The sequence below is a fragment of the Etheostoma cragini genome, chromosome 18 (genome assembly GCF_013103735.1).
Source record: "Etheostoma cragini isolate CJK2018 chromosome 18, CSU_Ecrag_1.0, whole genome shotgun sequence".
Classification (NCBI taxonomy): domain Eukaryota; kingdom Metazoa; phylum Chordata; class Actinopteri; order Perciformes; family Percidae; genus Etheostoma; species Etheostoma cragini.
The window spans coordinates 19,080,653-19,148,698 of NC_048424.1; the positions used below are offsets into that span (position 1 = coordinate 19,080,653).

At 39.8% G+C, this 68,046-nt stretch overlaps 4 protein-coding genes across 6 annotated transcripts in view; 3 read left to right on the forward strand and 1 right to left on the reverse strand.

Annotated features, from left to right (window-relative positions):
• The window catches only part of LOC117961686 (protein FAM177A1-like), a 5,123-nt gene extending 1,767 nt beyond the window's left edge, over window positions 1-3,356 (forward strand). Inside the window, 2 exon segments of the mRNA XM_034900540.1 lie at window positions 2,251-2,348; window positions 2,853-3,356. Of these exon segments, the coding sequence (XP_034756431.1) occupies window positions 2,251-2,348; window positions 2,853-3,065 (311 nt within the window). The 3' untranslated portion in view covers window positions 3,066-3,356.
• Window positions 3,357-24,759: 21,403 nt separating this feature from the next.
• Window positions 24,760-29,812, forward strand: LOC117961720 (proteasome subunit alpha type-6). Its single transcript, XM_034900593.1, has 7 exons — window positions 24,760-24,986; window positions 25,848-25,942; window positions 26,682-26,763; window positions 27,303-27,458; window positions 28,208-28,386; window positions 28,569-28,663; window positions 29,608-29,812. The coding sequence occupies exons 1-7, from the start codon at window positions 24,911-24,913 to the stop codon at window positions 29,663-29,665; spliced, it is 741 nt and encodes a 246-aa protein (XP_034756484.1). The 5' UTR covers window positions 24,760-24,910; the 3' UTR covers window positions 29,666-29,812.
• A 1,773-nt stretch (window positions 29,813-31,585) lies between these two features.
• On the reverse strand, window positions 31,586-34,092 carry LOC117961674 (NF-kappa-B inhibitor alpha-like). Its single transcript, XM_034900516.1, has 6 exons — window positions 33,713-34,092; window positions 33,043-33,148; window positions 32,719-32,926; window positions 32,520-32,608; window positions 32,144-32,404; window positions 31,586-32,027 (listed from the first exon to the last, which is right to left on the reverse strand). The coding sequence occupies exons 1-6, from the start codon at window positions 34,075-34,077 to the stop codon at window positions 31,998-32,000; spliced, it is 1,059 nt and encodes a 352-aa protein (XP_034756407.1). The 5' UTR covers window positions 34,078-34,092; the 3' UTR covers window positions 31,586-31,997.
• Window positions 34,093-48,874: 14,782 nt separating this feature from the next.
• On the forward strand, window positions 48,875-55,750 carry LOC117961654 (breast cancer metastasis-suppressor 1-like protein-A). 3 transcript variants are annotated; one of them, XM_034900469.1, is made up of 10 exons: window positions 48,875-49,151; window positions 49,376-49,466; window positions 50,311-50,438; window positions 51,912-51,991; window positions 52,664-52,760; window positions 53,102-53,191; window positions 53,331-53,395; window positions 53,480-53,519; window positions 53,755-53,884; window positions 55,001-55,750. In XM_034900469.1, the coding sequence occupies exons 1-10, from the start codon at window positions 49,016-49,018 to the stop codon at window positions 55,116-55,118; spliced, it is 975 nt and encodes a 324-aa protein (XP_034756360.1). In that variant the 5' UTR covers window positions 48,875-49,015; the 3' UTR covers window positions 55,119-55,750. The 3 variants fall into 3 exon arrangements, with proteins under 3 accessions (XP_034756360.1, XP_034756361.1, XP_034756363.1); XM_034900470.1 differs by having other exon boundaries at window positions 53,486-53,519; XM_034900472.1 differs by lacking the exon at window positions 53,480-53,519.
• Window positions 55,751-68,046: the final 12,296 nt, after the last annotated feature.

Genomic DNA, 68,046 nt, shown 5'->3' on the forward strand with positions numbered 1-68,046 from the left:
AGCTTCACATCCTTGCATTCCCAATACATATGCATGTATGAGCTTATAAGTCCATCTGAGCAGAGGGTACAGATTGAATATGTTAAACGTTTCATGAGAAAGTTTCTCCTAGAAGTGAGTTAGGCGTAGGTTGCTCTAATTCTTGTAAAAAGGTGTCACATTTAGTTTTAGCCAATAATACTTCAGATTTGTATTGGTCTGCGTACAGTTTTTTGGAAAGCAGTATTGATTTCTTTGGGGGTCGTCTGCAATTTTTGGTCTGAGCTGAGCGCTGTAATTTTAGAATATTTTTGCAGAGTAAGAGAGCCGGTTACTTGACCTCGAGCCATTAAAATAAAATATTTCCTTCTAGCCCTAAGAATTTGAAATTCAGCTCGTAATCTCAAAATGTTCATTGTGACTGCGTTGATTTTCTTTGTACTGCCCTTTGATGCGCCTTCCCCCTGCTGAGCCTGTTCTAGTCTTTCTAATTCATTTTCAAGTGAATTAATTTTGCTCAGCCTTGTTTGATTAAGGTAAGAAACGAAGGAAATAGTTCTCACAATCCCTTAATTGTGCCCCACAAGACTCGAGGATCCTCTACTGAGTCAGCATTCTCTAAGACAAACGGTTTAAAGGGATTTCCTAAATGGTCACAATAACTGTTGTTTTTATGTAATGTTGTGTTAAAGCGCCATCTTGTGGCCTTAGTTGGAGACTTGGCAAGTGTGAGCTGTGATGTGATAACGCAATGGTCAGATAGAGAGTTAGGAGAAATCACAGCTGAATGAAGTTCAGAACATAACACTGCAGATCCCAGTAAATGATCTATCCTTGAATAGGTTTTTGTGTCTGTACTAGATTGTCCTGAAATGTTTACAGCTTTAAATAGATCTGTGAGACTGAACTCGTCTGTGTAACGTAGCATCTTGCAGATCAGGGTGCGGGATCTAGTGTTGCGCTCTGGACCTATACGATGAGCCCGCATCACTTCCATCTTCCCATCGTTGAGAGCAGGGAACCATTTAGTGAGCAAAGATTTTTTTTTTTAAAAGGCCGCCGCGTCACCTTTTTAAACTTTTCTGTTAAGTTGATAATGCAAACATCGTCCAAAGGGCCCCTGTCCTCCAGCTCCGCCATGTTTGCTTTGAGTTTGCAGCATGTTGTTTGGAAAGACTGCTCAGATTTAGCCAGCTGAGTGGAGAGCTCTTTGGGATCCATTTTCATCTTCTTAATGTCCTTTGTGCTCGTTGTTACCTCTGTTTTTACGTTGTTTGGACGTGCTTCAAACTTTGCAAACTGTTTCTTAGTAAAGGTGCATTTGCTATTTAAACGAGGTGGGTGCTGGACGGGAAATTGACAACTGCGTCGGTCTTAAACTAGCAAAGAGACTTGTGTTGGGCCGAGAGTGTGATTTCTTTTTTCTTTTTTTTCTTTTTTTTTAACATTTTCATCAACAATGTTCAAAATGATGACAATCATGTTTTTTAGACTGTACGCTACTGATGTGATAGAGGAAAAAAACTACATGTCGGGTTCTCACTCTTATTGTATACAGAAGCATAGGCCAGCGTAGATTTACAAGCGGCACAGTCAATGCCCAAGCCATGACAAAACAGGGAAATATTGCCACTTACTTTATAAAACCAACCAGCGGCCGGTTTAAGATGAATAAAGCCAAAAAATTGCCAGCAAGGACAAGTTGGCACCAGCTATAGACCCTCTTATTAATGGAATTGACAAAGTTTGATCCAGATGCCATATATGATGACAGTTCTCCACGGTTACGGAGGTTTGACTTTCCTTCTGTGGGGCTTATTGGGATTTTACGGTGAAACCTAGCCGTAGTGGTTGAAACTGGCCAAAGCAGTCTGCGTGTTTCCCATTTCCAGTGTTCCAGCAGAGAGAGGCTTCTCCCTGCAGATCTGCATCAAAACGGCACAGCGAAGTTGCCTCGGGGAAGGCAGAGGCGTATGCGCATCGCAAGTTGCAAAAAAACACTTTTGCATGTATAATTATTTTGATTCAAGTTGCCACTTTATAATTTTATGACTGGGACGTTTCCCCTTGGCCGGTAAAATGAAACCTTAACAGATCCCATGACAGGCCCCATTTTTTTCTACTAACGTGTGTATGTCTATCAGAATAGAAAGAATTGTAGTAATAAGTTCCAGCAGGCTGGTGCATTTTTATTTACTCTATTATTAGGAGATACTTTGTAGAGTTGTATTTTATCTTCTTCTGATGACATTTCTCTTTATTACTTTCCAGCGTGCGACTACCTGGGGGAGAGGATGGCCTCCCTGTTTGGGATAACGTCAGCCAAATATCAGTATGCCATTGATGAATACTACAGGATGAAGAAAGAGGTATGCTGCACTGAGCTTCTGTACTTATGAATCCATTTAGGCTTTACTTTTCTTTTTTTTCTTCTGTTTTTTGGGGGGAACGCCAAATCTTTGACAGTGGCGGGAGGAACCAACATTGTCTGACTGCACCTGAAGGCAGCTTTATTTTATGAGCCAGTGCCTCACTGTATTGGCATTATGCAGGGCTGTGCTATCTTAACTTTTATCAAATCGCCCGAAAACAACAGCAGGTTGCTTCAGTATAACCATACAGACCTCTACGTGTGTCAGACTGCTTGCTTGTAACTCAACATTTCTCGTTCTCGGCTGAGATGGACGACCTAGCGCTGCATAAATTAGCCAGTGGCTTGCGGCTTAATCCCGACAATACACCACAGTGAATTTCAGCCTGCATGCACGTTTAAAAAAACGAATATTTGAATATTCAGAGCCAGCCCAAGAATCCATGTTCATGTGATTTTTAATTGCCAGCTGATGTAATTCCTTCTGGTGTCTCCGTGTCAGAGGGAGGAAGAGAACGAGGAAAACCGGCTGTCAGAAGAAGCAGAGCAATCCTTTGACCAGCTGCAGTCTCCGGAAGATGAAGACCAACCAATCGTCATGCCGGAGCAGCGGGACGTGGCCGCTGCGCTGCCCGATGTGACCTATCAGATCGAGAATGAAAATCGGGCACCTTTGAGCACCATGACAGTCCCTGCTATCGTCACGGCAACCTAACTAACCCCGGAAATGGACGTTTGCGCTTTTAATGTGCGTCTGTTTGTTAAAGAAGGAACATCGTGTTGTTTCACCAAGCACCGTTTGGTTTGTGTGGTCCACGGCTTCAGGTGGGCAGTGCTGCTGTGTTGTGGTTGTCTGGCGAGGACAGTAGTGGTGGAGGTACTCCACTAAAAAGTCCCTTTGCAACAGTGTAACAATTGATAAAAGTAATACTGGACAATAGGGATGTAAGGATGCATCGTTTATCAGTTAAAAATCTATATAAATGTGTAAAGATTACTTCCAGTTGAGATGAAAAATAAATCGCGATGCAATTTTCAAAAACGGCCTTTGACGTCAGACGTCACTTTGTCTTAGTTTATTTATTTGAAGAGACTTATTTATTTATTGAGGTATTTTGATGTGGGATTTGTTTTAAAAATCCATTTTTTTTAATTTTTATTTAATCTTGCGTATTTAAGATAAAATACAATTTTATTTTAACTTTTGATAACAGACACTTGTTGTTTTGCACAGTTCATATAAAGTAAAATGTTTTATCATCATTAAGTCATTTATCTGCAGCTCATTTTGTTAAAAAATCGTAAACAAATGGTATCGTGAACATAAAATTGTGAATCGCATCGAATCGTGAGTTGAGTGTATTGTTACATCCCTACTGGATAATGGCGCAACAGTGTGTGTGTGTGTGTGTGTGTGTGTGTGTGTGTGTGCTTTCGCTTTCAAGTGTTAGTTTTTCTAATTATTTGATGCGTGTACAACAGCTGTTTTTGTCCAGATCTGGTCAAACTGGTGCAATCTCGATACACCTGGCTGCATCAAAGAGCTGGCCACTTGCACACTCCCTCCCATGTTAATTTGCTCTGTTTTGTATCAATGCTCATTAAGCTTGTATTGCACTCGATATCTGTGTGGAAGCACTGAGCACATTTAGCCTTGGTTATTGAATCATCCGTGGACCACAAGATTTTCTGGCATTTTTAGAAAAACAATGAAAACGGGTTCGATGTTGCTCTTATTTTTTACCTTATCTGATAAGTGGTATGTCAGCCTTTGACAATAACGGGGAGCATTGTTACACTAAGCACCGTGTTCTCATGACAGGTTCATATGATATTGCACGAAAACCTATGCACACCAATTCCTATGATATCCTACAAAATTAGGGAAACGCTGGCCGGTCATGTGACGACAGATCACCTGACCGTTAAGTTCAGTGGTCTTTACGGTTAACTTTAGCCTAGGAAATGCTCATGTGAGCCACATACCAAAAGCAACAACGGTTAAGTTTAGGCACCAAAATGATTAGCTAAGATTAAGTTCTTTAACTTAACTCTTAACTTCTTCTGGGACACAAACTCTGCTTTACCACTTAAAAAGCTCTGTGTTTTATGACCCCACCCATCTTCCTGACCCCCTCCCTACACGGCTCTAAGTTCTTATACAGCAGAAGTAAATGTATTGCATAAAAATACGTTGAATACATATGAATTACAGTGCATTCCTTTTCATAGCTATATGTACTAATGGAGAAGAGCCTGCTCTAAGTATGTAAAAAGACATTCAAACTTACACTATTAGTAAATATTTTGATATTTATCTACTTCTTTTACCGAACCGACTAAGCATATTTTCCATTAATTTAATAACACTGTAATAAACTGTTAATAAATCATAGTTATTGTCTCCATCCTGACTCTTGGTCGAACATTTTATTTTAAAAGGCTCATATATTGATTTTTGGCTTTCCTTTCCTTTATTGTGTTATGTATCTTTTTTGTTCACGTTATAGGTTTACAATGTGAAAAAGCCCAAAGTCCAAAGGATCTGCAGCAATGTGCAGTACAACAAAAATATGGTGTTTTGGAAAATTCAAGAGTAACGCTATTCTGATATAACCTCTAAATACAATTATGAACCTAAATATTTGCGTAATATGAACACTTTAAGTCAATGTTAGTAGTTCTGCCCTCCTGTCTGCACGTTGAAAGACTCTTTGTGGAGCTACAGTGTGACTGAGGGTTGGTCTTTGTCTCGGCCAACAAAGAGCCTGTGTTGCTCTGTACGAAGACGGCTCTGAGGTCAGGGACCCTGTCCACTCGCTACACAATGTGTCCATTTTCAGGTTATAGTGGGTTTCTGTGGACCAGAACCACCTCCACAGCAGTCACACCCGTCACCGCTACTGACATGCCCGGCAGTCAAACAAAGCCGTGCTCACAATCTGGACAACATACATAGGCATGGGCCGGTATGAGAAAATATCACGGCTCCAAGGTATTGCTGTATTGCAATTACAGCTTTAAAAGTTATTATTTTAAGGGTCTGGGTAAAAAAAACAAGTTTTTTTTCCACCATTGAACACAATGTACTTTTTGTCCTTGACGACTCATAAAAAACAGGAGGGCTTGTATCATGTGGATGCGCTGACAGTGTTGTCATTACTTAGAATTCCTCATGAGGGTAACAGAAACTACGCACTATAGATTTAAATAAATATATTAGGTTATTACATTATAGGTTCATATTTAAGTTGTTTCAAAGTAATAGTTTGTTTAAAGTAGATGCGCTTATTCACTTCTTAACAGTTAGGTGGAGATGATTGAAACCACTCTTATGTCTGTACACTGGAAATGAAGCTACATCCAGAAGTTGATTAGCTTAGCACAAAAACAGCTAGCCTTGCTCTGTTGGGCCACAAAATCCACCTACCAGCACCTCTTACTAATTAACATGTTATACCTTGTTTGTTTAAAAAAATGCATAAAAGATCCAACTTCTCATGTAACTCTCGCTAAGAAAGCATACAAGCACATTCCCCAAAATGTTGAATTATACCTTTAAAGAAATAAGACAAAATGATCTTAATTTAAAATACACTTACTAGCATTTTCTGGAGTTTTTCAACCTCGTCTCAGAACAGCAGGTTGAAAGCTCTGGAATAAGTTCCGCGGGTTTGATTTAGAATCAGTTAGTCAGACTGTTACCAAGGTAAAATATGAACATTCATGCTCAGTTCAAAGACTTGATAATGTGGAAATTTTGGCATTGTATTACCTATTTATTGTGTATTTTGTCGTGTTGTGTTGGTTACCGATTACTGTACCAAATAATTTGTGTGATATACTGTATCTATATACAGTATATACAATATACTGTATATGAACACTAACTATAGTATATATACTGTCCTAAAAGGGAGTTTTTCCTAGCCACTGTTGCTTGCTCTGGAGGGAACTACTAGAACTGTTGGGTCCTTGTAAATTACAGATTGTGTTCTAGACCTACTCTATCTGTAAAGTGTCTTAAGAGAACTCTTCTTATGAATCGATTCAATAAATAAAATTGAAATTGAAATGATCAAGGCCATACCGAGAGCACACTTTCAGCTGATGCTGTGGGCCAGGTCGTCTCGAAACATAAGACGATTAACAATGGTGTTGCTCATAAGACTTTTTCGGTTTAACTGATTTGATAAGTCATCCATGTAAACAATACATAAAATAGGAAACAAAATACCTCCTTGCCGCACTCCATTACTAACAGAATATGGAGCAGATACAACATTGTCCCATTTAACCTTAAACCATTGATGGGCACACCAAAACACTAACATTCTCATTAACAATTTAAGGGCATCTCTATCTAGTGTTACTACTGTTGTTTCTTTGTTTTGTTGTGTGTGCATGTGTCCTGTGTTTTATTCTCTGCCAGAGGCAAGATGGCGGCTGTCAGGGGACAGCAGGCATTCCTCATCCTCCTCCCCTCCCAAGGCGACACTTTGTCTTTGTTCAGCTGTTGTGTCAGGTGTGTTAATTTAGTTTTCTAAATTTTTGCAAACAATTGTTCATGATTAATTCTGTCAAATGCCTTTTGCTGCACCAATAAAACATAGGAATACAAATGAATTCGGCCTTGTGTCTCTGAACACAATCTCTTTAAGAGCATAGATTAGGTCAGTTTCTTGCTTTCTTTTGAACCCAAACTGATTGTCAGTAATAGGGACATTAACAGTATTCGTTACAGTACTTTAGACAAGATGCATTCCTTGTATTTCTATAATGCATTCCTATACTCATTATGTATTCCTTATCCCGACATATTGCTAAAGCAATAGGTTTAATAATTGTCAATAAGCACAGGCACTAGCATTACAATGCTCCAAAGAAAAATGTCTCGTATGTGTCCTCATACCTGGCAAATAAAGCTGATTCTGATTCTGATTACAGACATAATGGCATTTGGCAGGACATCATGAACCAGACAACCATTAAAGCACATGGAAAGTAGAGGGCACAGCTTTTAGCTGGCGTATTTTAGATATTCTGCAGTAATGCAGTCCATACTGCAGGCTTTGTTGTTGTCCAACATATTAATGGCATCATAAATATCTGCTGCCCTAACTATCATTTCTGCTGAGACATCAATATGTTCATAATTGATTCTATCTGGGTTACTTTTAACACAATTTAAAAGGTTTTGGTAGTGAGAGTTATGCAGATCTATCATGTAGTCTGGATAGCTTTAATTGGACATTTTCAAAGCCCGAGAGGTTTTTTTTTTTTTTTTTTTTTTAATCAGCCCAAAAAGGAGTTAAAATATATCTTAAATTGGACATTTTTAAAACCTGTAAATTTAAAATCATACATATAACCCGAGTGACAGTCTGTGGGTGGTGTACTATCACCCTGAGGTGAAATGAGTCTGTCTTAACAAAAGGCTTCCTTTTTTTCCAATCAGCCCAAAAAAATAGTTGAAATATAGCTTTAAATGGAGATTTTTAAAGCCTTTAATTTTGAAATCCTACATCAGAATGGGGTCATAGACAAAGAGTCTGTCTAAACGGGAAATTTGGTTTTTATAGCAGCCTGAAAAAGCCTTAAAATATAGCTTTAATTAGCAGCTTGAAAAGCCTTTAATTTGAAAATCCTGAAAATTGGAATTGTTTCAGCTTTAATGTGCACCACTACTGGTTTGGTCGAGAAAAAATCTTAGAACAGGCAATAATCTGCTGTCCCTAGTTAGTGCACTAGAGGGTAGTACTGGATTTAACAAGAAAGTCGAACTGGAGTTACTACGGGCCAAGAAGTTCAATGTATGCAAATCAAGTTTGTTGAATGATTTTAGGACAAAATAGAATTGGCAGGTTGAAACTAAAGACATAAAAAACATCATGTCAAAATAAAATCTTCATAAAATAGTAAAACAATGATAGATGAAAATGTTTTAGATTGAAATGAAGTGGAACGGATTTTTTTGTGGAATTGAAATATTTTCATGACTAAGAATTTGCATTCATTTTTTCAAGTGGTATACAAAATACACAATTTACAACATGAACACATCACATCCATTCTAGACAAAAATCAAGTAAAGATGACATATTGATAACATTCAAGAACATACAACAAAATGACAATAAAATGGAGCGTTAACCCAAAAAACTAATATATTTAAGACAACAATAAATACATAGAATAAGCTTCAGCCCAGCTCAAAGCTTCTTAGGAGTCCTCCAGAAAACTTAAGTACTTTCCCAATGTTCTGGCGTAAATATTGGGATATTATGGGAAATATGGGATTTTTTTCAAATGCAGCCACTCTAGGTCAGCTCACTAAGCCCAACCCTGGATTGACATTCCTCCATCCTCATAACAGAATCTGTCTGGCTATTATTAACCCTCGTGTTGTCTCCCCATCAAAATTGAAAACACTTTTTATTGATGTTTTTAACGTTTCTCACGTTTTTGTCCTTTAATCAACACTTTTGACGCATTTTTTCCCAATGTTTGTCACTTTTTTTTAACTTATAAACTTTAGTTTTACAGTTCTTTTTGGATTTTATGGTCAATAAACCTAATTTTTAAGAAATTATACCTAACATTTGAGTTAGAAAAGAAGAAGTTAGGAATTATTTAGAGTAATATTACAGGAATAGATATTGATGGATAATCACAGACTGGAATATGTCAACTTTTACTCTATTTCAAAACCACTTGGATTTTTTTTTCTTCAAATGCTATAAAATTGAATAAGACACCCCCAAATTAATGAAAGTAGAGATTTGTACTTGCCAAAAAGTGTTATGTGGAATCAACCATGGTATTTTGGGTAGTTAAAAAGAACATTGATATAGGAAAATGGGTTAATTTGACCTGAGGACAACATGAGGGTTAAACCAGTTTGGACCCAAAGGAATCTGATTATTAAAGACTGAGTGTCAGTCATTGGTCTGTATAAGCAGAGACGAAACTGACTTTATGCATCCGAGCTGCTTCATTTTGGGAGCATGAGACACACAGTAGTCATCAAGCAATCAGCGAGAGGGAAAACCCAGAACTGGGAACTCACAATGCCATTCCTTGTGACTTAGTGTTTACTGGTGCAGCCGAGGATATGCACGTGTGCACCAATGGTGGAAGAAGTACTCAGATCCTCTCCTAAAGTAAAAGCAGTGATCCCATACTGCACACTGTGAATTAACCAAGATTAGTTAAAGTCAGAAGTTAAAGTCCTGCATTGAAAACGTTACTCAAGGAATCCGGAAAATGTTCTTAAAGTATTTAAAGTAAAAGTACTCAAGGCAGAACAGTTTTGTGTTTTATGTGCAAAAATCTTTATTTGTAAAGTAACTAAAGCTGTCAGATTAATGTATCGGAGGAAAAAGTACACAATTTCTCTCGGAAATGTAGTGGAGTAAAAGTAGAAAATGGCAGAAAAAGAAAAGAAGTACCTCACATTTGTACTTAAGTACAGTACTTGAGTAAATGTACAGTACATTTCACCACCTGTGTGCACAAACGGTCTTTTCACGCGCCGGCCTCGAGCTGTCGGCTGCTTTCGAGCATACCTGAGATTTTTGTGGGCTTTGAATGGTGGGGTGGGGACACACCGCATTATATCACTGTTCTGGGGAGACCAGTTTAGCAAGCATTTTCAATTCTGATTTACTCAAAGGTGGTAGGTCTAACCACATGTCTCAAAAATACATATCACACAGCACCTGACTGCCATGTGTGCTGATACATCTCTGTTATTAATCATAGCACACATGCAAGTCACTGATGCAAATCCTTTACATGAGTGTGTGCTGTGAATGCAAGCTTCTGCCCTGCAGAACTGAATCGCTACATTATTATTATCATTATTTTGTATAGATCCGGTGTCAATTTTGGGAATTTGGTTGTGTCTTTATTTTATCTGTTGATGTATTTGTCTGTGTATATTGCCATATGCATGAAACAGACTCAAACCAATTATGAAAACAATACATTTCTGTCTTATTTTAATAATCGATTAATCATTTTGAGTCATTTCCCATAAAAAAAAAAGAGTCAAAATCCTCTGATTCCAGTTTCTTAAATGTGAACAGGAGGAGTGAAACACTCCTCTGTGACAGTAAACTTTGGACAGAACAAGACACTTGAGGACGCCATCTCTGGCTTTTGGAAACACTGATCTGCATTTTTCCCCGTTTTCGGACTTTTCATCGACCAAACAACTAATCGATTAATCGAGAAAACAACACAAAAATAGGATAGGCCACCCATACAGTCTCTTTTCCTCGAGACACTTTTTAAAAACCCTGGTGATAAAAGACATGCATATGAATGGAAACAGAGACAGGGGTGAGGGGCTAAAGACACAGAAGGACAGTGAGACATATAGAAAGACAGAAGAAGGGAGGGTGATGAGAATAGCAGCAGCCCCTTTGATGTGGGCCTCGGCGGGGCCCTGTGTGTCTCAGACGAGGCCGGCCTGCTGAGGGAAGGGGATTTCCAGCGCTGCTTGGTCTCCTGTCTCGCCCGCTGAGCCTTTGCTTCCTCCGTGGGCTACAGCTTCAAAACACCATCAGTTTTTCACCGAGACTAAAAAACTCTAGCGCCCAACTGTCACTCTGCAGTGACAGGCACAGTGATAGGACACTGTTGTATTGCCACATTTTTTTCGGGGAGGGGTAAAGTGGAGTAGAAATCCCACATCAAAATATCTGAATAAATAGAACACATTCTCTTCAGATAAACGGACTAAGAAGGTTTAGTGACGTCAAACAAGTGAAATCAAAAGTAGATTACGTCCTAGGCTGTTTCAAAACTGCATCAGGCTTCATTTTTTTTATCCTTTTTAATCTTTACACATTTATATCAATTTTCAACCAATTCACAATGCATGGTTACACGAAGTCCGTGGGATATTTTCTGAGTTTTTAATACAGGCTCACACATCTCCTTGTTGTGATATGTGCATCTTAGCACACACTTTATCCCCTGTCTTTTACATTTAGTGTTTATTTCCTTTCAATATGTTTTATTTTATCTAATGAATAAATTCCTTGTAAGTGTTGCTTGGCAATTAATCCTTTTCTGATTCTGTTTTTTTGTTGCATTCAAATCATATTGCAGCTACAGTTTGCAAGCCAGACAATAATAACACGAACGAATAAGAATACTCACTATCCTTTGCTTTTACTTTCCCTCAAACTCACACACAGACACATTTTCAATTTTTTTTTTAACATGCATAAAAAAACTATGCATGATAACGATCTTTTCATGTCTTTTTACACTTGTCGCAGTTCACTCACTGTGCCCTTTTTACCAAAATGCAGAAACATGCACTTTACACACACACATAAACACACACACACACACACACGCATTGTGGAAAGTCCCTGGCACCAGCTTCCTTCTATCTCAGCTGCAAGTTTGCTAGCACAGGTGGCTAAAACAATGCTAAGGCCACCTATTGAACCAGTTCTAAAGGTATTGATTGAAAATGAAAAGCTGAATGAAATGCAGATGAAAAGGAGGGCTTTCGGGGCTTGAAATTACAGCAGCACCAGCCATCAGCTCGGTTGCACTCATAGTCAGACTCTGTTTTTTTTCTGTTTGCCTTGGATTCATTTTTTGATAGGTATATATTTTTACGTGTGTTTGCATGTTTGTTGTATTGCTTGTTTTTATTTCTATAAGGGGAGGACTCTGAATAAATCTATCGTATGTACTAGATCTATATCAAGGTTTCCCAGTGTGCATTCAACCATTCCCCTCTGATAATGTAAAGCAAAAGAAAAAATAGAAGGACTCTCAATGGTGGATGCACATTGTATAAGGACTTTGCATATGAGTTTTATTGAATTTAATGAATGGTATTTTTATATAGAAGTGCATCTCTCTGCAGGAAATGTGCAGAAAAACATGCAGAGTAAATGGAATGTATAAGTTAGTTCAGTTTTTTTATCAATAGACGGGCCTTTTAGTATCTCCTTATCAGTGTTTTCTCTGTGATCGAAACACACATTATGACTCAAGCACCCGTCAACCATGAACCAACGGATAAAGAATGTCCTTGATCTCTGATTTCATCATTTGGACACGAGTCACCGTAGATGGACGTTAGCAGACACAAAAGTCCCAGTGCGGAATTGACCTAATTTGTCTTGATATAATGAGATATCTCAGTAACTGACTGATGCTTTTTACTATCAAAATAAAATGCATTTAAATCAGGGGTGGGGTCAGAGCGATGGCCAGTGGAAATGGATTGATGAGACAAAAAAGGACTAAAGTGAAAAAAAATTACAAACTGACCTGAAAGACGATTTGACATATCTGTGACCAGAGGCCAGTTGTCTCATAATCTAAAAACCAGCAGGGTTTAAATTAGAGTCTTAAATCATTCTCAATCAATCAGTCTTTTTAATGGGTGGGTATCGCAGAGGATTACCCAAATTGATTCAATTCCTATTCATAAGGTCCCAATTCGATTACATTTACGATTCAATATCAGCTACTTTAGGGAAATTTCCCTTACAAAACCTGTTTTTTTGGATATAAAAGAGATTCTCAGAGAATTTATGTTGTAAATTGTACAAGTTAATGGGCAACCCATAAACGTTTTTTTTTATTTATTTTTTTTACAATGCTCCAGGTTAATGTTAACTTTAAGAATCAACCCCCAAAAAGTTAGTTTAGAGTACTTATTACTTAACAGGACTAACATATTAACAGATTTAACTTAAAAAAGAGTGATTTAGAGATTTTGATAATCAATATCAGATCACTCAACCAAAGATCCAATTTAATTGGAGAATCGATTATTTGAACCCAGCCCTACTCATTTCACGACCCGCACACAGTACGCCTTATATGTCATTTCCACTTGGAAACAAGAATCGGTGAGTGTGATTGTGTTGGCCTGCTTACTTTGTTTGAGAAACCTTGACTGGTCACTGGGTGTTTGGTTTTGCAGGGTGGAGGCCTGCTCCCTTTTTTCAGAATGGCTTATGTGAGTGTTGGTCAGAGCGAAACGGTAGTGAAACATCCTCTGCAGAATAATGCGCCTGATTGGGTGGAGCGCGGTGCTGCTGCAAAGGACACTGAGGTCCAGATGTGTACTTTAGGTACTTTCCTCTGTAAGGCGCAACACCCCACGATCCACTCCCTCCCTCGCCCCAGTGTCTGTCACTTATATTCTCACATCTGATGTACAGCGAGTGCTGTAAAGGCGTTTGAAACAAGGAAGCAGTAAATATGTCGGCACCCTTTAGGATCACTGACACATTAGCTCAGCTTATGCTTATCTGTTGTTGGTGACAAAATAATAACATAGAGTTCTGTGGAAAATGATTTATTTTAATCAGTCACAAAAAAAGAACAAACAGAAAGGTAGTGTTGATAATAGACAATATTACAGGCAGGACAAACCAGTGTTATCCTCTGCTTTACATTAGTCCTCATTTGATAGAGGGCCTGGTTTAATTGTTGCATCCCTCTAAGGAAAATATGTGTTTGAAAATCCTTGAATGCTGCCATTTCTTACACTGCATTGTAACTTTTTTTGTTTTTATATACCTGTCTTATTCTATTTGAGCTGTATTTAGATTCTTTTTATTGACTTGTTTTTGTCACTGCTCTTTAATGCTTTATGTAAAGCATTTTGAATGGCCTTGTTGCTGAATTTCTTTAACATGTTGTGCTTAAACCAGAAAGCAAGCTAGTCTAAATGGTAAGGTTAAAACATCCAAAGAACAACTTAAATGCTACAGTTTTCATTAGTTAATTATTTAACCAATTGTCTTTTAGCGACAATGAAATTACCAAATTATGCTGCAGACATAACAAAAAAGTTGAGCATTTTGAATTTTTTGTTGAAACAAGCCAAAAATACAATGATCACCTTAGAAAATGGATATGGCTGAAATGTTAGCTAACTAATTGCTTGTTACACATGCAGCAGACATGGAGCAACATTTGCTTTTGTGTTTCGTGTTTCGGGCCACCTGACAAATAGAAGTCCAATATTCACTTTACTTTTAGCTCAGGTTTTGGTCTCTACCAACTCCTGAGCAAAATATCTGGCTGTTTAGTGGTTTAAATGCTTCGCTACTTTCACTAGTTCTTTAACTTTGTCAGTCTGCTGTTGGGCGCTGGGAAGGTAGTGCGCTGTGGACTTTTGTAGAGTGTAAATATTAAAAATGGCTGCCTGATGTGTCTGGGAATTATGCTGATGAAAGCAGTAGATAGATAAGTTGCAGGCCAAAAAAACAAAACAATCACTCACTCCATGGAGATGGGGGAACTGCAAAGTTGGGTCATATGTTTCTCTGGTAGATTAAGTCACTATAGTCATCCCCTTTCACATTATAATCAAATCGTCTGACCCATTTTTTAATAGAAAATATGGATTTTTCTTTACACACAATGCAGACGTAATGCTTACACCGGAGCAAAAATGGGACAATAAGCCAGACAGATCCTATATAATACATCCCTATACTGTATACTGTAATGCAAGGCACTGAAAAAAACTCGAGGACTATTCATATCTAAAGTTAGACAGACTAATCTTGAAAGCAGAACATGAACCCTGGTATTTATAGTGCCGCTTTCTGTCTTTTTGTACATGCCAAGAAAGCAGTTGTCTCGGTTGTCCTAGTAAAAATATATGTAACAAATAGCATGTATTATCATACATGACCTTTCTTGACTTCATCCTATGTCTTGCAAAAAAGGAGTATCAGAGTCAAGGGCCAAGTAAATAGGAAGTGTGTGAGTCTTCATGGAGTGGCAATGTCGTATCACAACCCATGTTGTCGGAAAGAAAATCAGACATCGCCTGCATAAACACACACGCACATAACAGAACAGGATTTCACACAAAGAATAATGTGGGTTAAGCCAGTATAATCACGCTTTTCATGCATCACATCCCAAACTTGCTTCCGTCCCTGGAGGAAAGAGAGAATGTTAAGAATGCTGTGTCCCGGAGGAGGTCACCAGTGTCAGCATCAGTGTCATTTAGAACATCTTGTCCCTGGATCTTGAAACGCTAATACAAGGAAATCTCCCCACTTCCTGGAGGAGAGGAAACTCCCTGCTTTTGTTGTGCTCTGGCAAACCCACGCAGCAGCAAAAACAATAGATATTTTTATCCCTTTTGTTAAATTTAACCCACTTGCCAGCACTGTTAAAATGAAATTGCTATTTACATTTTTAGAGGCTTTTTTAGGCAAGCAGGAGCCTGTCTGGGATTAAGCACTTGTGGCTGAAATCTGTCTTTTTCTCTGTCACAGCGAGGACATGTGTGGTGAGGTGCCCTCAAAGCCCATGATACCAAATACAGCTTCATAGTTAAAGTGCTTGTTACGTCTGTAACTCATACACGCAGTACTGTATATTTACAGTAAGACTTGGCTCTTTTATCTTCCCTTTAAACTTCCTCAACACAAAAGATCCCACGGCTTCTGGACGTGCTACCAGACCTGTTTGTCTGTCTGTGGGGAAAACAGTTCATGACACACAGAGGGGAAATATGAGAGGAAGAACCGAGGGAGGCAGTCAAGCAGCTCATTGTCCTGAGTCGAGGATTCAGCTGGACAAAATATATGGAGAAGCGCGGCAGTGAGAGAGGAATTCCCCCAGTAAGTTCAAACGATTGCAGATGTGCGTCTGGCCGACTGCTACTGCATGAACACATCTGGGCCAGGTTCCCCGCACCACACACCTCCTCTTCCATCCTCTGAGCCCTCCGTGTCTCGTCTTTATAACACTGCCCTCTGCTCTACCCTGGAAAAGTAATTAGGTAGAACACATGGCCGGTGTTAACTACCACTCACCAGGCTGCCGGTTCACCAGCTGCAGCGAGAGTGTGTATCATGGGAGGCCTGAAAAGGACATTATCTTGGCGGTTGGGAGGTAAGATTTGGCGGAGGGAAAGTTTGGGGGATTTCAGAAGGGAGAGATTCAGCCTCTATGTAACAGTGCTACTGGAGGTCAGCAGTATGCCGCCACCACTGCAAAACTTCACTTTCAACGTACAGTACTGCAGGCTTTGCACGTTTTTAACGCTTCATTTTCATTTCTTGAAACTACTTCTCCAATTAAAAGCAACTTTCTAACATATACGTGCAGTTTTATTTTGAAATGCACCAGGCCGTTACGGGAAACTAACTCCACATTAGGTTAAAAGAAGTTTCAAAAAAAGAGGTGTGAATGAGTTGGCATGTAACTGAGCGGTTTGTTGTTACATTTTAAGTACACCAAGTAGTTTTGGCACTTCTCACTTGGCACACAATTTTAATTTACCTCTTCAAAAGAAGACGCGCACCTGAGTTGGTCAGACTTGTTTATACTCACTCAGAGACAGCAGGCACTCCACCTAGGTCGCATGCGTACAACGCTGCACGCATGTGCAAACACACATAGTGGGAAATTCCCAGCAAAAATTCCACTCTAGCAGTCCTCTGTGAGTACATTCCTGTGTTTTTCATAACATCTTGCTGCTGAAATGAAAGTCAAATTTCAGTTGTGGGACAGTTTTGAAGATCCAGCATATCCTCGAGCTAGCAATTAATCTTCCTAGACTACGGATATTGCATGTAAGCTTATATTCCTGCAAGATTTCCTGGATGCAGTTTACTTTGGGAATGTGGGGAAGCATGAAAGAACAGGCAGAGTAGACCGGAGGAGAAGGAAGACACCAAAGGATTTAAGAAAAAAGGCATTAAGGTGCTAAAAATGTTAAATGCAGTAAGATATTGCATTACATTAAGATATATGAATTGGATTCCATCACTAAACAGGGTCTTTGTTTTGCCAGAACACAAAATAGCATCATGACTAACCAGTGAAAATAATAATACGTCATATTAGTTGTTAGACTTTTTTCTGAAATGTTGGGTCAATCCAAATTCCCCTAGCATTCCCAAAAGTGACTTCACCGCTCAATGTTGAAATAAATATCTATTTCTAATCCTGTTTGACTATCTAACATAACCAAATAAGCTCCATAAAAGCATGTTTTCCATATGCGGACAATGTGGACACTCAATTAATGAATGTATAAGTGTGTGAAAAGGGGGATTTTTTTTATAGGCGTACAGTAGTGTGCAGAAAATGAGTCATGCTTTTTGAGGACTTAAACAGTCTCACTCCTAGCGTGCCACAACCGTGACTATTAAGCCGTAGTCTTGGCCAATATTTAGAGATACAACAGTAGTATTGTTCTTGTTGGTCTTTCACATTATGGTTTGATGTATTTCCTTCATCCTCATGTATGTAATGGTCCAAAGCACAGTTGGTTTGGTCACTGCTGTGAGCTACAGTTGGCATTGCTGCAAGGCAGCAGGGTGTTTCCTCTCTTCTTAAGCCATCAGAAGATTACTGACTTCACTCTGTTATTACTGAGGCCGCCAGGAACTACTGGCCTCAAAATTACTCTGTAAATGGGTTTTCCAGGTTTTGGCTCCACACATCCCCCTGTACCTGGAAAATGTCATTATTGTTTAGTTGTAGGATACTTTAATTTGGCTAGGAAAAAGTGCCACATTGATGTAAAGTAACATACTTAGCATACTAATGCTGTTGATATGAGAGGACTGGAATCAAGACAGCTATATGGCTTTTTTCACATGTAACAAAATCTGTAACATTTGCTAACCATAGCTCTCTCCCGACAATAAACCACAGACGTTTGCAATAATATTTCATTTATAAGCTCAGAGTTTACTTGTAGTTGTTAAAAGAAGAAACACTGGGCTGCTGGGGCAATGCTGCTTCTCTGCTAGCTAACGTTAGCTTGTATTAGCGATTTTTTTTATTTCAATTTTCAATTCAATTTTATTTATAGTATCGATTCATAACAAGAGTTATCTCAAGATACTATACAGATAGAACACACTCCAGAATTTACAAGGACCCAACAGTTCTAGTAGTCTTCTCCAGAGCAAGCAACAGTGCGACATTTAGCTAGCTACAAACATTGCAGTTCTTCACATTGTTAGCAATGCTACCAAGCTGGCAGTCCCTCGTCAGGTGGACAGCCGTGAAAACTTAGGTAAGCATTTTTTGTTAGAGAACTTAACATAGTAACATTTGGGGCTCCATTGTAAGTTCTCTTTAACACATCCATGATTGCGTGTTAGCGACTAGCTGGTGAGCACAGTGGAGCATTTAACTGCATAAAGAGTTAACAGTTAACTATTTGCTAAAACGTTTTTTGTTGTTGCTGAAATGTAAGCATTATGAACTCAATGTCACTTTAGTTATGTCAGTGTTCAGTTAATCAGTTAACACTGCTGTAATTGCTAAACTTTTGTCATGCCTGGAGCATTACTGCAAAATGTATTTTTTTACTAAAAGCCAATTTTCTTTATTTGTTTCTGATTGAAACTGTTGCAAACACATTTTTTGTGTTTTTAGCCTTACCAATTGGAGTAGTTTTTTTTTGTCCTGGTTTGACAACAAAGCAAATGATATAGCTTCAAAACCTAAGGGCAAGGAGTAAAGTTGCACTTTGCTGTCAACACGTGAGCAAAACCCATGTGTGGTTTACACACCCCGCTATCAAATGATGGACATTAAAGGTACACAGAATGAGATCGCTCGGCATGACGCATAATTGACTGTGCAGGATGATACAGTGAGCAGGTTATGAGGCATGGCTGACAAAGCTTACCAGTAGAACCTGATAGTTAAGGCCTGTCTGAATATGCCTGCTGGTGAGTACCAACAAAACAGTCCAAAAAACACACACAAAAACAAGACTTAGAAAAAGAAGAAGAGGTTTTGGGTTTCCTGCTGCCCTGTGGCACGGCGGAGTGAGACATGTTTACTTCCTCAAGCTGCTGACCTACCCTAGAACATGTGAAGTCAAAGTTGTTTTGGTTGTCTAAAGCCCCCATTTGGATTTTTCTTGAGGTCAAGTTGGATCCATGCCCGTTTAACATGCTCTACATTTTATTATGCACTCACACCTTTTTAATGTGCTTAAAACAGGCCTTTTATAGCTGTCGAATCTAATCTCCATCCTTCAGGACAGCTTTGTGGTTATATTTAAGATATATTTAGAAGAGAAAGTATTGCAGAGTAGGCTGGCTGTCTAAAATAGCTTTTGATCTCATCTACTACTCTGAAATCGAGCCATTTGAGTTTCTTTGCACAATTATATTTTTATATGACAAAACAGGTTGTGTGCAGAGATCTAATTTGAATTCAAACTGCTCAGCATCGGTGAATATCATTTGTGTTGTGTCTATATATTGGGGATTGACTTTTTTCATGAGACATTTATAGTAGGATATGTGGGTTAGAACCACGGATATCCCCCCCTTCCATCATGCTGGCTCTATTGTTACCACTGACACCTGTTCTTGTATGGTTCACGCTGAAAGAGCAGCCTATGATGTCCAAGTCAGCTATTACTCACTGTTCATACGCTCAATACATAGACTCAGTCTTTACTGGAAACAAGAGAGACAATGACAAAAGAGCGTCATATACCGTTTTAACCATCATGATCCCCACATCGGGGGCTTTGCTGTGTGAATACAACGCTTCGCAACAGAAATCTTTGGTTTTATACAAATGCTACATCTCTGGATAACTTCAGACCAGAACAAGCGTGCATTTGATAAAGTATACAACTCTCCGTACTCTGTCTCTGCAGCAAAAAAGCACATGTCAAAGCATATGGTGTAATTGCACAATCATCATGACTTCTGCTAACGACAGCTCGCTTGCATGCAGCCTTTGCATTCTGGCTTTGGTTAAAGTAAAGTGCAAAGTCAATACACCACATGACTATCAAAGTTAAAATGCTCAATTTTCCAGCTGAAACTCATCTAAATCGAACTATGCGGTATGTGTATTTCAGTCAACTGTATGAGCATTGTAATGCATCTACCACCTTACATAAATAGTTCTAAAGATACATTATGATGTTGAAAAAATCACAAGCTTGGTTGAGTCATGTGACCCACAACACCAATGCTTCTGTTGGCTCCAGTATTCATCAGGGTTATCTCAACTTGCACTTGAGACTCAAGTTCTTTGGAGGTGTGTGGTTTGATATCTAGGAGGCAGAGGGGGTCTTGTGAAATATGCTGTAGTATTTAGTTGCATTATGGGTAATGTTTCAGTGTTTATGGAGCTTTATCCATACTGAGGACCAAAGATCAGAATCACAAGTTTCCAATGTCAAGGTAGTGCAATACTAAATTGCTTTAAAATAGTGCATCTGCATTTTCTACAATCAGTTATTCTGATTCAACACTCAAAACATGTACACCTTGGTAACATGTGATAAGTGTCTACATTATCTGGTTAATTACATCTGATCCACAGGCCTCCACAGTGTTCTCACTAACTTGATTCTTCCTGAATTGTAATCTCAATATGCAAATTGATAGGCAGGTGCTGGCATGTTCCAGGTAAAGGAAAGCAATGCCAATTATTTTTAAACCACTTTTTGTGCGGTAAGACTTGTCAGTACGTGAAGTTATGTGACCTTTCAACTTGCCGGGCAAATGTGTTTGGTAAGAATGTGATCACTCTGTGACACCTCGGTGACATATATAATCATAATGTGAGCCAGACCACCTCCAGATGTGGTCTAGCTGTGTGGTTCAGGTCACACTGCGTTTTGCATGCATTTACACCTCGCATTACCTTGTGATTTTCTTTATTCGTATCAAACACAGATTGCATTTTAATGTTAGGTACTGTGAGTAAATGAGGTCATAATACCCACTGCAGATTGAAATGAGGTATGGAGAAGAAATCCGACAAATTTATTTGATTTGATTTAATGTATATCATCAATTCCAATGTGATTTATTAAAGGAACGCCCTGCCGTTGCATTCTTTATCTCCTGTGAGTGATTGAAATTGCAGCAGTTATGCAAGAGCTGAGTGGTGTTTTGCTTTCTATTAGTAGTAAACCTATTTTCCAGTCTCAGTAGCTATTAAGGCATCCAATATTTAGCTGGAAGATAATTGCAGCAGATCTGAAGGGAATTTGCTCATGAAACCAAATATATATTACATTAATAGCGCACAAGTGTAAAGATATAGGCCCAAAACAAAATTGCCTGGCAAGTAGTTCAGTAAATAGAATGTGTATTAAAGTAGGCCTGCATAGCTGGCGTCTCACCAACACCAACAACAACACTGCCTTGTTTTCCAGGTTGTGTGTCCATATTCTTTTCCAAGAAAATGAAGCGAAAAGAGTCAAACACCAGTATTTTAGGACATTTGATCAGGGCTTGAATTATCTATAATATAAACCAGTTACGATTTTATTTTAAAAGCCTGTACTCTGCTCTGTGCTGCCGAGTTAAGCTCATCTACCCTCTCCTTAAAACCACACTCATGGCATACCACCATGTTAATCTCTGTAAAGTACCCATGGTACCAAGGGTTCACGATTAAACCCTTATCACACAAAACCACCCTAAAGTTGTAGAATGACTCATTGTCACGCAGCCAATCCTGAATGACAAGATCCTATTTTTATTTTTATCTCATTAGAGGATTTCTATTTAAGTTATAATACCTTCAGCATTAAGTTTAACACCACTTATTGCAACACGACTTGAGGCTACTGTGCAACCACTGGAATGTTTGCAACATGGCAAACCACTAGACAATTTACAAGGAACAACATGTAACGTCTAAAGACTTTAGTAGGAAAAGAGAACACAGCAGTGTTATCACACACACGCCAAGCAGACGTATATCACTTTTGCATCATGCTGCATTTTACTCGACTTTAGATAAGCTGTTCCCAGAAGCTGCTTACTGCATTCAGGTTCTTAGAATCTGTGTGCTTCATGCACGCCGTAAAATATGATGAATTGTTTGTGTTTGGGAGATAAATTAGATTGGCTGATTATTATTTTCCTGCTCTTTTTAAGAGTAGAACAAATGTCTGTAGTGGTTCTGGGTACAGGGTTTGGACAGAAAACCACATACAGAAGATGGTTTTAGAGAAATGGATTTTGGAAATTTCAAACACTCATGTAAAATATCCAGGGTTATGGAAAGACAAGCTGTATATATAACAGTATATACAAAAATGAGTCAAAACTACGAATGGTTTATTTTAGTTTGAAGGGTTTTCAGAAGGTCTCATAATAATGTTTCCCTCATTGCCTAACATCTAAACTTCTGTGCTTGGAAAACATTAGCCAGACTGCGGCTTTGCAATGTGAAAAAGTATTTTCATACAATTTTGGAGATCCCCCCCCCACACACACAACCCAGATTTTCAGTCCCACGCCTCTTTTGTTAGATATGTGGGTGGGGGTCTTTCTGGTTTCAAATGTTAATACATTGTGCAAAAGCTGCGCTGATCTGGTATGAACGAGCCACGCTTAGTGAAGTAAGAACAGAGGTGCGGAAGAGGACAGGAAAGGGGGAGAAAATGATGGTGTCAGGACTGATGAGCATCTACATATCTGTGGGGGGTGGCTGTCTAGGTTGTGAAATTGCAAAGGCGGCGCAGATGCTCTCGCAACATAATCTGGAAGCATTTCATGTTTTGCCTTTTAGCCATTTATTTACTGAGAAATCATAATAAGAAAATGTTTGATAGATCAATGGTTTATAATGTAAATAATCTGAACTCCTCAAGCCATGCAATGCATAGTTTAGAGTTGCAAAATCCATTTACAAAATGTTTGTCTTTATCCTTCTGCAGCACTGTTTATTAAGAGTGAATACTTGTGGTTGTGCATGAGTGGTCAAATCTTTTGCAATACTGGATTTTGCATTCATTTCGAGATGTTGTCAAAATACATAATTACATACATGGTGCATGATTGTGTCATATTTTAAACATGTGGTTCAGTGGTTAAATGCAAATACTTACATGCATGTTGTCTAGTAATATGTCACACAACCTATAGTTTTTAAACAGGATCATGACATTGCGAACAAAGACAAGTTTTATAAAATAACTCCTGTTGGCATCGTGCACCTAAGATTCAACTTCATATTTAAATAGCGATCATTATACCACACGGAGTGGCCTTATGAGTCATTACCTAAATGTGTCGGTAACTTTTAAAGAGGAAGCGAACATCCTTTATTCATCAGCAACAGCTACACCTGGGGACAGAGGGAAAAGCCCAGATGACACATGCACATTTGTACGATTATTTTTTTCAGGAACAAGGAAATGGGAATTGAAGGTTTATCAAGTGATCCGTCTGTGATTTTGTTCCACGAATTAAAAAAAGACAAATCTTGCTCATGTTCCTTTTGAAGATGGCATTATTTTCACTTGTCATGTGATATGTAAAAGGAAACGTGTGGTATCATAAGATAGTCTGTTTTCATTTTGTCTCAGTAACATAGTACAACTTTAGCTTCTCTTTGGAAGTTATACCGAAATTATGTTTGGCGTCTGTTGCAGGCAAAAGAAAGCTGCATAGTACACACAAGTTTAGTAACATAATAGCTATTGTATCACTAATGTTAAAGGTCCCACATTGTAAAAAGTGAGATTGCCATGTATTTTTCAGTATAAAGGTCGGGGTGCTATATAAATACTGTGGTAGTATCAAAACACTCAATCCACAGATACATTCACACATTGACAATAGTCAACTATTATAAGATGTACACAGGTAGAATAGGCCTTAAGCACAGGTGTGACGGATGACATTAAAGAGGGCAATTTTCCCCTGTAAGTGTTTCAGAACACTATGTCAATGGACCAGCATGTACACACAGGGCCTTTTTCATCTTAGACATTTTAACATGTCACAGTAGGGAAAGCACAGGCTTGACTAATAAAATGAATGATTGGCCAGGTGGTGTGCATGCTGGCTCACTGTCACACTGTCACTGCTTACTGGGTGACTTTAGTATGTATAACAGTATGAAAAGTCCCAATTTCTGCCTATATCTTATGCTATAGCCCTATTCCATACTATATATTGATGCTTATGTTAGTTCTATGCAGTATCATTTATACTTTGCTGTTTGTATAGACTAAAAGATATCGATTTAACTGTTTAATGCGCAAACAGGAAATTATAAAATACTTTGGTTCAAACATAATATCATTGTTACTAATGCATTCCAGTGTGTATAGCATGTTTATGTTGAAGCTGGTCGAGGTATAGCTAATTTTAACTGTTTAATGTACTGGGGAGTAGTTACACTTTTGGTATGATGATCAATTATTTTGAGTGGAAAGTGTTAATCTGCAAAGTAGCTAATGATGATAGCTTTCAAATAAAATGAGTGGAGTAAAAAGCAACCTTGCTGTATATCTCCTTCTCAAATGTAGTGGATGTATAAAGCAGCATGAAATGGAAATACTCGTCCTCATCAAGCAAGTTCAAGTACCTCAACATTGTCCTTGAGTACAAAACATTAGTTTGTTTTCTGAAGATACAGCATGTGAGTTTATTACCATGGAAACAAAGCAGGCCTCTGACACCGGATGAAGTTCGGATCCCATCAGTTCAACTTCCGGGTGAAAATATTGTGCATGAAGTAAAATCTGCTTGCAAATTCATTTGGACGTCTTGGCCAACTTAAACCTGTGAAATGTCCCGAGGCTCAAGTGCAGGGTTCGATCGACACATCACCATCTTCTCTCCCGAAGGAAGACTCTATCAAGTCGGTCAGTATGCGGATCTATTTGGACAAAAGCCGGCTTGCTTGTTTGCTAGCTAGCTAAATGCTCTGTCATGGTTCGTTTAGCTTGGCTTCTAGCTGATAAATTACACCCCGCTAAGCGAAAGAAGTATCATATAAAGGCATACTTGTGGTGTGTCCGTTGTTATTTTACGTCTAATTTGCTCATGCTTCAATTATAACAAAGTGCGACTCATAATAGCTAGCTGGCTAGTAGGCTAGTTAGCATGTTTAGCATTGCTGTTGACGTTAGTCGAGCTGATTCATTGTGTCAACTTTCCATTGACTCAAATGTTAGACTTAAGTTTAATTTAGTTGTTTTTTTCTTTTCCCTAATGCTTCTCAATTATAGTAGCAAGCATTGATTAGACTTGAAGTTGAAATCCACTCTAGAAATTAAGCACGTATACGTTGTTTTTGCAGTTTAGGTTTAGCTAGGTAATGAAATTGGTCGTATCTTTTCATAAAATGGACTCGACTTGTGTTGATGTCATCTTATCAACAACGTTTAGGACACAATTCCTGAAGCTGCTCCACAGTATATCCCAAAACAAATCTTATAGGGGAGATCCCCTGATTTGCTGCCATAAATCCTACAAGTGCCACTAATTTGGATGCATTGGATGCAACATCTAAACCAAAACTTGGCTAATCGGATGACACCCCACTTGGCTTAAGTTTTCAGTGCTGAGGGAAACAGTTGTCTGTGTTTGTACATGTTGACTCGACCGTTCAAATATCATAAAAGAAGGTGCTTCTTGGTTTTGTTTCTATTCCCTCACACGTATTTCAGTTTTCAGATTAACATCTAACCTTAAAGACACCCTCCTGTTTTGCTTATTTTCAGAATATGCTTTCAAGGCCATTAACCAAGGTGGACTCACGTCAGTAGCAGTCAGGGGCAAGGACTGTGCAATTGTTGTAACACAGAAAAAAGTACCGGTGAGTTGAAATCAGGTCTTTGTTTTCACACTACTGTGACAGTGGAAGCACTATGACCATTGTGAACTCATGTATGTGGTGAATACAAGATGCATGGTAACTGATAACACACTCCCTTTCCGCCCATCCCTCCCCCCATAACATCCATACTGACCACATGTGGAATTATTGTATTCTCATGGAACCTTGTAATGATTCACTTAATTGTTAGTGAGTCAATGTAGATCATTGTGTCCATTACAATGCACTACAGTTTCTCTCTACTGCGACATCTTAACTTACTGGTAAAATACCTTACATTTTTGTATGTATTATCAGGTTTTAAAGGGGCTGTACTTGTAATACTAAAAAAAACAACAGTCAGAGATTGCCTCCAAATGGCTCTCACAGACAACACAGTTGTTCTTTCACTACATGCGCGCATGGAATAGAGATGCTTGGATTACAACACACACACACACACACACACACACACACACACAAAAAGGGAGGGTGACTTCATTCCTTGGTAAGGACATCATTACTCCACTATATCTTTACATAGAAAATAATCTCTTGCTGTTTTGTCGAGCACAGCCATTTTTAAAGGGAAAAATTTGTAAGTTAGTATGAAAAATGTTGAAATATTGACAGATGTAAATCACGCTTTTAGAAAAGCTCAGAAAGTGCATTTGATAATTTTATTAAAATGCTTCTAAGCTACTTATAACTATTATATTTATTTTCTTTCTTCAAACAGGACAAGCTTCTGGATTCCGCCACAGTGACCCACCTTTTCAGAATAACAGATAATATTGGATGTGTGATGTCTGGCATGACTGGTAAGAAAATGACTTCTCACTTGGCAGGACACCTGTTTTTGAAGTTGACAAACTAAGTAAATAATTCCACTGGCGCGTACTTTTAGTTGTCTATTATTAAATATTAGGGTTTATTGTCAAGGAATTTATCATTGTAAAATTGGATTTAAAAAATACAATATGCAAAAACCTGGGTACATATTCGGTTTACTATCTTTACTAACTATTTTCTTTGAGTGCTGCACGCTGTAAGCTTGCCACAGTTGTGAACTATAGTGGTCAGCATTTTCTTGCAGCAGTTTTTGGCGCATGGGAACAAAAAAAACAACAACGAAAACCCAAATAATAAGTATTTTCAGTTAAAATTGAAAGTGATGAGTCTTACGGATCATTTGACATCTCTGTTCTTCTCACTTACAGCAGTTATTGTAGCTGATGGTTCTCTTTACAAACAACTAGACATTAGTGATTAGAAGTACCAATAGGACTAGGGGAAAGTTTAATGGGCGCGTTGAACATATCACCCACTTTTCCCTCCTTTTCCCCCTGCTTTCTTACAGCTGACAGCAAGTCCCAAGTACAGCGAGCTCGCTACGAGGCAGCCAACTGGCAGTACAAGTACGGCTATGAGATTCCAGTGGACATGCTGTGTAAGAGAATTGCCGACATCTCACAAGTCTACACGCAGAACGCTGAGATGCGACCACTGGGCTGCTGTAAGCATATTTATTCATTTACAGTCTGGTTTAAGTAGGGCCAGGTGGCGAATTCAATACTTTTTAGGCACAGAACGAAGTGCCTCTTTATTATTGAGTATCAAAACTGCCTCGTCTTTCAATACCTTAGGAATAATCTCATCAGCGTCGGTGAGCCGTGTATACATCCATGACATTCCACTTCCGGGATCTGTCCGTTGCTCCCGGAAATTCTGCCAGATGTCCCTTATGTCCGCTTTCTTTGTGTTGACCTTTTAAACTCTGGTCGATTTCTGAGGACTATGGTTAACTGCTCCTCAGATCTCTGCGGGTTAAATCCAGATAGCTTGCTAGACTATCTGTCCAATCTGAGTTTGAGTCCGTGCTGCCGTGGAGGAAGGTCAGACCATGCGAGACTAGTGAGCAAATAAGCATGCAGCGTGTTTCTGCCTAATAATGCTTGTGATTGGCTGTCTAACGTTACACGTCGTAGAGACGCGCAGTAAGATTTTTCCGTTACGAACAGAGACAGGGCTCACGTAGTAGGATCTGAAAGATGAAGGATTTGTGCTGTAATGTTTTTAATTTCTTTTTGATGAAAAAATGTTTTTATGAAGTTGGTATCAACTTGGAAATAATTCCCGCACTCTGCTCTTGCTATAGCATCACCGTTTGTTTACAAAACATGTACGTTCTACTTTGGCATTAGAATACGTTAGGCACGAAACGCTGTAGCCAAAAGTCACCGTCGTCTTTGCTGTTGCCTGCAGGTATGATTTTGATCGGCGTCGACGAGGAGCATGGCCCCCAGGTGTACAAATGCGACCCCGCAGGCTACTACTGCGGCTTTAAGGCGACCGCCGCTGGAGTGAAGCAGACAGAAGCAACCAGCTTCCTGGAGAAGAAAGTGAAAAAGAAACTGGACTGGAACTTTGACCAAACAATTGAGGTACAAGACATGTCCTTAGACGCATGTAACACAGGTTGATAAGAGGGGAATGTGAAAGGAACCTTAGGGTGGTTTCCAGCTGTGTGGCTTCTGTGATTGCAATGATTTTAATGTGAAGTAAATGATTAAATGTGATGGAATATAAATATCATAAACACAATCTTATCGTTTCTTCCCTTCAGACGGCAATCTCTTGTCTGTCAACTGTTCTCTCCATTGACTTCAAGCCCTCTGAGCTCGAGGTGGGCGTGGTCACAACGCAGGACCCCAAGTTCAGGTAAAAGACGGCCGCAACGGGGGGATGTAGCAAATACCACTGATGATCTCTCTTATATAACCTTTTGGTTTTCCAAAGTGTTTAATAATCAGTTGGTCATTGCTGCTCACCTTGAGCGTGATGTATGCCTAATGTTGTGTTCACACCAATTATGAAGTGAGCGCAAAGATGCAGATTCATGTATTTGCGCAAATCCGCAAAATCAAAATTTCAACTCTTGTGAGAAATACGCTATCAGCGTTGCATAGCATCACCCTGATCCATCCGAAGTCCATTCAGAAAACAAGCATTTAAAAAGTTGTTGGAAGTAGGGCTGGGCGATATGGAGAAAATCTAATATTACGATATTTTTAACCAAATACCTCTATCGATACTGCAACAATATTGTAGTGTTGACTATTGGTGCTTTCACAAAATATTTACACGATGAGATTTTTGATAAACAATATCAGTCATATGGATGTAATGACTAAGTGGGTAAAGGCAAGTAATGGAACAGTTACACCACTCTGGTAACTGTAATTCTGGTAAGATTAGAAAATGACCTCGCTTTATTGTAATGCAGCCTTTTAAACGAGGAAAAGACCACACTAATGCCATATTACAATATCCAAAATCTAAGACGATGTCTAGTCTCATATCACAGTATTGATATAATATCAATATAATGCCCAGCTCTAGACACATTTCCACATTTGGTGTGAACACAGCATTAGTTTTCAGTCAGAGGGACAGTTTAAGCAAATATTTAGGCACTGGTTAAAGAGGTACCATCACCTGATGACACGGAAGCTCATTCTCACTAATGAAATAAACAATTAATTTCATTTTTTTTAAATGCCATTTATAATACATACAGATGTGTACTTAAATTGCTCATTTTCTTCAAAAAACAGTTGAATGTTGAATATCCGAGTCATGCTCCGCCTGTCTTCCCCCTCCAGGATTTTGACAGAGGCTGAAGTGGACGTCCACCTGGTGTCCCTGGCAGAGCGGGACTGAGCGAGCAGAGACTCGTCACCTGTTTAAGTTAGAGCATGATGGGATATGCAGTTCCCAGACGGAGGCTGGTGTTATCTTTGTTTGCTGTACATTTACCCCACTGTTTCATTCAACAATAATAAAAAAAAAGTTTTTCGAGTAAAATAACATTGTCTTTCTACCTTTTTTCTATTTATTATGAAGATCGACATGCACATGGAGCTGTTTCATATAGTATAGTTATACAAAATATGTATGTAAGCTTTTTTTTTTACTCTTTGACATGTAAACAGAGGCCTCGGTTTACATCTGTCAGTTGAGTTTAGCAGCAGAGGAAAGCTTTTATGGGAACATGATCGTTGCAGAGCGCTCTACCTCTGAGCTTCCTGTTGTGGCTCTGAATGCACTATTATCATACCGAGGTGCTGTGTGTGGAGAGGTTATTTTACTACACAGTGATGTAGACCTGATTTGACCTCATTTTCTCAACATTTTAGCTTCTTTCTTTCTTTTTACGCACATGTCACATGTCAGAAATAGATTGGTTTAACTTACCGGATATATCATACAAGTAGTTTCTCTTTGCGAGGGGGAAAAAAATGTGTTCCCCCTTGTTAATTCAAAATGGTTTCAGACAAATGACCTCGGGGGGGTGGGCGCTCAGCATTGTCAAGGATTTGTCATCAACATATGATCAGAAATGATAATCATCAGCTCGTCATTCCCAGTTAGACCATTTCCCCTCAGTATTTCCCCCTCTAACTTGTCTTGTATGAATCACAAATCTAGCTACAATGCCTTGGTTTTTTCACCCTAAATGCAGTAAATGTCTTTAGGACTTCTGCTTAGATTCATGTTTAAATCCTTTTGTCTCTTATGTAATTTCCACTCACCTTAAAAACTATTTTTCTCCTTGGAAAACCCCCCGCAGTCCTGTACAGGTCTACAACCTGGTTAATGTTTACAGCCATGAGGACAATTACAGGCTCGATGCAGTATACGCTGCTATTAAATCTGATCACGCAGGGACATTTTCTGAGTGTTGGCTCCAGGATTACTCCATACTGGCAATTAGAGCAAGTTGCTGGTTATTTCAGGTCACTTCTTTTGTGTAAACTTCCTAGTTATTATCAAGAAATCTACCAGCTGACAGGGAAATCGTGTACTTCCAAAACTCCCAACTGCAAAGTTTCCTGCTTGTTGTGACACAGCAGTTAGACTAATAACTATCTTTGGCATGTTTCCAGTGGTAAAAGTACTAATAACACACAAAAATACTCTGTTGCAAGTAAAAGACTTGCATCAGGAATATGTACTTTAAGTATTATAAGTACTCAATGCCAATATATCCTCACATTTGAGAAACTGGAAGCAGTTCTGTCAATCAGCTGTTTAATTATCTAATCCTTTCAGCTGGACTTATAGGTCCGTATATTGTTGGGTAGTTATATTCAAACATTGTATTTTATGAACTGCATGTTTTGGGTGCAAAATACTATTTCTCTATGAAATGTAGTAGAAGTAGAGTGGCATGAAAAGAAAAGACAAAGTACCCCAAATTTATATTTTGTACATTCCACCACTGCCCATTTCCCACCTTGCTAAAAGATATTTCCTCCTCAAAATTCCCTTGTTATTTCTAGCGTATGCTATTTAGCGGTAGCACCAGGGTAGGGCGGAATATTTACGTACATTATGTTCTTCTCATGCCGCCCAGGGACTTTTAACACGGTGACTCAGAGACCCGGTGACCTCGCCCCGACAAGGAAATCCCAGACTGTTCCAAGTGTGTTCTTTTTATTCTTTTTTTTCTCTCTTTCATAAGTATGGGCAATGACTCTCTACCTCGTCACTTTATATAAGTGAGAATTTTTTTTTTTTACAATGTAGAAAGGCTGTGAAACCCATGAAAGGAAATTAAACTTGCCCCAGTCAAAGCTGTTTATATTCATAAATTTTCTTTTTATTCGTAAAACAATATTTCGTTAATAGTGTTTAAATTCACACGACATATGTACAGGTACAAAAATAATATCTCTGTATTTACAATATATTACACAGTCTTGTCTGGTATATACACATCAATACATATTTATACAGTACAGAGAAGGACTGTTTGGACGCCGTGGTCTTGCTGTATTTTTTTTTTTTTTATCATCATTCTGCGTTCCGGATCGGGCTTGACCACACTGGACGCCGTCTTCATCCATGTTCTTTCGATGCCAGGACCAGCACCTTTGGACCTGGACCTGGGCCGGGACGTGGACTGATGTGTCCCTCATTGGGGGAGGGGCCGTGGCTGGGCAACCCAGTAGCAGCTTCACTGTCGTTCACACCACCGGTAAGAGATGGTTTACTTTCCGAACTTTATGTCATCATACGGCTGTGGGGAAGAAGAGAGAGAAAAAAGGTGTTAGGAACTTGCACGTTAAAGACAAGATTTGAAGAAGTCTTCACATGGCGTTGTTGTCTATGTGGAACAAGGGTTCAGAAACTGACCTCATCTTCCGATGACTCCAGATCCTCCATGTCGCTCTCCTCTGATTCGCTGTCGGGCAGCTCCCTCAGCTCCTGCGCCGTCTTCTCGTACAGCTGCCGGCGGATCTCTTCGTTCTGGCGTCCGTATGTGAGGTGGTACGGCGTGAAGCCGCCGTAGTTGAAGCAGTTAACGTCTGCGCCGAGTTCGAGCAGGCGGCGGACCAGCGCGGGGTTTTGGAGATCGACAGCCAGGTGGAGCGACGTCCGTCCGCTGCACTGTTCCTACGGGCAACAACATGAAGAAACATGGTTAGGTTCCTGTTTCGTCAGACCGAGGTCTTTCCTTTGGACATCCGTTTTGATAAAAATGGCTGCCATTTCAGTTAATGACACCCACCTGTGCGTTGATATCTGCACCCAGCCGAACAAGGCTTTCGACCAATGAAATGTAGCCGTTAATGGACGCCAAGTGGAGACAGTTATGTCCTGTGGAGAGAAAAATCAGGATCAGTCATTAACCAAATTCAAATTTAAGAACTGTCTAAGTTAGACATGGAAGTCTGTGTGCCTGTTTGTGCGGTGGTTTTAGTACGTACCACTGTAGTTGGGGAAGGTCACCATGGACGTGATGTGGCGACTGCAGTTCTGGGTGATGACGCCAAAGCAGGCGAGGGAGCCCCTCTTGCAGGCGATGTGGAGAGCCGTGTTCCCGCTGTCATCGGCCATACACGGGTCACTGCCGGCACTCAGGAGCCTCTCCACTAGCTGGGGCTGCTCTGTGATCACTGCGAGGTGGAGGGCAGTCTGCGGACGGCACAATTATAAGATACACTTAATTACGTCCATTTTGAAGACAATGGGTGTGTTATGAGGAAGGTTTGTATTCTGCTCATAATCAGTCCTTTGGGTTTGATTAGTACCTGTCTCTGGTGGTTCTGTGCGTTGAGGAATGGGTGATTGTGGGAAAGTTTGATCATCTGAAAGGCATGTTCTTTGGCTTCATGAATGATGGCCAAGTGGAGAAGCCTGTGGGGTGAAAGGGAAGGGAGGGGGAGAAAAAAAAAAAAAAAAAAAAGAGAGGTTAGTTAAAATAGTGCTTTTAAAAGAAAAAAATAGAACAACAAATCACACATTAAGGAAATGGTTCCAGCCAAGTATGAAAGAACAAAGCCTGAGCAGTGGAGCGTTTCGCAAGAGTGGAGTTTTGTCGGGTTATTTCCACCAGTTGTGGCTTGACACATCTGATGCTTTATCAGTTCCTGGCAGAGGGCCAGGGACTTTCCTAAACGCGCAGAGCAGACTTTAGCACCGCCCAGACTGCGCTCTTGGCCAAAGTACACACACACACACACACACACACACACACACACACACACACTCACACTTTTAAAGGCCTTTTGTTTTCGTGCAACTTTCGACATTTTCATGCGTAATTTTGCACCTTTTCCCATCTTTCCCATGCATTGACTTTAAAGTTTAGTTGCTGCGCACTGGTGCACAACTCCTACTGGATTTACGCAGAATTACATTTTGCAAATGCGCAATTGCATAATTAATAATCGATCATAACAACTGCAAAATGGAACTTACGTGTCACCATCCTCGGTCACTGCAGCTCTCCAAGGCTCGTATTCCTGTGAAGGCTCCTCTTTAAAGTTCACATTCATATCCTCAAACGCGTTCACCAGCTCGTCCTCCTTCAGGGAATCCAGGCCGCTGTCAAAACGGTCCTCTTGACATGGCAACATGTTCCCGTGTTTGGGCTCCATGCTGTCGAAGTTATAATCCATTTGGTTGTGGTTAGACACTCTGTGGACGTCCATGTTGTCTTTGCGACTGTCGGAAGAATAACGCTCCGTCTCTATCCGAAAGGCTGAAGAGTAGAGTGAAGCGGCAGAGGGAGGCGCACGGGGTTTTGTGCGCTCGCTGGGCGGGGCCTCTGCGGGGATTTCCATACACTTATCTTAGAAAAAGCAAAGGGAAATCACACGGAGCGTGTGCTTTTGTGAGAAAAATCCCCCCCTCCTCCCTCCCAAAGATACTCAGAATGAAAACTTGTAGTTTCCTATTAGACACCTATTTTCACCTGTGATGTAGGTTAAAGGACACATTCTAATTTGGCTGTGTCAATGAATGAGGCACGATGGGCATGAATGAGAGGCAGACAGCCCCTAACAGGCTCTTGAAGAATTCCCTTCTGCATTGGGGAAATTATCTAACAAGTGGCTAACCAAGGTAGCATGCCATTATATATAATGCGTTTACTTACTGTTGACCTAATTGGCCAAATTCCATTCATTAGAAAAAGAGACCCAATGTGAAGTTCATTTTACAATTTCCACTGAAGTATTGCCCAAACCTCCACTTAAACCACATTGTGTTAGCTGCTCTGACTTCGGTGGCTTGCATAACATAAGATAAAGCTCATTTTACTTGCAGAACGCATTCATAATTTTTTTTGCTTCATCTCAACATCAGGTAGAGTCTCCTACACATGTAAATACTGCAACATGTAAGGAATGGATAATATTCAACTAAAGGACTATGCATGTTTCTGCAATTTATTTTTACAAATACACAGTGCACTCACAATTGACTAAGTTCAGTTCATCAAATCAGATATTAGACAATGAATACAAGTTGGAATAAATCAATTTGTAAAACATAAACAAACAAAAAATGCTCGAATTAAAAGCCATTTTACAAAAGTAAGTTTTTGAAAGACTTAAAAGAGGACAGATGGAAAGTTATTCCACAATTATGGGGCCCTTATGGCAAATGCCCTATGTTGTTTATATGCATTTTACTTTTAAAAATCTACTTAAGATTTGCATTCTTTGTCACCATCAAATACATTTACAGTCTCAAAAGAGTTGATGAGCGTCTTGCATTTTCATTATTGTATTCAGACCTGTCAAACGACATCCCTTTGCCCTAAGGCAGAATATGTTCTGTTTGTGACCTGCATATGGAAGTAGGGCATGTAGTGTCTGACACTCAGCACATGCAGGGGTCAGACAGAAGATACTGGAAGGATTTCCACACTTGTGTCTGTACAAGTTTACACTACAAAGTGAATTTTCACAGTGCAAAGGAAGAGGAAAGATTCTAAAATTTCCTCGTGGAGACTCCCTTTTGAAACCAACACTGCATGTTCCACAATGGGTGTTCTGGACTTACCCGTCTAGCCTTGCTCAGCTTAACACACCCCTGGAGGTGAAATACTACACAAATTAGCTTTGATCCCAGAAATCATTGTGTTTAATCATGCAGAAAATGTACAACATTTTGGTACGAATTTTGAGTATGTTTCCTTGTCTCTTTTTTTACACCCAGTGTGACTTTCCTTGGGATCTTTTTATTATCTTTTTTTTTTAATATTTGTGTTCTTTCTAAGTCATAAAGAGGAAATTCCTTTCTGTTGCACAACATGGTGGCGAAGTGCGTGACAGAGCTACCTGTCTGTGTTCCCTTGACATTTAAGATAAAACTCTGAGGATCACTGTGTACATTACAAAAGGTGGGCTTGGTGAAAACATAGCAACGGTATCCAAGAGCAGTACAGCATTCATACCTCTATGGGGCGATACTCAAACACGCACACATGTACACTCCCAGCAGAGCTGTGATGTCATGTGATGTCAACTACTGTCTGCAGTGTCTGTGTGTTCTACATCACATATACTGCACACTGTGTGCCTCTTTGGAATTCCACCCATTCTTTTATGTCTGCCAAGTTTCACAATGAGGCATCCGAGGACAAACTGTTCTTGCAGCCTTGTGTTATTTTTCAGTGGTGGAAATGTAGCTAAGTACATTTGCTCAAGTACTGTACTTAAGTACACATTTGAGGTACTTGTACTTTACTTAAGTCCTTTGTTTTAATGCCACTTTCTACTTCTACTATTCCACTATATTTCAGAGAGAAATACTATACTTTTTACTCTGCTACATTCATCTGACAGCTTTAGTTTACTAGTTAGTTTACAATCAAGATGCACACAAAACACAAAAAATACTATAGTAACATAGTAGTTTATAAAGTATAATGGTATATGTAGGCCTATACAGGCCTCTAAGTCCAGCTGAAATAATAAGCCAATTGAACACGTAGTTGATTGACAGAACTATTTTGATCGTTTCTTGTTCCTAAAGTGTGAGGATTTTACTGCATTGAGTACTTTTACTTTTTATACTTTAACTTTGTTTTCCCGATGACACTTACATACTTTTTCTCAAGTAACATTTTAATTGCAGGACTCCTATTTCTAACAGAGGATTTTTTTTTTTTTACAGTGTGGTATTAGTACTTTTACTTAAGTAAAGGATCTGAATACTTCTTCCACCACCGTGTTTTTTCTCCTGTTGCCTAGATTAGATGCTTGCGTGTATATATTGCATGGTCATGTATTTACCCCATGAGGGAAATACTGGGACTTCCACTTGACATACTGAGATTTGTTTTGTTTTTTAAGCTCTTGCAAACGCTCTTGTCTCCACTAGCCTTGTGTTTACCGCTGGTTGTTATGGACACCAACCGCTCAGAAGCCTCTGACGCCAGTTCAGTGTTGTACGTTGCCCTCTGTCTGTGTGTTGGAAAAGCACTGCGAATCTGAGTCACTGTATAGTGCCTCTAGGGGTATTACACCCTGTTGGGGAACTGCAAATGTCATGAAACCCTCCAATTTCTTGATTGACCAAGTAGCACCAACCTCAGCCTAGATTCAACTGAATGATCACTTTGGAGCCTGTAGTTTGTGTTGCTGTTCAATTGTATATAGTGGTGTTCCAACGTCTACTCTCACTGGTATAAATTGAGTGGACAAAATATTAACACCCCTCCGCATATTGAAATGCAATTCTACAGCAGCACAAACTGCAACTTCCAAAATTACCATTATTTGAATTAACATCTTATAACGATCGGTAGGATTTATTACAGAGTTGTGGTATTAGACTGCATTAATTAGGTTAGGTTTTTTAAGTGGCCACTGAATTTATTAATCCAGGTAAAAACTGCCATTACCAAATATTACATATGAAATCTTGAAAAATATCGTTGCTAAATAAAAAATAAAGCAGATTACACAATACATTTTGAAGACTTGTGTTTAAAGGAATTGTGTCATGTTCATACCTTTATCCAGTCATCATTTTAACATTGTAAGTCGACTACTAACCATTTGGTTGAAGGAAATGATGATGGATAAATACATTAACTAAGTAGTTATTGTTATTATTTTTATGTTTTTATATTTATCAGGCCTACATATATACATTTTTTTTACAGTGATGGCTTAGCAATGGTTAAAATAGTGCTGATGCGGAAGTGGGGAAGAAGGGGAGCAGGGGTAGTGGGGTGTAAAATAAACTATTACTACTGAAATTACATAATGGCTTATTTGTGAAACTGAAACATTTGTCATTTCTGGAAAGCATATATGTATCTATTTACTCTTAAGGGAATTGTTTGACATTTTGGAACATATGCTTATTCACTTTTGCCGAGAGTTAGACAAAAAGATTGATCAACTAATTATGGAACTAGAGCCAGGAGAAGTCTAGCATTAAAAACAGGAAGCAGGGGGAAACAATTCTGGCTTCGTCAAAGTAAAAACAAAATAGGCTGCATACCAGCACATAGTCTTGTAATATTTCTATTTGGTTTAAATTGCACACAGAGAATGTGTCAATTAGTAAACTTTAGGTGGTGTAGGTTTGTGTGTTATTGAACTTTGAAGAGAGCCAGGCTAGCTTTTCTGCCTGCTAACAGTCTTTAAGCTAATATAGCTTCCTAGCTGTAGTTACATAATCAGCATACAGACAAACCTGTACCTCAGTTGTATCTGTCTGTGTACAGATTAAACAAAAGTTATACAAAGTGGTAACAAAGCTTAAGAGGTACTGTATGTGTATTTCTTTTATTTAGCAGAGAGCCAGCTAGCTGTTTCTGCCTGCTAACAGTCTTTAAGCTTTTATAGCTTCCTAGCTCTAGTTACATTATTAGCATGCAGACAAACCTGTATTTCACTTGTATCTGTCTGTGTACAGTTTAAACAAAAGTTATATAAAGTGGTAACAAAGCTAAAGAGGTGCTGTATGTGTATTTTTTGTTTACTTAGCAGAGAGCCAGCTAGCTGTTTCTGCCTGCTAACAGTCTTTAAGCTAATAAAGCTTCCTAGCTCTAGTTACATAATTAGCATCCAGACCAACCTGTATCTCACTTGGGTCTGTCTGTGTACAGATTAAAGAAAAGTTATACAATGTGGTAACAAAGCTTAGCAATACAGTCATATTAGCTACAAAGACAGTGACATGCACTTGCTTAAAGGGCGTACATGGGGATGCCTAGCCTACTCCTGGTTGCTTGGCAATAATAAACAGAAATTCTCTGGTGCTTATGTTAGATTAGATTAGATAATACTTTATTCATCCCATAATGGGGAAATTCTCTAGCCTTAATGTTTCTGTACGAATCTAATGTTAACATGGACACCACTTAAATAAGTTTTTAATCCATTTTCTCAGAATTTTGCAGAAGTTTGATCGATTTGCTTCTGAGAACTTTTGACACGGTGACGCTGCTGTATTGATAGTAACTTGTGATCTCGGTTTTCTAATCTCGTGGCAGGAGAGCAAATATGTCTGTTTACCAAAATCGTTGAACTATTAGTCTCCTCCCTTCCAGCCTTGTCCAAGCACCTTTTTGTAAGGGTCCCACTGTGTGAGACATACAGCTGGACAGTGGTGGAAGTATTCAGATTCTTTACTTAATTAAAAGTACGAAAACCACACTGTAAAATAAGACTCTGTCGCAAGTCCTGCATTGAAAATGTAAACCTAAAAGTATGTAATGTAAAAGTATGCACTGTACTTCTGAAAACTTCTGGTTCTGGAAAATCCTCACTTTTTAGAAGCTGGAAACAATCCAAGATATACTTGTAGGCTACATATTGTTGGGTAGTTTCATTTACAATAAAACATATTTATGTGTGAAAATATCTTAATTTGTAAACAAACTAAAACTGTCAGATTAATGTAGTGGATTAAAAAGTCCACTATTTTCCTTCGGAAATGTAGTGGAGAAGGAGTAGAAGGTGGCATGAAAAGAAAACACTCAAGTAAAATACAAGTATCTCAAATTTGTACTGAAGCACAGTACTTGAGTAAATGTAATAAGTTACTACCACTATTGCAGCCGGATGATATAATTTGGAATCTGTCACATCAGTAGATAGTGTCAGTGATCTGCAACTTATTCAGCTGTTTGAAAATAGCTTCAGCTTCCCAGATGCGTGCATGTCATGCATGACAACTTCCCTCCTGTCTCAGAAGGAAGCTATCACTCCATTGTTACAGTAATCACTCAATCGATAGTCAACCTCAACCATTTATTGTGTGGGCTTGGTGACACAGCAGCTCTCCACCCAGAATTATCACAAACTACACCCACTTTATTTTTCACAATGTGTGGCTCGACGTAAAAAGGAGTATTTTAGAATGACAAGTTCATGCATGGCAGTTTTCCATGGCTTGAATTAAATGACAGATAGGCTTGTGTGTTTATAGATATGAGTCAATTTTCTTTGTCATAGGCATCACAACCATGCTATATGAAAAGAACACATTATAGGTGGTTATAATTACATAATGTACATGCCTGTCATGTTGCATTTTTCATGGTTTTAATAGAATCATGGGGAAAAGTTCACAGTATGTGACCTTCGTGACCTTATCCAATGACCTCATTCAATGGAAGGTGTTGAACAGGTTTCTATACATGCTCTGAAATGTGATGTTTATGTTTATGATATTTTTGGGGTGGGAAACGGTGTTTCAGCGTCTTTTTTTTTGTGCCTGAAGACATCTGGCTATTGATTGAAACTTCAAAACTGAGATGAGATGATCCCCTGTGTTGCCTCGGTTTCACGCTGAATGTGCAAATGCATATTTATTCGAGGAAGCGTGGGTGTTTTTACGGAGAAGGGTTAATACCTTTGTTTCCCTCCCCAGGCATTCCCACGGTGACACACACACACACACACACACACACACACACACACACACACACACACACACACATCCTACTTACATCAGGCCTTTCTCGCAGAGGTCAGAGTGTCACTATCAGGTTCCCAGTTGTTGGTAAAGTCTTATAGCAGCATGAAAAAATATGAAATGGTCAGTTCCCCTAAATTTTAAATAAAGCATTTTTCCTCGCTTACCCCTTGTGGTTTCGAGTCGTGCAGGTCTTGGGTTTATTTGCACATGTTTAGAGATATTTGTTTCAGATTTTGACTTTTTGAGAAATACTTTTTGGAACAGAGTTAGAGGAGAATATTGATACCACTCTCATGTTTGTATGGTAAACAGCTTAGCATAAAGACTGGGAACAGATAGTCTGGCTCAGTCCAAACAAACCAAAGTATTAAAAAGATGTGGTTTTCTTGCCACAGCAAATACAGACAACGGATATTTTATAAGTTATTTATAGCTGTCAGGGTGAAAAGACTGCATGAAGACCATTTCGAACAATCTATATAAAATAGTATATTGGTAAAAGTTCCTTTAATCCTTGTGTTGTCTTCTCGTGGACCATGAGACGTTTGGATTTTGTGGGTCTAAATTTAAAATTGCTTTTTTCCCCACGATACGTTTCTTGTTTTGTCACTTTTGTTATTTTCCCCAAGTTTTTGAAGCTTTTACCAACATTTTTGTCACTTTGTTATAACATTCTGTTATCATTTTGTTTCTCAAATGCTGGAAAATTGAATATAACACCCACATTCAATGAAAGTAGTGAACTGATCATTTATTTTTCTTGTTAAGAGCGTTGCATGGAACTATCCACGTAATGTTTTGGGCAATTTGGTTGAAAGAAACACAAATTTGTAATATAGAAACTTTATGAAAATGGGTCAATTTGACCCAAGGACAACAGGACAGTCAAAACCAGAACTTTTACACATACAATTTGACAAACCAGAAATAACATGTTAATTAGTGAGGTGCTGGTACTGCAGACAGTTGTTTTTATACTGTCAGAGTAAACCAGTCTAGCTGTTTCCAGTCATTGTGCTTAGCTAAGCTAACCAGCTGATGGCTATAGCTTCGTATTAGCGTACAGAATTAGTTGAGTAGTAGAGTAGTAGTAAAGTTGAGTCAGAGAATTTGTATTTATGTTCTAGTCTAACGCTCAGCAAAAAAGCAATTTAATTTTCCAATATTCTTTTAAGCTAATAGTCAATTTGTGGCAATATTTTGTGAATGGATTGAAAACCACACTGTGAAAATGTTATTGGTGCTTAATGCTCAGCCTCAGTGAACAGGAAAATAATCACTTCAAACAAATGCAAATCAAAATGCACCTAAAGGTGATAATGATATAGTGAGCTTGAGTATGTCAGGCTGTGCACATGTTGAGCCAAGAGCTATGTAATGCAACCAGAGAGCTAAACGGGTTGAAACATGATCATTCGAATTTGAAAATAATTTTACAGTGGAGGCTGCAGTAGTTCAAAGGAGATACAAAAAAAACAGTGGAATGTACAGTAACTAAGTGCAGTTACTCAAGTACTGTACTCAAGCACAAATTTGATGTGCTTGTACTTTACTTGAGTCTTTACATTAATGCCACTTTTACTTCCGTGCACTACATTTCAGAGGGAAATATTGTACTTTTTACTAAACTACGTTAATCTGACAGCTTTAGATACTTTCCATTTCTAGATTTTCACACACAAAACACACGTAGTTCAAAAAATACAATGATGTTGACAAGTCCAGCTGAAATGGTTAGCCGATATTACACTTTATTGACTGACAGAACTGTTTTGATTGTTTCCAGTTTCAAATTTTTTTTTTGCATTTTTCTGCATTGAGCACTTTTATTTTTAAGTACATTTTCCTTATGATACTTACATACTTTTACTTAGGTAACATTTTCAATGCAAGACTTTTACTTGTAACAGAGTATGTTTACAGTGTGGTATTAGTACATTTACTTGAATACTTATTCCACCACTGGATAAAACCATCAGAGACCTACTTCAATATCTTTTTTGGAAGGAACCAAGTCTTCACTTGTTTATCTAGCTGCTTTTCAAAAGTTGAGCCAGTTGTCATCTGACCCTATGATTTGTTGTGAAAGATTGCCAAGATTCTTAGAATACAATATAATACAGAATACTTTGTTTCAAATGAGGTCTCAACGATGTGAAACTGTTTAAAAGGTTGAAGTCTTTTTGAAACTGAAAGCCTAAAATCACATAAGAAGAAAAAAAAATAGGATGTGCAGTCTGTGTACGTAAGTGTGGTTTGAGGTCAATGATTTGCATGAATTATACATTGTTATCACTATGCTCATGTGAGTGCACATGCAAAGCAGTTTTCAAAAAAAAAGGCAAACAACATTGCACTAAGAGCTTCTTCCAAGGTGCAGAGTCACAGTTTCAATACAGCTTTAAATAATGAAATTGGGAAAAAGCATGCCAGTTGAAAATAAACTGTGGTTCCCTGTTTGGTTGTCTTCTCATTCTTGAGTTTTTTCCTACATTCCCTTGTGTGCAAATGTAACGATCGGTCATTGTGCATTCTGGACCTTGTGAGAAAAAGTACAGAATAATGAAATAAACCACAAAGACAACTTTCTAGCAACTTTCTGCTTGCAAGCTTGACTGCCTTAAAACAAATTAGCCCGGCAAGTTTCCTGACACACTTAAGGCGGTGTGAAAAGGGACCTGACTGGCAGCGTGCTACACACCACGGAAATAGTGAGGCTACAAGACAAACCGCAAATCAACTGAGCAATAGATGTCACTGCTTAATATTCTCATACATGCATTTTTGCATTTGTCTGGTTTGAGTAGGCCGTCTGTCTGTTATGTCAGCTCCTACGATTAAAACTTCCACTTCTTGTTTTGTCTTTTGATGACAACACACAACGGTGTGCTTAATGCTTAATGTAGATTTCTTGCTAATTATAGCATTGTTCCTTTTTATAGCATTTGTTCATAAGCATTTCTGTAATTTCTTCATCCATGTTCCTATTTTAATTGTTTTTAGTCATGCACTGATTCATATATCAAGTCATCCTGTCATTGTGCTATAGTTGTTATTTGATCATTAGGAATGCTAGAAGTTATAGAATGAATCATAATCTTCAGGAGTGGATTCAACCCAAAGAACTGTTGAGCTTTTGTTCAAAGGACTTTATTGCCCTCCCAAGGTTGTTACGTGAATAGCAGATCCTGGGTATGCAGGTCCTTTTCCTTGTCAGTTGAACGGGCAATGTGGACAAAACCATCTATGACACTAACATACTGCATTTGTAATTTTATATTGGAACATAGGACATATTTTAACAAATCTGAATAGGATAACCAGGCCAAAAATAACTTTTTTTGGGCAAATCCAGCAAATAAAAACCTTGCAAATCAAACTACTTTATTGCATTGATATTACATAACAATGGCTTAACATACCCAGAAATGTTAATAACCGGATAGGATAATAACCCTAAAAAGTATGGCAAAATCTATGACAGTCAAAAAAAATGTATATATTGTGAGATGATGAACGTGAATTTGCATACTTTTAACCACAACACAACACATTTGTGACATGTGGACAACCTGCGTGAGTCACAAGTAACCTACAAACTGTCACTAGTGAAGGAGAAAAATGTCAACCTGGTTGGACATATGCTGATTTTGTATCATTGTATTATTCTCACTTAAACTCACCCAAGAATTCTGTGCCGAAATAAAGTAACATTAAGAAAAGTTTTTCGTTTTTAAATTGAAGGGCTGCGAAACTTTTTTTGATATGCACACAACTGTCCATCACACTAGTAGACCAGACCACAGCTCCAGCCTCCATCCACTCCAATCTGTCCATCACTAACACCCAGGTGGGTGAAAAACAATAGTCAAGCAGCAAGCTGTGACAGCTTTAACCCCGGGGTGCTTGAATCATCTGTAGTTCAGCTAGAAGAGGCTCTGTGGCACCTCTCAGCATGTCCATGCAGATGTACAGGGTGCCTTCCCTGTAAAAACCTTCTGTCTGCTTCCAGTGGCAAAAAAAGTTCACCGACTGACGATGATGGCACTGACACCGTGTGTTTGAGTCTGGTCCTGCAGGGCTAACGCCATTCACAAGTCAACAGTCAGCACACATGCTTCTTCCTCTGTGGTGTGCTACCTATGTGTTCAACAGCATCTTCAATGGTATTTTTCCTCCTGTATATTGTACAACTTTTAGATCTTGTACTGCTGCAAAAGCAAAGGTTCATTCTGTTTCCAACTTCGTGTGACCCATTATAAAGCGACTTACAACTGCTATATCAGAGGTCTCACACCTCAACTATGGGAATCAAACCCAGATCTCCAAAGGTATGTATCATGTCCACTGCACCATCCCCACCCCATTGTAACTAATAGCTTTGGTGATGTTCCAAACCATTTGCTGTTTTTTTATGCAGATTTAGACGCATTCACAGTATTGTTATACAATTTTTTATTACTCAACTACTTTTGTTCATTTTTGCATTGCTTACTAGTTCTGCGTACTTTCAGAACTAGATCTGTTCAGGTCTTTAAGGGCATTTCTGGCTGTATTTCAACTTTTGTCACTATTTATATTCTTTTTAACTATGAAGCTTTTTTTTCATTTATTTTGTACATTGAGAGTCAATGGAACAATCTTTAAATCATCTTCAGGCTTCTACCACTTTTAAATGCTACTCCTCCTACATACTTTCACCTACAGACGTTACTCAAACTTAAAACTGTTCACAAAACCTTCAGCTATTACAGTATAATTAGCTTTTTGATGTGATTTATAATTAAAGTTTAGTGCTTCAAGGCTTTTTTCAGTGTTTATAAAGAGTGTGTATTACGGGACTTTGACTTTTTGTGTGGAGTTTGATGTTCTACTACTGACTACCGACGTGTTTCATCACTTTTTTCGACATACTGTACTATGGCTTTTTAATCACTTTTTCAACATAATATATTATGACTTTTTATCACTTTTTCAACATACTATTCTATGATTTTTAATAGTTTTTTCCAACATACTAGGGCTTTTTTCAACAGACAATTCTATGACTTTTTAATCACTTTTTTCAACAGTTTATCTACTGAGACTTTTGTACAACTTTTTTCAACATACTGTACTCAATATTTGTGTGTCGGGGATAGAACAAATCCACTAATAGTCAAAAAGTGCCATTTTCCAAGGGATTGTTTAAAGGTTTTGGATGCACTGCAAGGCCTTTTTCATGTCATCAAACTAATGCTTAACGCCTCGGGCCTAGTGAGGGCTAAAGTAGCCGAGTAACCGATGCCGAACGAGATCTGGGCTGTATGAAGCAGCCGTTTGCATGCCAGGAATGAGTGCTGTCGGGCTTGAGTAACCTTTGAAAAATCCTGATAGAAGCTTATTTTATGACCCTGTCAGCATACATCTCGAATTTCACTGGCTGCAGTTCTCACACATTCTTTTTGTGGAAGTTTTAAGAAACGAACGACAAAGGGCCTTGGGGGAGCCCTGGATTTTTCTAATGAATCTCTGGGAGTGTTTCTTCTATGAAAGATAAGGCATCTTTGCCTTCGGACTGCTCTGGGAACTCATAAATTCAAAAAGTCACCTGTCTGTCCTCGTATTCGACCAACTTACTGTACAACTTCCCCACCTCTTAGGCTGGGGCGAGAGGGCAGCCGTAGCCCTGTTTCCCGCATCCTCCAGCATCTAGTCGAGCCTAGATGGCAGAAACAGCTCTCAGATCTTTCCGAATGTCTGTAAAGTGTTTCGTTAGGTCCTCAGACAGGTTTTGGAGTATTTCGAGGATCAGCATTAGAGCAGCATTAGATGTTGGCTAAGCTGCCGAGTCCTCTGTGCAGTTAGCTTGTCAGGGCTTTGAGTTAGTCCTGGCGTGGGTTGTTGAGTCCCATTACCATTTGTTCTAGGATTCGGCATTATGTTTGTAAGTGGGATACATATTAGGTCCTGAAACTAGTTATATATGTAGAAAATATAATGTTATTGGCAGATTAAAGACAAATTAAAGGGAATGGTGCTGGACACTCCACCTCAGGCCGCCATTCCTCTGCGACACCACATGACTCCCATATTATAACATACAACACTATACCATTTCCTTACCATTTTCATGCCATAACTTTGTATTCTTCTTTTGTGAACATGCTTTTAATTGATGCATTTTATCTAGCAGCTTTTTCAATGCAATGCCATGCAGCCCCCTTTTTTTTATAGGTAATATATTTCACCTCTCAGCGCTTTATAGGGTGATGCTTTTTTGTTTGATAATAGTACAAAGTTTTTCTTCTTTCAGCCTTTTCAATCAATTCATCTAAACTTTTGAAAGTATTCCAACGTTTTCTAGCAAGGTTCCAACTCTGATAGTTTTACATTTCATCTTTCAGGTTTGTCAGCAGTTTGGTGCAATGCAATTTGAGATTTTTCAAACACTTTGTTTCATATTTCTGCATTTTCATAAATGTTTCTCACAGCCCTCTCTTCTCTACTAATTCATACTTTCAGCTAGAAAATAAATTTAAACTGTACAATGTTCCACATCTTTTGGCATTTTTGATATTTAGCATTAGCTTTTCAAAAAACTTTAAACATTCCGCATTGTTTTTACTTTAGTGGTTTTATTCAACTTTTTAATCAAATTCATTCTTATTCAAATCATTCCCACTTTTCCAACTATTCTCACTACTTTACCTTCTGCTTATGCAGTTAAGCTAGCAATCCAGCTAAGCTGTAGCAATTTTGTTTTTCACAATCAGAAAAGGTTTAATTGCCACAATAACTAAAATTATGTGGAATTTGCCTTGGTAAAAGGTGTATACATAAACATACAAACAAACATTAATATAAAATAAACAGTAAATACAGAAAAACAAATAGCAAAGGGATAAGCCTCTTCTCTTTAAGTGACGAACCCTATGGCGCCATTTTGTTGCTAGCATGCTATCACCCGCTGTTAGCATCCCATTGACTCCCATTCATTTTGGCGCAACTTTGACAGCAACTAACTTTACATCTGAAGCATCTAACGACTCTATTTGTCCGTTGTTTATTTCTAAAGAAACATGGCAATGTACAAAAGGCTCCATTACCTTGTAGCTCACGTAATTGCTCCGTAGCAGACGTTTTTGTAAAAATATGCTAACAATTGTGTCATAACCCCGCAACTTCCTGTCGCGCAGTAGAGGAATTACCGTACATTACAGGGTAAGCTCACAGAGAGTTTGGATTTACATTAGCTGTTTAGGTTTAATTACTAATGTCAGCTAGCATGTTAGGTAGCAGTAATTAGCCTGTGCCTATGCTAATGTTAACTAGCATGTTAGTTAGCAGTGATTAGCCTGTGTTATCTTCTAACATATACCTACGCTCTCTGTCTCTGCTGATTGGGAATGATTGAAATTTATCTTGCACAGCTACCAGAAGACTTACAAATTCCAGCCAGGTTGCTCACATCAGATCTATGTCATCAAGCTCCCTCCAGAACAACACGGTCTGTTGGTCCATTTCTTTAACTGTCTATGCGTGAGAGTAAACCATTACCATGTTTCCTGCCCTGTACAGGTCCTTGAGGGACGACAGATTGGAGCCAATCACCTTCTCAGCAGAGCGGATAAGACACTACACTCAGAAAGTGTAAGGCAGCAGCGTACCAGATGGTGATGGATGTTCAGCTCCCAATTGAGGTCATGGGAGATGATGGATGATGTTAACTGTGGAGTTACCCAAGGTGATGGGGGTGTGTTGTACTTCCCAACGTCCACAATCATCTCCATTGTCTTCATTGCGTTTAGCTCTAAGTTGTTCTGACTGCACCAGGTCACCGGGTGGTCAATCTCCAACCAGTAGGTGGACTCATTCCCACCAGATGAGTCCAATGAGGGGGGTGTTGTCCGCAAACTTCAGGAGCTTGATGGACTGGTGACTGGAGCTTCAGCTGTTGTTGTACAGGGAGAAGAGCATCCACATTCACGTGCAGTTTCTCCAAGAAAATGCATTTTCTAGAGCTTTAATGATCGGCCAATCAATAAGGACAGCTTTCAGGTTGCCAAGTTGTAAACTGTCTCTCTGTCTTTTGACTCATCAATGGTCCTTGAGTAAATAAGTTACTTCATGTTATTAATTAATAAAGCATAATAAATCATCAAGACTGCAGTTAGATGTTTATAGATCATGAATAAAGGCCCTAGTAGATAATCAGAAAAAGCTGGTAAGTCATCTGTAGTTACACATTTTAATAAATCACCATTAAAGGGTTCTTACAAGTTAAGAAGATCAAAGGTTAAATAGTACCTTTTGACAAAAGCATCTATAAAGCATGAGTAAATGATCTATAAACCATTAGTCAAGCTTTTATTTATAGTTTACAAATGGTGACTTAAAAAGTTGTAGGCTATCAATAACATATTGATGCATTAAAAAGTATTGTTCTAGTAAGATTAAAACAAACAAACAAGCAAAGAATATAGGATGTACTAACAAATACTGTATTGTTTTATAAAAAATACTTTTTTTGAAAAAAAAGCATATCAATGTAGCTTTATACTACCTATCTACTGTATATCTGCACAACCAGTAGCCTACGTATTAGTTCAGAAAAAAAGTTTGAAAACTACAAGTCCCTAAAATCATTGAGTAAAAATGAGTTACCCATACTAACATTTGATTGGACAGACTCAGTAAAATTCCGTCTGATTGGCTGGCGGTAGCCATGTTTGCATTACCAGCTGTCTAGATGCGGGCTAGCTAACCGGTTAGCCGTCTGAGGTATTTTTTTCCTTTTTATTCGGGATAATAATTCTACTCTCGTTAACACCGGCGTGTTTGGAAGACGTAATGCCCGTTCACTCCCGGGAGAAGAAAGAAAGTAACCACGACGAAATGGAGGTGGATTTTCCCGAGCAAGACGGCAGCAGCACAGACGAGGAGGACACGGTTAGCTCGTCCGTGTCTGAAGATGGAGACAGCTCGGGTAGGAAAAAAAAAAGGCCTTAAATTTCAGCCCAAAGCTAAATTTCACAAAAAAAATGCTTGTCTTAAAGACATGGGTACACCATTATATGCGGTTGGCGACATTTTCACCTACGTACAGTATTGGGTGGAGATGCTATGATGTCGACGACGATGGGGGTGGTTGACAGGGAAAGCAGTAGACATGGAGGTGATGTTAAACCTGTCTTGTCTTTATGTGAACAGAGATGGATGATGAGGACTGTGAGAGGAGGAGGATGGAGTGCCTGGATGAGATGACCACCCTGGAGAAACAGTTCACTGACTTGAAGGAGCAGTAAGTTCCTTCCCATCAAAATACAGCCAGTGTACTTCATATTGAAGTTGAACATCTTACTTAACTCTGTGCCAGAGCCTCTAAAATACATTTTATGTGCTTGCTTGGGATACCTGGACCTTTTCCAGATTGATGGTCAGCCACATTTTCCATACAGCTGTAAAATCAGGTGATCATCTGGGATAAATGTACTGCTATGTAAATTAATTAACTAATGCTATTTATTGATTGATAGTGGGGAAATTACAATTTACACTCTGTTAGAATCTCTACACACAGGCCTGAAATACTCACACATGCTCAGGACCTATTCATGCACTATGGAGAGATGCCAGCGCCCTGAGTGGTTGGGGCGGGGGGGGGGGGGGGGGGGGGGGGGGGGGGGGGGGGGGGGGGGGGGGGGGGGGGGGGGGGGGGGTACGGTGTCTTGCTCAAGAGCACCTGGCAGTGCCCAGGAGGTGAAGTGGCATTTCTCCACCAATCCATACTTGGGTCCGCATGGGGACTTGAACAGATGACCCTCCGGTGTTCCCAACCCAACTCCCTACAGACTGACCTACTACAAACCCCAAATGTAACTGCTTGCCAATTTTAGTAAATATTTATGGGTCAGATACAATATTTCTTATTGGCAGTTTTGAAAATGGCTTATGATACACTTTCTAAAGACCTTTCTAAAGAGTTTTTATTATTCCCTATTACCATTATTTTGCAGTTGCTTATAAGTTACAAGATATTTTCAAATTGTCCGGCTCACTGTAATGCTATAATGACGCAGGAGTGTTCCCAGCCAGTTTAGGTTTATGAATTGATATTCTTTCCCTACTTATGTTGTACCTTTCAGGTTGTACAAGGAGCGTCTGAGCCAGGTGGACATCAAGCTGCAGGAGGTAATGGCTGGCTGTGCGCAGGAGTACCTGGAGCCTTTAGCCAACCTGCAGGAGAACATGCAGATAAGGACTAAAGTTGCTGGTGGGTATTTGTTTTAATGTGACACAATTTGACTTTACCTATGACAGTGACTTCATATGAAATATACTTGACTAAAAAGCAAAGCATACTCTTTGTTATTAAATTCTCCTAGCTATCATGCCGCTGCATTTCAGCCCTATACTGGAAAAAAAAAGCTAAACATAGTAAATTGTGGCGCTTGTACTTTGCACTATAAAGATATAGTTGAGTAATCCTAAACAGAGATTAAAGTCTCAAGTATTCCTTCCACATTGCGAGGGTCCGTGTGACCTACAGTACATTTCGTCATCAGAGGGCGTACATGTAGGCTTTGTGCGTACATCCGTGTAGCTTCAATTTGTAGTAGCATAGCGATATGTTATGTGGAATAGGTCCTCCAAGTGTGAATCTTCACTGGCTTCACTTTCGATTCAGTTATCATTATCCTGTCAACAATTCAAATCAATTTAATATCACGATGCATTATTATGGTCTGTCACTGCATCGATGCAGAATCTTCCGGGGATGCAACGTGATGCAATGATTAATTTCAACACCCCTAGTTCATGGTGTCCGCCGCTGTCTGTGTCCATTTGGGAGCATAACCGAGGCCTGTTAGCGCTTCCCTTGTCCTCCACCCTCTTTCTCCCTTTGTGATGCACTGATCAGTGGTATGAACTCAGTATTAGTGACCCGGGTGCTGCACTGTGCAAGGCAGCAGCAATTAGCTAGCCAGTGGTAGCACCCTTGCTGTCGTTAGTTTCCTGCTATCACGTCATTACAGCTCAGCCACCTCCATGTTGGTTTGTCACGTCAGAGGCAGTGCAGCCCTTCCTGGCCCAGGCTTCAAATGTCAATCGAACTAAGGTGAGATCTGTGTGGAAGCAATCCCTGCCAGACTGAATTCTTTTCAGTAACGGATCTTCAGTACATTCTTTAAAACACTGAAAAAGTGACAAAAAAAGAAGAAAAAATCTGGAAAAGTGAGGAAAAAAAACTATCGAAAATATTGGAAAAAGACACAAAAAAATTGTTACAAAAATAAATAAAATAGCATTTAAAAAAAACATTTTGAAAGCGACAAAAGTTTTTTATTAAATTGACTAAAACATAATTTAAAAAAGACGTCAAAAAGTGACAAAAAATTCATAAAATTGGAAAAAGCTATAAAAAAGTTGATTTGATAAAAATTGAAAAATTTACTAAAATATCATTTCAAAAAACATCAGAAATATTGGAAAAGCGACAAAAGTTTTTTTTTTAATTGACTTAAACAATTTTAAAAAATGTCAAAAAGTGACAAAAAAAAAATAAAATTGGCAAGAACGTCAAGAAAAGGGAAGAAAAAGAACAAAATATTGAAATTTCAACCCAGAAAAGTACAGCACCTTTTCTTTTTTTTTCTTTTTTATTTTTAAGGCTATATAATCACTTTAATTAAAAAAATACTGCTATCTGCCCCAGATTGATGTAATGTTTAAATGGTTTTCACAGGGATCTACAGGGAGCTGTGCTTGGAGTCCGTGAAGAACAAGTACGAGTGTGAGATCCAGGCTGCCTGCCAACACTGGGAGGTAAGAGGTCAACAATCGAGTCAGGGCTAAAAAGAATGCACATCACATGTCAGGCAGTCAATCTGATATTTATTTTATTTGTTGCAATTTCTGCTTTCAGTCGGTTTTGCTGGATGTGATGTAGTAGTCGTCAACTGTACAGGATAAACCGAAAATATTTAGGCCAATCATTGGTTTAGAGATAAATGAAAAATCTTCTAGAGAAAACGATCAATTCTAAAAAAACATCAAGACACATAGTCTTTTTAAATTTGTTTTTCCACCCCTGGCTTATGTAGGTGTTAGGTTGGTATTTTCCACGTCAAAACACAATTAGTTAAATTACATCACTGCCTCTACAACCACCACCTAAACCTGGACTGAATTAGACCCAGTCTATATCGTACCATGTCATTTTATCTTGTAAATGTCACTTTAACTTATCACTTGGCTTGTAACTTGTCTTTATTTGCTCTTGTATAGTTCATTTACTTTTAATCTCTAACTACTACCTCATTTTCATTTTATTTTGTACTTCTCTGTCTGCACTCCATCTGTCTCGTGCTGCGGCAACTCCTGAAGATCCCCTTTGGGGATCAATAAAGCTTTATCTTATCTTATGTACTTCTGGAGATGATTTTTAATGATGTTTTTCCCACTGGTGTATTTTCCCTTCTGTTTGCTGTCTCCCAGAGTGAGAAGTTGCTGCTGTTTGACACTGTGCAGAGTGAACTGGAGGAGAAGATAAGACGACTGGAGGAAGACAGACACAGTATTGACATTACCTCAGGTACCAACTAGGGCTCACTGTCACATCCTGCTCAGCATCCCAAAAAACCCACAGTATTCAGTCTATACTGCCATGAAATAGAGAAAAAGTTGTTATGGTAAATAGTTGGATCAACTGATATTTCGATATTGGATATTTAGGTCAACTGACAAACATATAAGTGCATAGTTTTACACACATAAGCTACAGAGTACAATAGTTGTATTAATGAATTAGACAGAATAAACGTGAACATATGAACCCACAAGATGCAAAGTTTACCGAGTTTGAAATATGAAGGGAATATCATTCAGAAGCACATTTTCTCCCCTCTCTACTCCTCTTTCCTCTTTGCTTTTCAGAGTTGTGGAATGATGGATTGCAGTCACGGAAAAACAAGAAAAAAGACCCATTCTGCCCTGTCAAGAAGAAGAAGCCTGTTGTTGTTTCTGATATCCTTCTTCCTTCGACCTGTCCTTGTCTTAGTCCCCTCATTTATCTGCACCACATTTGGGTGCAGCCCTTCAGTGACGTGCATTTTAAGATGGATGTTTCCTGCCACCGTACGTATTTCCTTAACCGCTCAATTACGGCCTTATATCGTCTACATGCTGCAAGATCTTGATATTCTCGAAGACTGGACCGCAATAAGAAAGGTATTTTGGAAACGGGCGTAGCCCTAACATGCGTCTGTGTTGCGATTTGGACCTTTTAGTTGTGTCTGTTTCCTTCCCCCACAGGCGATGGCATCACTGGGGCCACACAGGGTGAAGGTGGACGGTAAGAGTTTGTCCTCGTCCTTGGTTTCAGTCAATATCTGTCTGAGTGTAGCGATCGACCAACCGTTCCACAAGAAGAGGGCTGACTCAATACTTTCAGCTCAAAGCACTCAAGCCCATAGCTGAAAAGAAGACAATTGTTACCTCCTCATCTGTCTTTCTCATGCCTTTTTTTTTTTACATTTGTGTGTGTTTTGTGAACTTGCACTGTTCCCCTTCTAATCCTCTCCCTCCAGTCCCTGCAGTCAAGCCTGACAGACATCACCATGTGGTGCGCTTCGAGGACGGTCGACTGTTCTACGACAACCAGTGGTACTGCAGGGGACAGGCCATCTGCATCAACAGGAAGGATGAGTACCCGACTAGGTGTGTGTGTGTGTGTGTGTGTGAGAGAGACATGGTTGCAAATAGATTTTCTGTAGCTGTTGACGAAATGTAACGCTGATATGTGTTGCGTTTTTATCACCATCACGTGAGTTTCTCATCTACAAAATGAGTTGTGTGTCTGACACATTGTGTGAGTCCGCGTGACTGCCATGCGGTGGTCACATGAGGGACTCATTTGTAATGGAAATGGTTCCGGGTGGATTTTAACAGAGCAACACTGTGAGCATCAGGCTGAGTGATTGGGAATGCACACTCTGCTCTTTGTGCGTCCTGCCCTGGTGCGTGTTGTTGGGACAGGGTGCTGAGTGGATAGAGTGGATGGATTTTTCACAGCACACCACCCTCCCTCAGCACCGCCGAGCGGTGACACAAACGCAGGATCTGGACACAACCGGACAGCAAACCAGACAGTTAGTGGTCTATGGACAATAAATTTGTAGCCAGGAAGTTTTCCCCAACCAGCTCTCAACCTAACCAAGCACCTGTAGGAGATACAATCCTCAAAAACTCCAAAAGAGAAAATAGGTTCTTCTGTAGAGCTCCAGACACTTAGAAAATCTATGCTACAGAGCAACAAGGTTTCAGATGCATAAAACTTTCAATCTTGTTGTATCAGACGTCCATACACATACTAATTCGGAGCTGTTTTTTTTGCATGTAAGGGGTGTTTACACGGCAATGCACAGAGGAAGTGAAGGAGCTTTTCGCTGCTGGATTTTTTAAAATAAATTGGGGGTGGTGGTGGGGAAATAGCTCCACAATGATCTTGGGAAACAAAAATAATATGTAATCTAAAAAAAACAAAGACACTTGTTTTTTATTTGAAGTTTAACTTGCAGTTTTTATTTCATCTGATGTCCGTCAATGAGTGGCCCACTATTCCGTGCAAACCCTTTGCAGGGCTGGGGCTATTTACAGCACCCGTTTTCATTTCATTCATTTGTCTTATGTACCTGTGCAAGTAGTTTCTCACTGCACCTACACACCATTTTCCTCAAATCGTGCAGCCCTAATGTCACATGCTGCGTTGGTAGGGAAGATTGGGGGAAATTGGTGTAGCGCTAAAACGGTGTGTTGTTTGTTTTTGCCGCGCAGTGCCATCATCACCACCATGAACGGCGACGAGGTGTTTTTCAAACGACTGGACGGCACCAAGTCAAAGCTGTACGTCTCCCAGCTGCAGAAAGGCAAATACACTATCAAGCACTCGTAAAAAAACAACGACACAAACACGTTTAACACACACATACAGACGGACAGATCACCATCTCTGTGTTTCTTTTGTCTCCTTTCCGTGTGGCATCTTTCTACGTTCTTGCCATATGTACAGTCACACACACACATCTCATTTCCTCCCCTCTGTGTAAAAACAACAGAAAACAAACATCTGATGTATCTAGTCTAAGAGACGATCTTCCCTGTAAATATGTATGTATGTGGATATTATTGACAAGGTCACTAAGTGTCATTTTCTCTGGAATGGAGAACAATGCAAAGTGCTGCTAGAAAGAAGAAAAACACGGGCGAGGAATCGGAGCAGTAGCGAACTTTGAACCACGGAGCTCAGTCACGTGCCTTTCTAAGACCAGACGATGCCCGTCCTGAACTATCGATATCAATGCAGTGAAGCCTTACTCTGTACTGCGTTAGCGCCAAGAGGACTGAAGCGGGCCAATGGCCGAGTGAGTGTGAAACCCTGATCCAGGTGAGGATGCCGTCAGCAGCGTGTTTGATTCGCCTCTCCGAAACCACCCGTTAGACTTGAATTTCATGCTCCATAGCGCCTAATAAATCTGAATCCGGATCCCCTGGGACCCCAGTTTGAGCAACTGTTTCATGTAGTTTTTAAGTGTCAATATGAAGATGGAGACTGATTAATCAATTTTGAGGAAATTATTATATTGTGAACATAATGAGTTGAAACTGTGCTTCAAGAACACCCTGGAGTATTGTTGAAACCCACTGGGGGAGCCACTGTACTAAATGATCTTTTGATGTTGCAGTGCAATTTTTCCCGGCACTATATTTTTTAAGTTAAATCCACGGGGCTGCGTGCACTAAGAGAAACATAAAAGCCTCAAACTGTATTTTAAGAATACAGTAATGGAAGGTGCCCTGTATATGGAGATGTCTGTGTGTTTCGTCTTTACATCACTGTGATTCTTCGCTCCGTCTTCTTACCATGTCGTTGCCATGCGTCTCACAGTGTCTACTGTACTAAACATTGAAGGCAGGATTCGGGCTAAATTGGCTCTTCACCACAGGCGTGAACTGCATCTTTGTCCGTGGCGGTAGGCTCATAACGGCCTCTATTTGTAACTCCTAGTGCCATTTTTCTGTTTTTTTTTTTGTGTCCTTTTGATTAAAATAGCTGAAAGGATTGATTAAGTCCTGCATTCTTAATGTTGAACCCGCAAGACCGAAACGATTTTCCATTTTCTGTCCTCCTTTTCTTGTCTGTGTTCCTCCCTCTTGTCAATCCTTCTCCTCGTGGTCTTCCTCATGCTGTTGGTGATCCTCAACAGGACAATGAGACCGCAACATGTAGGGATTTTTGTGTGTGTACAATCCGTCCAATCAAACTTTCTGCGTATGTGTAACTAACGCTCGATTTGTTGAATCGGATCTTGCTTTATGTTGTATTAACGTTGCTTTGTATTTTCAGCATTTCAAAACATCACCTGCTAACAGTATGCTAAAGAGAGGTGCTTGCAACATTATATCTTAAACATAGTGTCTGTGAAGCCCAGTGTGGCATCCACTGAGTAGAACTTTTAAGTTAAGTTTAAGTTTGTTTCTGATTTGTTTTTACCTTTTTATGCATTATAGTTCCTTTTTCCAAATTTGAGATAAAAAGAAAAAACCTGTGACATTGTGCCAATGCATGTACAGCTGATTAAAGATTTTCTTTGTATCATTTGAAGAGTTGAACCTGCACAGGAACAATTCGTCTTTCTGGTGTTTAAAAAGCTTCCTGTCTGCATTTCTTGCAACAAAAAAGACATCTGTGCATTTAGGTGATTACAGTATCAATGTGCAGTGCTCTGCTTGAGTCAAGCTAATTTTCCTTTTCTTGGGTTTAAGAGCTTTGGATAAAAGAAATAGCAGAGCCTTGCATAGAACTTAAATATCCGATTTGATTTGGCCTAGCATGCACACAAAGAAGCCCAGATACAATCTTATATAATACTTCAGTGTACAAAGGGAGAATCTCCCTGACAGTGCTCTACTCAAAGTCACCCCTGAGGTTCGCTCTACCCTTGCTAAACTCCCCTCAAACAAAAAAAGTAGCTTATTTAGAAGAAAAATGCTGAGCTAAGTCCTATTTGATAATAGCTCCTTGGTCTGCTGTGTTCAACAGTTTCAGTCACTTATTTCTGCCAACAGAACACTCACTAGATTAAACTCCACATCCTGGGATTGATTCAGGATTTACACTGATGTACCATTTTCTTGCCCCCATTACTGTTCATGCAGAACACGTCAACCTTTGATTGATCTATTGGGAATATTGATTAGATACAGCAGTGTAGCCAGAAATCCAGATATAGCTTTATAAGCAATAGGGGTGTATTTAAATAAATATTATTTGCTCAAATTTACCACATGGCCACACTAGGTCATCGCCATTAAATTCATGAAAGACGATGCATTTCAGAATTCCCACCAAATGCTAGGCCTTCCTGGCACTTTCCCATTGTGTGCCATTTTCTCGGCCACAGGGTGTCAGTAGTGCTCCGCAGTCTCTGCGCTAGCTAGGACTCGGGAGGCGCTCTGTGAATGTGGGGCACCCTGCTGCTGCTGAAGGCCCCCAGCTGATGAGAGAGAGAAAAAAGAGGAGGGATGAAGGCACAGTTTGATCACAGCTCGCTTGCCACATCTGCTACTGCAACAGAGAGAGGGAGAGCGAGAGAGGAAAATCCCCATCACCGCATCAAAGGCAGCAGCAGCAGCAGCAGCAGCAAGCAACAGAGCTGTCCGTCTCTCTACACGCCATGCAGCATCTCTCTGAAGCTTGCCTTGACAACAACACCTGTGCATTGACTCTTGTGTATGTTCCTGTCTAATGATTGCGGTTGAATCTGGATAGGCTGTCCCAAACTTCAGCCCCATCTACACTTAATGAGTAATGAGGTCATTGGGATGTGTTTACTGCAACGCTGGGGCTAATTGGACTGCGAAACACTCACACTCGCTATAATTCTTCCATCCGACTTTTCAAGAGGAGTGAGACTGTGTGTATGTGGGTCTCTTTGTGCATGCGTGCACGCGGGTGCCGGGCCTTTGCGTAGGCGTGTACCTTTTTGATGCTGATTGTGTAATAGAATGTTAAATGCATACATCCGTAAGTTAATATCAAAGGGATGAGGCAAGCGGCTCATCATCGGGAGTATAAATGAGAGGCGATTGCCAGGGGGATGCAAGAGGACGGTGCTGCACCCTGCAACCTGTGTTCTAAATGAGCCTGGTGTCACCTCTCGAGGTGTGCCAGTGGCCTAGAATTTACCATTAGCCCTGGATCTCCTACTGTCTCTTCTCTTGCATCAAGTTGCTGCTTCAAGTTGCTTCTTCTTTAACGATAAACCTACTGAAATTGTGAAAATAAGGTTAGATGGGGCCTTTTGTTTCGGGTACCTTTTTATTATCTCAAGACAAAAAAGAAAAATGTTTCCTCACTCCAACCCGTATCCAACACACTCTTTTAATCAATACTTAAGCTGGCAGTGCTCATATCAAAAGCCCCACCTCCACCCCTGCATCCACCTGTAAGCTGTGAATCTAGCTTCCACAAGGGTGGATGTCAGTACAGTTACTCCCTGTAAATAAATAAAGGTCATGATAAAGGTCAAAGCCTAGATGCCAAACAATTTTGTACATATACTACATTTGAGTAATAATGTATTCCACGTGAGGTAGCTGACTGAAAAGGGTGTTGGAGTGGTTGCAAGTGGGACAAGGCACTGGAAAGACAACCACACCTAATAAAATCCCTTTTAGATTTACAATTTAAGTTCCCCATTTAATTCTTCTGCATGTTACCCTTAACCAGAAATATTCCACGCAATTGTTCCATTTGTCAAGTAAAGATAAGTACTTCACTTTTTTTCACAGTGTGACAATGTCTTGTGAAGTAAAATGTCAAATTCAATTAAATAAAAACAATGCAATTACTTAAAGTACATCCTAAAGGACACCATTGGTAATGTTTTGGTAACATTAGTCAACCTAAGATGGTGATTGAGAGTTAGGAGGAAAAAAATTTAAATCCTAGGTTTCATAACCAAAATGTCTATCTTACAATTTATCTGTGAACACATGCTGTGAAGTACCATTACCACCAATACGTAACAGTATCTTTCGAGGTGTGTTACCTGGCCAGGATTTCCCTTTATTCAGTAAATTAGGTTCAGGGGTGTTGGCTCCATGTGTTTGTTTTAACTCATCCTAGATAGTGAGATTTTGGTTTTGTTTTGCCGAATAGTTGAGTAATCTCTGTTGGGAGGGATCTCTTTTTGTTATCTGGTATTCATGTTTTCGCCCCACCCACATGCCCAGCTTTTGTTGTTTAAATGTTCAAATAACTCTCATGTAAATAAATACCTTTTCCACCATTTCAATTATCTGGGTTATAATGCGTCCCTTACCCCTAGACATCGGGGACGTAGCCGGTACGAGCAATGGTTATCTGCTATCTCTGCTGCCTATGCATGACAATCCGGCCCTATTTCTGGTTAGACTGCTTCCCAGCAGGTTTGTCAGAGTACGTGACAATTATTAGCACACATCTACAGCTTCCCGGACTTTAGACAAGTGATGAGGAAGACTGTCGTGCTGTGCCATGGCATCCATCCACTTGATGGTGCATTACCATTCTCTTGGCATCTGCGATGTGCCACTGACCTCTCATCTGTGTCCTGGTGTCCAAAGAAAACCTTCAGTGGCCTGCCACCAATATCTCCAGTGCAGTGACAGTTTTGGTGTGTCTCAAACAACATGACAAGTTGTTTTTTTCTGCATTAAAACCTATTCAGAAACTGCTTCTTCTATACTGTCACACCCCAAACTACTATTGGAGTATCTCAAGGCTTGCATGACAACAGTGGGATTGGGAAGGTTTCCTGGGTGCCCAGATGTTTTGGTGAGCAAAAGACACTTAGAGCCAGGAAGATAGTTCTTTCGAAGAATGCAACAGCGCAGTGACAGCATTGAAGGCCATGCCTTAAAGCAGAAAACCTTCCCCCTAACCACTCAAGATCAGGGCGGCTGTGGCTCAGCGGTAGAGCGATTGCCTGCCAATCAGAAGATGTAAACGTGTGTGAGTGTGTATCTGATGAGCAGGTGGCACCTTGCACGGCCGCCTCGGCCACAGCGTATGAATGTGTGTGAATGGTAAATGGTTCCTATGCTATGTAAAAGCTCTTTGAGTAGTCGTTAAGACTAGAAAAACGCTATGTGAATACAGTGTATTTACATCAGCCACCCTTGGGAATAAGTAAGTTTCCTCATGGGACATGACCAAAGAGGCTGCTTACCAATCCATCTGATACCTTAACTGTACTGGAACTGCCTGTCAACCTGTTGAAATGATTAACAGTATTATAATATGCTAATGCAAGCTAAAATCTCCAATACTGGGGAGTGTTGTCACAGGCGGATGGCACAGTATACTCAACTTTGGGCGGCCTCCCAAGGGTGTATCTAGGATTGACTCCAGCAGTGATAGAGAAAAATTCTAGAATGTTGCCAATTCTGTAAAAAAAATGGCTCGGCTTTTAGAAGTGGTGTGAGAAGAGGGAATTGACCCAGAGAGCTACCCAATCTGTTCTGTTCTCTCTTTCCTGTCTGTCACATTCTACTATTAAGGTGTATGCATCACTGATCTCTTCCTGTCACTTAGAATTTGGAGAGAGTTTATTTTTAACCACCCTCTAGTGAATTTGACTGAGGCGGGCGGCTGCATCCTGTGGTACACTCCTCTGCCCATCAGTAGAAATTGCCAGTATATACCCACTGGGCGGTTGCCTCAAAAGCTGTTATCCATCAAGACAGCAATGCTGTGTGCTCTGACACCAGCCAAGAGAGTGAATAAGTTGCGGGCCCTTTCGTTCCACCCATATGGCATGCTTGGTCAGGCCGACGTGAGAGGAGCATCCTTCAGCAAGAAACTTCCATTTTAGCCAACAAATATTATTAAAAGTGTGTTTAGTTACTGAGATAGTTTCAGTGCTTTTTTACTCTCAACCCCACAGGAGACAGATGCCTGAAAAATTGCACCTTCTGTGTCCTGTGTGAGCTTTGGCATGATATGCACTTTATTCTGCTATGCAGACAGTGTTGTTGGTGTGCCCCCTAAGGCTTACCCATCCGCTGTGCAGGGCTTCTTAAGACCTCCTTTAGCTGTCTGTGTCTCAACAAGGAATGCAGCATTGCTCAGTGTAACATCTGTTGAGGACATATTGCTCATTCTGTCCCTGTACAGAAGATTTACTTGTTTAGTCTTCCAGCCCGTAGCACAGACAGGTGAGGTGTACCATTTAACTTTGCTAAATTACTGCTCAGTGAACAGCTGGTGCAGCCTTGTCAATTGGAGTAGGATACTGAACCATCTCGCATTTTTCTCAAGTAGCTTGGTTGTCACCTGGTAAGTGCTACTTGCCCACATGCAAACTGTAAATGAGGACTTTCATGATGATAAATGGCCAAGCTGTTAAATCTCTTTTTGAGGGATACTTCTCATATCATTTCAAGTTCAATTCAATTCAATTTTATTTATACAGAGCCAAATAACAACAACAGTTGTCTCATTGCACTTTTCATAAAAGAGTGGGTCTAGACCGTACTCTGTTATGTTATGTTATGTTATGAATGTTATGAAGTCTGGCCTATGCTGTGATATTAGAACTCTTAAATACTAATCTTTGCCTAAAATGCAAAAAAATCTGCCGATCACTTTCTGAATTAATCGTTTGGTCTATAAAATGTCCAAAAATGGTCAAAAATAAAACAAAATAAATCCCAGTTTCTCAAAGTCAAAGGTAATGTACTATAAATGTCTTGGTTTATCAGTCCAAACACCAAAGGTATTCAGTTTAATATGATATAAAACAGACAAAAAGCATGAAAACTTCATTTTCTTCTACTTTTACTTTACAACTTCTATTTTTGCATGAGAAATTACTCTTTTTAATATGATTAATTGATTATCAAAATAGTTGGTGATTATTTTTCTGTCAATCGACTAATTGATTTGTTGATTGGTCATTGCAGTGCTTCCCTTTTTGACTCAATACGTTGAAAGGGAGTCCCACCAACAGGCCGGCAGGCCTGTGTGTGTGTGTGTGTGTGTGTGAGGATTATTTAGCTGACCAGAAGAGGTGGCGGTATCACCCTCCACCTCTACACTCACTATGCCCAGACACCAAACAGTATCTCCTCATTATGTCAGGTCTGATATGCAAAGTAGCCCTGGGAACCACTGTGGCATGGGAGAGCCAGGCCAGGGCAATGTTTTTGTGTGTGTGTGTGTGTGTTTCCGTTGGAAAGTGTCCTTTTCTGTCTGTATCTGTGTGTCTAGATGGGCTCTGCATTGTTGCTATGATTTAACACAGAGAAGGTATCACATTTAGCATCATCTCCCCAAACAAATAAAAACACACCTTATCGTCGTCCAGGCTTAGCCTTCTTGTGCTCACTGCATGCTCAATATGGAAATGTAGTCAAATGGCCAACTGGCATCAGCGACAGGATAAGAGACTACAAAGACTTGGTAGTCAGGGTGATTCTCCTGCATCAAAATCTTGTTCTAGGCTTTTTATTTCAATCGGGATGCATGTTCTGTTTTTTCACAGCATGTGCGTATACTGTATGTGTGTAAACACAGGCACACACGCGCGCTTTATTTGAGCGTACACGTGAATGTGCATATCGGGATGTGTGTGTTTGTGCTGGACGTAGAGTCAGAGGAGGGAAAAACAGAAAGCTCACCCAGCAATTTGCTCTGCAGTCCTAATTGGCTGCGTGCGTTGACAGGATGCTGACAGAGCGCATTGCCCAGACAGGTACTGTTTCTGAAAAACTAGTTCCTCTGAGGAATTCCCTATTCTACTCATTTACAGGCACAAAGAAAACCCTTAAGCGGCGCCCTTTGACAAGTTACAAAGCTTGTTGAATACAGAAAAAAATAGGAAGACTGGACATAGCCAGGCCTTAATAAGACTGCCTCTTAACTGGTCTTGGTGGTTTAATGTTCAGTGACCTGCTTGGCTAAGGAGTGTATGTGGACAAACACATGCACTCACAGCTTTGCATTCATCTACTTGGACGCCCTTATACTGTATGTATAATCGAAGCACGTAAAGGTATGTGCACTCATACAGACAATCCCTGCAAAATGCTAACAAGCTCTGCACTTTAAACCTAGAACGACAAACGTACCACTCGTCATAATGGCACGCTTGACTCATGCACACGCTTACACGGGGCTTTTGATGGACAGCAAAGGCCGCCGGGATGCAAGGAAAAGAGGGGGAGGGGATGTGAGCAAGATCTGAAACGAGCCATGTCTAAAGACGGGGAGGATTTCTGCCTCAGGGTGCTTTTAGCCAACACTATACTTTGAGGGGTCACAATGATATCACTTAATGCACTTCTTTTTCATAATTTCTAATTACATTAACTCTGTCCGAGATCCCTTCAGGTCGTTTTTTACTTTGCGTACACTTTATTTGAAGTTACGTCAGACTGTATGCCTTTAGGAGGTGTAGATGTGTGTACCCAATAAAAACAGACCCACCATGTGCGTCAGTCTAGACTCAATGTCGTGCTGTTTTCATCCAGGCTTCTGGGTTGTGGAAAAAACACTTTTTACAGTGTGATTTTAATTGAAGCAGTAGATAAAATTCCATCTGGTGGGCAAGTTAGACGGATGAGTAGTGTCATTAAATATCAGCTACCCGTTAGCTTTGCTCACCACAAAGACTGGAAATGGGGGGACACAGCTTGCCTGGCTCTGTCCAAAGGTCCTTGGAGTCTCCACTGGTTGCCTAGCAGGTACTACTCCCAGCCCTAAAAGAGTTCGGTACTTAGGCTTTATTCACGCAATCTGAATAAGAAGAACAGGAAAAACTTTTTTTACCAATTGACCCATTATTTGACCCCAATTGACCATCTATTTTTGCATGAGAAATTACTCTTTTTAATATGATTAATTGATTATCAAAATAGTTGGTGATTATTTTTCTGTCAATCGACTAATTGATTTGTTGATTGGTCATTGCAGTGCTTCCCTTTTTGACTCAATACGTTGAAAGGGAGTCCCACCAACAGGCCGGCAGTTGACCCATTATTTTGAGACAGTTAACCCCCTCCCTCCCTCCCTCCGCCACTTAAAAAGTCCAAATTCGCTTTCACGTCATATTCCAACCGATCAACCAATCATTGTGGCTGATCATGCCTTAGCCTTTCCCTCTGGACCACCAAATCCTCTGAAATGCTTGAAACCAGTTGGAACCGGTATAAACTGCTGCTTCAGTGTGGCGCGACGCTGTCGTGACCTTTGCGGCCTAGACGGAGGTGTAAGTCCTGTTGATTACTTATTCACTACATTAATTGGTTCATGAAAATAAATGATGCGTCATTCAAATAATGGTCCATTGTGGCCCAAAAATAAGGTTTATTATGATCATATTCTACAGTATATCTTATGACATCAGAATTGTCAATTGCGTACTTCTTTCAAGGAATCTTCCAGAAAAATAGGAAAGTGATGTTTTCGGCTCATGCATTGAGATGAGCTGATGCGTCCTTAATTCCATTAAACTGGGGGGGGGGGGGATTTAAAGGTGAAACTGCTGTGGGGCTAAGTGCAGGGAGAGAAGCAGGCGGGAAGCTCATGAGTCAGCAACTCATCAGGGGATGACCCCCACATTTTAAATCCTAGTCTCATTTGTCCGCGTGGTTCTCCCTCCACTTCAACTGCCTTTGGTATTTAATGTTACATCACGATGGGCCCAGGTGCACTTTGACGGCCGAGAAAAGGACCCAAGATTCTAATGGGTTGTACCTAGTGTCTTCATTAATTCATGGGTGTGTTTTGGGTGTAGCATGCAGTCAACCAATCAGAGTGTCATCTCCAGTTCCCATTAAAAGCCAGGCGCGTTGGTACCTTGGCACATTGCTATTATGATGGCGGATTTGCACCGTCATATTTTTATTTGTAATCTTTGTAGATTCGATTAGTTAATACTTTATTCATCCTACAATGGGCAAATTCCCTTTTTACGGTAGCAGCAGTTTCCTACAGTAAAAAGCAGAAAACAAACAAGTAAACACACCAAAAACAGGCAAACAACAGACAATAGCAAAAAGTATTGAATGAATGTAAAGTGGCATTAAATAAAAGGTATTGTAAAGTGCGATTTCCATAGTACAATATACAGTATATATATATATGCAGTGTAAGTGACGTTAAAAGTAAATTGAATATGTGATTAAATAATATAGCAAAAGTAAGTAACCATAATATAAATGATAATGAACTGTGACCATAAATAATAATAATTTTGCATGTTTGTGTGCTTCAGCTCTTCCCTGTGTGTGTGTGTGTGTGTGTGTGTGTGTGTAATGAAACGCTGCGTTACTGACTTTCGACCAGGATTTTGTTGGTCGCTGGCGCAATCACTTTGATTTTTCAATCAAAAATTAATAAACAGCAGGTGATTCAAAGCTTTTTATTGGTGATTGTTTTTTATTTTACTTCATCAGATGATTCACTCAATGAAAAGATGACTTTAATAGGAAATGACTTGAGCCCAGTTTAGTGAGTTCACTGCACGTTGCTTTATATAAGTTAAGCGTACTAAAATATTCATTAGATGTTCCAATTTTAATAAAGCTCTAACACAGGTCAGGAAATGTTAATACCTACTGAGCAAATGGCATGTGACGTGTGTGAGCCATTTCTTTTTTTCTTTTCTTTCTTTTGATGGGGGTTTTTGGTTTTCGGACTTACTGCAAGTCTACATGGGCGCCTGTGGCTTAGTGAGCGGTCACCTACCAATCGGAAGTTGGTTTGATTCCTGGGCCTAGAGTCCCATGTTGTAAGTGTGCTTGGGCAAGACACTGAACTCTTGGAAGACGCTTTGGAAAAAAGCGTCAGCTAAATGTAACGTGTTGTCTGTGGACTACGTGTTTACGCTTGTACAGTTACTCTTTCACCCTATTGTGGAACGGCGGTGTCAGAATGTGCTACGGAGGTCACCGCTACCCCGGTTTTGGACAAGATGTCCGACTTTTTCGACGGTCAGACTTGTAGTTGGTGGGTAGTCCTCCGGTTGCAGTTTTTTTTAAGGCTTCCGATTGGCCAACATCTTCATCTTTGGGCGACTGGTGTCATATGTTGGAGAGGACAGCATTGTTTTTGAGAACAAACACACGTAAAACCCCACTCTTCAAAATACCCGTAGGCCCAATACTGTGCTCCATTTACCTTGGAAGTCAGAAGCCGGAGCTGGAAGTGACGTCACACCCGAGTTAATGGCGTTCCATACAACAAATTAGAAAAAGTTGCACTAGCCAAGTTAGCCATTGTAACCAATACCAGTTGATACCACAACGTATTATGATGCTGTACTTTGTGCAATCAAACACCGTAGTAATATGTTGACAGATAGAATTCGAACAGTACTGTGTGTGCGACTGGTGTCATGACCCACAAATGAGACAGAATTGCTAATAAAGTGGATGTTACGGCTTTCATTACTGTTCATGCACAGAGCGGCCATGTTGGATTTTGAGGTTGGGTTTGAATTGGAGATTTGACTTCAAGGGGGCGTTCCAGGTGGAATTTCCAACTTGGAACTCTGTAGACTCTTGTTGATTAATAGTTGCAGATTGATCAACTGATTGATTCAGCCCTACGTTGTTTTATGTTTTTTACAGTAAACTGTTGCTATTACGGCTGAAAATAAATGAAGCTCAATGGATTTCTCCCAGCAGCACCAAACTAACTAAGTGTTCAGAAGATCAGATGTAAAAGCTTGCAGCTTGTTTTATGTTAATCAGTGATAGGAAGTACACTTGTATTTACTTTCACCAATAGATATGTTGAATCTGAGCATTGCTATTGCAAATATACTTTAGATAAATCAGTAAGTGTGATGAAATGCTACACACAGTGCATCATTGTGTTCCAAAAATTGACTTCAACTTGTGCCCGTGTCACTCAAATTTAACTCAAAGAGCCATGTGAAAAGCACAGCTGTGAGCTGAGCAACGCTGCCAGAGGATCACAAAGTACAGCAGTAATACGAGGGTGCTTGTCACCGTCTGGGCCCATAGGCTCGGCCTCGTCACAACTCTCCAAACTGACATCAGATTGGCTGTCATCTCCGTTTATTATCAAGAGTCCGCCTCTGTGTTGTCGAAGCCACTGTAGCAACTCGCGAACCGCGAATCTGAAAGGCAGGTGTTGAGCACGTGGTGCAGAGCGAGCCACTCGAGGACATGATGGGAAGCACTGAGTCATGAACACACAAGAGAAAGAGAGAACACAGTGTAAATTTTGGTCGAAAACGCTGCGATGCCTTTCCAGATTAATTCATTAGGTTGTGCCGACGTCAAGCTCATTACAGTTTTAGCATGTGTGCACTTTGTGGGCCAATCATGTGAAAGAGAAGCAGCTTTCCACAGGATTCATCACAAATAATTCCCTCACACATTTGAATATCAACCAGCTCATATGCTGGGCAGATGCTGAATTATAACAGAGATAATGTCTTGATTAGTGTGCGAAGGACCTCATGCAGGAAAAGTGAAGATGTAGAATTCACCAGCCAGACCACGTAAACATGAAAGCATGTAGGTGGATCTAAGTCGATGGTGTGTGTGTGTGTGTGTGTGTGTGTGTGTGTGTGTGTGTGGACATGTAGATGTGCATGGGAGAGCGAAATGTCAGTTAAAGTCAGAGAAATAGAGAGAGAGAGCAGCATGCACACTGTACAGCACAAGTGTACTTGTGTGTTTTTACACAATGTGGATTTCTCAATGCTGATCTCAGCAAATTGTGTTGCATCTCCAGCAGTGTTGGCAACGTGAATATTTATGAGGAGGGGGGGGGGGCTTTGTGTGTGTGCACCGCTGAG

What these genes read in the sequence shown, in the direction of transcription:
- LOC117961654 (XM_034900469.1), top strand. Translation starts at nt 49,016, where the DNA reads ATGCCCGTTCACTCCCGGGAGAAGAAAGAAAGTAACCACGACGAAATG. An exon ending in CAGTATTGACATTACCTCAG is followed by an intron (nt 52,761 to 53,101) that starts GTACCAACTAGG and finishes TTTGCTTTTCAG; the next exon opens with AGTTGTGGAATGATGGATTG. An exon ending in AAGGATGAGTACCCGACTAG is followed by an intron (nt 53,885 to 55,000) that starts GTGTGTGTGTGT and finishes TTTGCCGCGCAG; the next exon opens with TGCCATCATCACCACCATGA.
- LOC117961674 (XM_034900516.1), bottom strand. Translation starts at nt 34,077, where the DNA reads ATGGAAATCCCCGCAGAGGCCCCGCCCAGCGAGCGCACAAAACCCCGT. An exon ending in CACAGAACCACCAGAGACAG is followed by an intron (nt 32,927 to 33,042) that starts GTACTAATCAAA and finishes TGCCGTCCGCAG; the next exon opens with ACTGCCCTCCACCTCGCAGT. An exon ending in TGGAGTCATCGGAAGATGAG is followed by an intron (nt 32,028 to 32,143) that starts GTCAGTTTCTGA and finishes TCTTCCCCACAG; the next exon opens with CCGTATGATGACATAAAGTT.
- LOC117961720 (XM_034900593.1), top strand. Translation starts at nt 24,911, where the DNA reads ATGTCCCGAGGCTCAAGTGCAGGGTTCGATCGACACATCACCATCTTC. An exon ending in TAACACAGAAAAAAGTACCG is followed by an intron (nt 25,943 to 26,681) that starts GTGAGTTGAAAT and finishes TTCTTCAAACAG; the next exon opens with GACAAGCTTCTGGATTCCGC. An exon ending in ACTTTGACCAAACAATTGAG is followed by an intron (nt 28,387 to 28,568) that starts GTACAAGACATG and finishes TCTTCCCTTCAG; the next exon opens with ACGGCAATCTCTTGTCTGTC.